The 60,948-nt window shown below is 32.6% G+C and overlaps 7 protein-coding genes and 2 non-coding genes across 9 annotated transcripts; 5 read left to right on the forward strand and 4 right to left on the reverse strand.

The window, feature by feature from the left end:
- The first annotated feature begins 2,546 nt into the window (after positions 1-2,546).
- HK1 (histidine kinase 1) lies at positions 2,547-9,654 on the forward strand. The gene is made up of 13 exons (XM_085713579.1): positions 2,547-2,893; positions 3,032-3,274; positions 3,909-4,712; positions 5,165-5,412; positions 5,685-5,844; positions 5,965-6,091; positions 6,338-6,427; positions 6,587-6,781; positions 6,885-6,954; positions 7,236-7,278; positions 7,543-7,680; positions 7,815-8,825; positions 9,236-9,654. Exons 1-13 carry the CDS (start codon positions 2,636-2,638, stop codon positions 9,449-9,451), a joined length of 3,603 nt encoding a protein of 1,200 aa, XP_085569705.1. The 5' UTR covers positions 2,547-2,635; the 3' UTR covers positions 9,452-9,654.
- A 5,007-nt stretch (positions 9,655-14,661) lies between these two features.
- LOC146920155 (disease resistance protein RPV1-like) lies at positions 14,662-19,472 on the forward strand. Its single transcript, XM_085713581.1, has 5 exons — positions 14,662-15,349; positions 15,851-16,955; positions 17,304-17,579; positions 17,738-18,559; positions 18,741-19,472. Exons 1-5 carry the CDS (start codon positions 14,754-14,756, stop codon positions 19,209-19,211), a joined length of 3,270 nt encoding a protein of 1,089 aa, XP_085569707.1. The 5' UTR covers positions 14,662-14,753; the 3' UTR covers positions 19,212-19,472.
- An 841-nt stretch (positions 19,473-20,313) lies between these two features.
- TRNAI-AAU (transfer RNA isoleucine (anticodon AAU)) lies at positions 20,314-20,387 on the reverse strand. Its single transcript has one exon. It is a non-coding gene; the product is annotated as a tRNA-Ile (tRNA).
- Positions 20,388-20,690: 303 nt separating this feature from the next.
- Positions 20,691-22,889, reverse strand: LOC146920157 (L-ascorbate peroxidase 3-like). The gene is made up of 9 exons (XM_085713584.1): positions 22,730-22,889; positions 22,519-22,643; positions 22,353-22,402; positions 21,890-21,955; positions 21,708-21,756; positions 21,533-21,615; positions 21,351-21,430; positions 21,164-21,266; positions 20,691-21,033 (listed from the first exon to the last, which is right to left on the reverse strand). The coding sequence occupies exons 1-9, from the start codon at positions 22,840-22,842 to the stop codon at positions 20,857-20,859; spliced, it is 846 nt and encodes a 281-aa protein (XP_085569710.1). The 5' UTR covers positions 22,843-22,889; the 3' UTR covers positions 20,691-20,856.
- Positions 22,890-23,419: 530 nt separating this feature from the next.
- LOC146920158 (histidine kinase 1-like) lies at positions 23,420-26,422 on the forward strand. The gene is made up of 6 exons (XM_085713582.1): positions 23,420-23,528; positions 23,632-23,701; positions 23,985-24,027; positions 24,293-24,430; positions 24,565-25,575; positions 25,986-26,422. Exons 1-6 carry the CDS (start codon positions 23,477-23,479, stop codon positions 26,199-26,201), a joined length of 1,530 nt encoding a protein of 509 aa, XP_085569708.1. The 5' UTR covers positions 23,420-23,476; the 3' UTR covers positions 26,202-26,422.
- A 12,654-nt stretch (positions 26,423-39,076) lies between these two features.
- LOC146920159 (disease resistance protein RPV1-like) lies at positions 39,077-43,853 on the forward strand. The gene is made up of 4 exons (XM_085711115.1): positions 39,077-39,657; positions 40,166-40,543; positions 42,539-42,812; positions 43,026-43,853. Exons 1-4 carry the CDS (start codon positions 39,089-39,091, stop codon positions 43,851-43,853), a joined length of 2,049 nt encoding a protein of 682 aa, XP_085567241.1. The 5' UTR covers positions 39,077-39,088.
- A 1,764-nt stretch (positions 43,854-45,617) lies between these two features.
- Positions 45,618-45,691, reverse strand: TRNAI-AAU (transfer RNA isoleucine (anticodon AAU)). The gene has a single exon. It is a non-coding gene; the product is annotated as a tRNA-Ile (tRNA).
- Positions 45,692-45,994: 303 nt separating this feature from the next.
- On the reverse strand, positions 45,995-48,202 carry LOC146920161 (L-ascorbate peroxidase 3-like). Its single transcript, XM_085713585.1, has 9 exons — positions 48,037-48,202; positions 47,826-47,950; positions 47,660-47,709; positions 47,197-47,262; positions 47,014-47,062; positions 46,839-46,921; positions 46,658-46,737; positions 46,471-46,573; positions 45,995-46,337 (listed from the first exon to the last, which is right to left on the reverse strand). Exons 1-9 carry the CDS (start codon positions 48,147-48,149, stop codon positions 46,161-46,163), a joined length of 846 nt encoding a protein of 281 aa, XP_085569711.1. The 5' UTR covers positions 48,150-48,202; the 3' UTR covers positions 45,995-46,160.
- Positions 48,203-48,783: 581 nt separating this feature from the next.
- On the forward strand, positions 48,784-51,728 carry LOC146920162 (histidine kinase 1-like). The gene is made up of 6 exons (XM_085711117.1): positions 48,784-48,835; positions 48,939-49,008; positions 49,291-49,333; positions 49,599-49,736; positions 49,871-50,881; positions 51,292-51,728. The coding sequence occupies exons 1-6, from the start codon at positions 48,784-48,786 to the stop codon at positions 51,505-51,507; spliced, it is 1,530 nt and encodes a 509-aa protein (XP_085567243.1). The 3' UTR covers positions 51,508-51,728.
- The last annotated feature ends 9,220 nt before the right edge of the window (positions 51,729-60,948 follow it).

The following is a 60,948-nucleotide window of genomic DNA, read 5'->3' on the forward strand; positions in this document are numbered from 1 at the left end:
CTCTTCAAAAAAATAAATAAATATTTTTATAATAGCAATTAACTGTAAGTTATCATTTTAGAAAGAAAAAAAACTACTTATAAATTTCAATACCAATGATAATTAACGATGAACATTTTATTATTCATTCTATGATTTTAGAACAAACACTTCAGTTTTAAATAATTTATTCTTTTATATGCTTTAGTAATTTGTCCAATAATTTTTTTTATTGCTTCATAATTTATAATAAAATAATGAAGCAATGATAAATTATAACACTAGGTGCTCGTGAGTTTAGCTCAGTTGATAGAGACAATGCATAAAATATGCAAGGTCCGGATTCAAATCCCGGCCACCACAAAAATTAAAATAATTAATAACACTAGATTATAACATAAGTTAATGATATTTTTGTCAAAAACACGTTAATGATATTGTAGATAAAAAATAGAGAAAAAATCTGCACTAGGAGTTTATTATATTAAATTGAAGTGAAAATCTTTTTTCTTTTTTTTGAAGAAGATTGAAGTGAAAATCTTACATGATCACAATTATTTTGACACATCATTTGGACGACATACACAAAACTACCCATATATATATATATATATATATATATATATATATATATATATATATATATATATATATATATATATATATATATATCAATTAATTATTTTTAAAATACACATTACTACTTTTAAAAATATTAACAAAAGAAACTTATAAAAAGAAAACTAAATATGTTAAATTTATTTCTACATAAAAAAATATGTCAAATTTATTTATACTTTTGCTTATTTCCACAAAAACACTTTCCTGCAAAAGATTTCCGGTTCCGATGACGTGCCGCCGAAGGCTCACCTTGTCTCATATCCTACCAACTCCAATGGAAGGAACAATCATTGCTTCTTTGAATATACTCGTTCTTCTCCTTCTCCAAGAGTACACTATTATGAAGCAAATTCAAAGACTGGTGAAAGTCTTTCTTTCTTTTTCTTTAACCAACTTTCTTGATGACTACATGCATGCTTTCAATCTAATTATAAGATTTGGTGTTTCACAAAGTTTTCAACAAAGGAATAACTATCTATTATATATCATGGTGCTTGAGTATTGCCGCCGGCCAATTTTTTTGTTGACATTGCTGGAAATTGAATTTAGAAGCACACTCCCTTAGTATTATAGAATTGTCCTTACTAGCACTCAATCACGAGGTTTGATTTTTCGATGGTTGAACTATTTCGTGTTTCCCCATGATCATTATTACCCTGAGATAGGTGGAGCTCACTGAGATCCCAATCCCTTTTTATTTTATTTCAGATACACATGTGACTCGTGACAAGGGTAAGGAGAAAGCGGCTGAATGATTATGCTAATGTGTTTCATTTATTAGTTTATGTATTAGTTGTCATGGTGTTGTTGTACACCGACTATGTTCTTGTATATGATGTACTCATTAGTTTTTTTTTTTGACAAAAATGTACTCATTAGTTAGTACATGTATTTTTAGACAGATCATGTATTATTTATGCATCAGTTTGTACTTATTGTGAAGGTTATAGATGAATTAAAGGTTAAATAGTTTAAGATTCACTTGAAACATGCGACATGAAGTAAAAAAGTAGGGATTAAAATTGGTAACCGAAAATTTAGAGGGACCAAAGTTTGAAGAATTTTTTTAGAAAAACTAAAAATGAAAGTTGATACATATTTAAAGGGATCAAATCAATATTTAACCCTATAAAATAATATTTTAAATTAATATTGAAATTTGTTCAATAAGACAATGACGTTTTTTTAAGGAAAAATAACGAGGTTAAAAGTGAAAGAAAAAATGATATGATAACATTACTGTAAGTAGCATCTAAAAAAAATCTAATGAAAAAAATGCTTTAGCTTATAAAATAAATTTATTATCAAACCACTCTAATTTGATCGTACGAACTTTATACGACTTAGTCTCACCAAACAGATTTGTAAAATAAATTTATTAACAAACAAAGAATTATCTCGTTTGGGTGAGGAATAAATCACCCCACTTAATAAAACCAAACCTCTTGCTACTTTGCATTTGCACAAACAAGTGGACAAGGACAAAGCAGTAGCACTCAAGAAATAGAATATATATTGCTCATCATTAATTTATTTGTTAAAATTAAGATATCAAATAATATGTATTTGAAGAACATCAAATAATATTAATCAGGATATTCAAAGTTTCAACTCTCAAAACTAACTTGCCTATAAAAAGATTAATATATAGCTCAAATTGAACGAGGTCTTTTTTTTTTTTTTTTGAGAGAACGAGGTCTATTTAAATGGTTAACATCTCTCAACATATATTCTTATCTTTACGCATCGACCAAATCAACTCTCGACCAAATGGTTAATGATCTGGATATCAATCACTTGTGTCACACCATGTTGGTTGTTTTTCACATTGCCACCAATACTATTCATGCTTAAGCATCATTTAAATAACTTATCCTTTTAAAACTTTATTGCATAAGCACACACTATATATATATAGAATACTGAAAACATAGTGGTTTCTCTCTGTCTGACACGAGGCATAAACAAAAATAAATTGGAACCTCTCTGATATGAGTTCACTTACTTTATAAGCTCATAGATATAGCAATGAGTTATGGCAAAAAACATAGACAAAGCAAGTTCTGATTCTGAAAATTCTTTATGTTCATCAAGTTCAAGGTCTCCAATGGGCAATAAATATAGATACATGTTTAATAGACTATTCAGGTTTACCAATTCATGGAAGAAAAGTAACTCACCAAGAGGTAGAAGAATTTTCCACAGAGATGTTGAAAAAGAAGAATTCCAATATGCTAGTAGTCACTGTCTTTCATCCTACTACAGTGTTTTTGTGGTTAGATTAGCAATCATGGTTAGTGAAACTTTATATATATTTATGTTACAGCCTCTAAAATTTTATTAAATTCAGTTACTATATAGTTTATCTATCTTAATAAAAGATAAATATGGATTTGGTGATATGATCAAAATAATATTTTGTTTTATGCAGGTAATGTTAGCCATCTTGATAGGGCTATTGACCATATTAACATGGCATTTCACAAAGATTTATACGAAAAAATCATTGAGTAGTTTGGCGTATGGTCTGCGTTATGAACTTCTGCAACGTCCGATTTTGAGGATGTGGAATATTTTGAATTCTACTTCTGAAATTACAACAGCTCAGGTCAAGTTGTCTCAATATGTGATCAGACGTTATAGCAATCCTGCATCTCAAGCTGAGCAAGTTGAGGTTGACTCTTAATTTATTACTCATTCTACTGTTCTTATTGTTTTATCATTAAGTATGTGAAGTTGAGTGAATGATAATTAAGTCAGTTATGGCTAAATTGGTCTGTTTTTAAATTTTAAATATCTATGATATTGGAAATCCTTAATTACATTAGTCCTTTTGATTTGGTCAATTTAGTTATTATTTTATTTTTTTGATAAGATTGGTAGATTTAGTTATTTAAATTGTCTCAGAACGACTACTACGATCGAAATTTTCTATTTCAGAAATTATTTTAAAATTTCATTAATTTTAGTGTTGAAATTGTCTGACCTCTACTATTTCAGAGACAAATTTAACTGTTGAATAATATAGCACTATCTTAGTGGTCAAGTCATGTATTTAAATTTCATATTTATAATAATGATATAACTTTAGATTCAGTATTTTATTATTTAATATATTATATATTAGATAAAATTATGTATGAAGTGTGTGAACTTTTTCAGTATGAAATTTTTCAATCATGCTAGGTTGAATTGATGAAATTCAGGGAGTAAAGTATAACAAAACTTACTCTTATATTTGAGATCATATTAGTACTTATCATCCTAACCAATTTTTGTTATGTATGTCCTGCTTTTATTTGTAGCAGCTATATGAAGCAATGAGGGCAGTAACATGGTCACTATTTGCTAGTAGAAAAGCACTAAACTCAATAACAATCAATTACAAGAATGGATTTGTTCAAGCATTCCATAGAGATCTAAAAGATAACAACACATTTTACATCTACTCAGATCTTTCAAATTACTCCATGGTTGCATCAACCTCAAACATGGTCAAGTCCCTTTCAACTCATCAAGCTTGGGATGACAAAACAATTCATGGTAACTTTTCAGCAATTTGGTATAGAGAACCACTTGATCCTGTCACAGGCGAAAAAATCGGAAAAGCAATGAAAATTGCACCAGAAGATTTGATCAACATAGCAGGACTTTCACAAGTTCCGGATGGTGTAGCTACATGGCATGTAGCAGTTAGTAAATTTACAGATTCGCCTTTGCTTTCGGCAGCTTTACCTGTTTGGGATTCTTCTAATAAAAGTATTATGGCTGTTGTTGGTGTTACAACTGCATTTTATAGTGTTGGACAGTTAATGAGAGAGTTAGTTGAGATGCATAGTGGTCACATGTATTTGACTTCTCAACAAGGCTATTTACTTGCAACTTCTACTAGTGCACCGTTACTTACAAATTCGACTAAGCCACCACCAAAGCTTAAGATGGCTGTGGATTGTGAAGATGATATAATAAGACTTGGAGCTGAGTGGTTGCAGAGAACTTATGGGAATCATTTTCCTAATTCAACTCATGAGGTTCATGTTGAGAATGCTAAGCTAGGGAATCAGCAATATTATATTGACTCGTTCTACCTAAACTTGAAGAGACTTCCTTTGGTAATAATTATTAATAGACTCGTGCTTTTAAAATATTTTTAGGTGATCACCAAGGTTTTATATAAGATCCTCAACTTTGATTATGGTTGCAATGATTAAGGTTCTTTATGTCTCCATGGCCTTGTCGAGACATCAGTCATATTTGACCACAATTTTTTTACAATATTAAAGATTGTGCTTTAAAATTGAGAAAAGGTGATATGTACTGTTAGTGTAAACTAGTTTCGCACTGACATCTAATGAATGTCTAACATTTTGTTAGTGTAAACTAGTTTTACAAAACTAATTTACACCGACAATGCACCTTCATTGAACTCTTTAAACTCTGGTGGTCACTCTTTTTTATTCAAATAATTTTATTATGCATAAAGTTGCAGGAAAAAAAATTCTGCCTCTATTTAATTTTTGTTTTAAGTAACCAATCATTTTGTTATGATGTAAACTTTGTGCAGGTAGGCGTAATCATCATACCAAGAAAGTATATTATGGGACAGGTGGATGAAAGATCTTTCAAAACTTTGGTTATTCTGATATCTGCATCTTTATGCATTTTTGTCATTGGATGTGTTTGCATTTTGATATTGACAAATGGAGTGTCAAAGGAAATGAATCTGAGAGCAGAACTGATAAGTCAACTTGAAGCAAGAAGGAAGGCAGAGGCATCAAGCAATTATAAAAGTCAATTCCTCGCAAACATGAGGTTTGTTTTTTAAGTTCACTTTAAAAAAAAAAAAAATTAGTACAATTCATGATATAATAAGGCCACTGACACATTTGTTTACATTCAATTACTTCTATTTTTAAAAACTGTTACCGGTTTCTACGTGTCATTTTCATGTCTGTGTTTCTTGAGCATGTTAACTGTGTGTGTTATATTATAGCCGTGTCATGTCCTATAATGTTCAAATTCTGTTACATATTTTGTTCATAAATTAGCTTCATGGTTTGTTTTTTCTTGGTTTTGTATGACAGTCATGAACTAAGGACACCTATGGCAGCAGTAATTGGATTGCTTGATATTCTTATATCTGATGATTGTCTCACAAATGAACAATATTCAACAGTTACTCAAATAAGAAAATGTTCAACAGCTCTACTCCGTCTTCTTAACAACATATTGGATCTAAGCAAGGTATGGCATATTACATTAATAAGCTAAGCTTTTTATACAAATATAATTGAAAACCAATTGCACATATAATAAAAAACTTTCTTTCTAACAAAAAGCTTCCTAATGTTTTACACTATATAGGTGGAGTCTGGAAAACTTGTACTAGAAGATGCAGAATTCGACTTGGGACGCGAACTTGAAGGGCTTGTAGATATGTTTTCTGTTCAGTGCATTAATCACAATGTAGAGACTGTTTTAGACCTTTCTGGTATGATTCTCAATTTGGTTGCAACCTATGAAGTACTGACACTGAGACGGACACTTGACACAACACTGAAATGTTCATACCGGTTATAATTTGAACAAATGAATTAATTAAATGTAATCATATGTGTTGGTGTTGTCTGGACTACATAGGTTGCATCGTAGACTTTAATTTCAATGAAAGGTATTAGATATTTTTTTAGCAAGTTTCTGATGCATTTAATTTAACCAATAACTATTTTTCATGCAGATGATATGCCAAAATTAGTTAGAGGTGACTCTGGCAGGGTGGTTCAAGTATTTGCAAATTTGATCAACAATTCAATTAAGTTTACTACATGTAAGTTAAAATGTGTATGTTCTAGTATAGTTACTTGGTAGTTACAATAGTGGTAGTAAAAAAATTATGAATAAGTTTATAATCTCGAAATATGAAAAATATCACAATGAGTGTTATAAGAGACTAATCTAATTCTGAACTATTGTAAATGCATGACAGCTGGTCATGTTATTCTACGAGGATGGTGTGAATATCCAAACTCTTGCAACGATAGTCCGAATTTTTATCTTGATCAGAAGAAATCAAGAAATTTACATAAGAGCAAAGAGAAGCCAAATGCAAGTCATGCAAAGAGAATATCTATGAGAGATAACAAAGTGATACTTTGGTTTGAAGTTGAGGACACAGGCTGTGGTATGCACCTTAAAATTTACATTTCATGAACTGTCTCTTTTTGTCAAAATAAAATAAGTCCACGAATAAATCACATTTGTTTATTTCCTATGTTGTGGTATAGGTATCGATCCAAGCAAATGGGATTCTGTGTTTGAAAGCTTTGAGCAAGCTGATCCATCAACTACTAGACTGTAAGCAATTTAATTTTTTTAACATAGACTACATAAGAAATGAATTTGATGCAGTTATTTGTCAATGTATATAGTCAATGATCTCGGTAGTATGTGAAGATCATACAATTGAAATTTTGGAGTTTATGAGTTGTTGAATTCATGATGTGAGTCATCTGATCTTTATCCAACGATTTAGATCAGCCGACTGCAATGACTGTAGAAATTAAGCATCCTCAATGTTTGTTTTTTCTTACAAATGATGTGAATTTACTGATTTCTGAATCCTTTACTTATTTCAGGCATGGAGGGACTGGTCTAGGTCTTTGCATCGTTAGGAACTTGGTGAGTAAGATCTCAATGTCTAAAGTTTCAAAATAAGTAAACTATAATATCATTCTTTATTAGTGTGTTTTCTGAAGAAGAAAAAAAGGCGAACAAGATCAAGATAAAAAAATTCACATTTCCTTTGGTAAACTAGGTCTAAAAGTCAAACATGAGCCGCCCAATGTTGATCCTACAGTCCAAATCGGGGAATGTGTGATTGTGTGATTGTTTTTGAGGTTGCTTATTTAAATATAAGTTCCTTTTATTTTTGTTGGATGGCAGGTTAATAAGATGGGTGGAGAAATCAAGGTTACCAAAAAGGAGGGTCAGGGAACATTGATGAGATTATGTTTGCTTCTTAGTGCACCAATGGATGTCACAGAGCAACATGCTTTAAATTTGACAGACAATGGCTTAGTGGTGAGTATATTATTCTTATTTGCAAATAATACTTTAAAATAAATATAATTCATCTTAAAAAATGTACATTTCACTAAAAGCAAGAGAAATTTAAGGATAACAAATAGGTTATTAAATACCAAGTGTGAATGCAGGTATTGCTTGCACTACAAGGCAATATGGGTAGAATAATAACATCGAAGTGGTTAACCAAAAAAGGGGTGTGCACAATGGAAGCATCTGAATGGAATGGACTAACACAAATTTTGAGGGAACTCTTTCATGCAAGAAGTTCAATCCATAACAATAACAACTTTGATGCACATTATCCAATAAATCTTGAAGGATTTAAGTCTAAACTATTAAGCATCAAAGATATGAGGAATCCAATTTTTGTCATTGTTGTTGACATTGGTTTGCTTGACTTAAGCACAGATATATGGAAAAAACAACTTAACTTCCTTCACAAGTATTTCGGAAGAGCAAAATTTGTGTGGATTCTGAATCATGACACATCAAATACCATAAAGACGGAGCTTCGTCGGAAAGGACACTTACTAATGGTTAACAAACCTCTATACAAAGCAAAAATGATTCATATTTTGGAAGCTGTTATAAAAGAGAGAAATCTTGAGTTACAAAAGAAAAACATGAAAGAGGGTGATTTGCATGAGTTTCTTGAGATTGATTCTACTCATTTTGAAGCTGCTACCAGCTCTGATGATTCTGATATATCTGAAATTAGTGAAAAACCAATTTTAAAGTTAACCGATGAAAATGAACATTTGGAAGAAAATAATCCAAGGGAAGAAGAATCTTGTACCTCTGAAGACAACAAAGCTAAAGAAACAAACTTTGCAACACAAGCTTATGATAGGGTGACAAGGTCAAGAAAAGAAGTGAATGATAAGAAATCACTTGAGGGGTTAAGGATTTTGCTTGCAGAAGATACACCAGTAATTCAAAGGGTTGCAACAATAATGCTTGAAAAAATGGGAGCTGTTGTTGTTGCTGTAGGTGATGGACAACAAGCAGTGGATGCTCTTAATTATATGGTAAGTGCTGAAGATTGTAGAAGAGAGTCTCTCCAGAAGGATAGAAATACAAGATCACAGACAGAGATTTTAACTTGCCATCAATATGATTTGATCCTAATGGATTGTCAGGTATGAACCAGAATAACAGTATTAGGACTTGTTTGAATTGACGCATTTGAGCTTATTTACAGGCATAAGCACTTGTGAAATTGTTTGACATAGGTCATGTTTGGATAAATAGTTTAATCAGGCACTTATATATAAATTATTTCTATAACATAAAATAACACTTGTGTTGGCCGGTGGTGTTGGCTTGAGAGACCTTGAAGTGTGCTTCTCTAAAGGTCTCAGGCTCAATTCTCCCCGGTGCCAATTTCAGTGGGCTAGTTTAGCTTCTTAAAAAAAAAAAAAGTCAAATTATTTTCATACAGGCTATAAAATGTTATCAAGTATTGCTCCAATAGGTAACTTTTTTATATCTAATAAGTGAATATCAGGTTAAATATACTAATGCTTTATCTGTGTTTGTGGAAAATTAGATGCCAAAGATGGATGGATATGAGGCAACAAAAGCAATAAGGAAATCAGAGGAAGGAACAGGCAAACACATACCAATTGTTGCTCTAACAGCCCATGCAATGTCTTGTGATGAAGCCAAATGCCTTAAGGTTGGCATGGATGCTTACTTAACAAAGCCAATTGACTTCAAGCTTATGGTCTCAACCATTCTCTCACTCACTAAACCAACAACCTAGAAATGTACATAGTTGTAATCTGAAATATAGTTCAATTTTCCTTACTGAGTTCACTAGTATCAGTAAACGGCTGTAGTGTTATTTATGTGTGCATATGATATGATTGCACTTTGTTGAAGGAATAACTCTTTGTATATTCATAACTATAAACCTAATAGAAATAAATGTATATAGAAAGGTATAATGATCCATTTTGCAATAAATTTTTGTCATATAATCATCTAAGTTGAATTTTGATTATGAAAAAGTGTTTGTTATTCATAAATTGTACTTTACAAGTTACAACTATTAGTCAATGATAGTACTTGGTAGTCACATGCCTCCTCACATCACATAGTCTAAGACCAACTGCTCTTTTGTCACAAAATACAAAATAAAACCAACAGCTCAAGATTAACACGTAAGATAGATCCAATGGTTCAGATTAATCCCTAACAACTCCCTCTTCTTCTCACCTCTGCACCCATGTCCTCTTATTTTTGTCGAAACTCTCTTTATTCTTGTATATATGGCAATGGCAAGGGTATGCAATTTACATGTAAAAAGGCTTTCAACTTGATCCACCCTTCCCTTTTTTTTTTTTTTTCTTTCTTTCTTTCTAGTTCTTATCTTCAGCTTCTCATTCCATCAAACTTGATCCCTTCATTTTTATTGTTATTTTTTTTTCTTTTTGAACATCATGTTTTTTCATTTTAATTGTTAATGTTAACACTATTTTATGTTTTGGAAAGGGTGGCCTAATTTATCTTTTCTTGCTTCTAGTCTGAGACAAATGGTTACAGCATTATTTACTATGATATATATTTCCAATGATTCTTGTCTAATATAGTGGTATAATTTTTATTTTATTTTTTATATTCAGAACTTTTATTTATAAAGAGAAAACTAAGCACAAAATATGTAAAGGCCCTTCAAATCCAACAATTACTTATAAGAGTACACATTGCCTCATGAGAAGATAATTCTTGGGCAATAATCTTTTTTTTCTTTTTCTTTTCCTTTTCCTTTTTTATCTTCAAATTTTCAAACTCCTTATAAATTATTATGTCTCTTCAAATTATAAAGTTAGACCTTTACTACTATATCTTCATGCCAAACTATTGAATTCAGTTTTGAAGAAATTGGTTACAAACTATTTGAAGCCATACGTTAAAAGTAATAGCATTTCTTCCTTTATTAAAACATTGTTTCATCTTTGCATTACAATTTATTCCATTGAACATGTTATTTTATGATTATTTATTTTGTTTTATATATTTGCTTATTTTTTTAATGCCAAAAGGAATATATATAAATTAAATAACATAGAGTCAAGAGTACAAGGTTCAAGAGTATCAAAAGTACCCCAAAAACAAACAAAAGAAAACAAAATATCCAACAAACTCCCAAGAGAAAAGAAAACCAACAAGATATCAGATATTATGTGGTTAGTTCAATGCACACTTACTATTTTTAAAATGAGATTTTAATCTGTATAAGTTTTAGGTCACTGTATTTATAGGATTTCAGTTGTTATAAGATATCGTAATTTGTGTAATTGAGTAGAATGTAGTGTTAGACCTTAAAGATTTTACATAAATTGAACATGTAGTTGGGTTGAACTTTAATTTTTTTTAAATACGATTCAATATTGGATGAGATGGTTGTTGTAAGCATACATTTGACATCACATTTATTTATGTTTAATTTATTAACATACGTATTATTTCAACACAGGATAGAGGTGAAGAATTTAAATTGAAAGTTATTGAAATTTCAATAGAAATTCTAAATACTCACTCCAGGTTCTAACGAATTGCTTAGTGAAAGATGAGTACGATAAATGCAATGTCTTGTGATGAAGCCAAATGCCTTAAGGTTGGCATGTATGCTTATTTAACAAAATCAATTGACTTCAAGCTTATGGTCTCAACTCTCAACATTCTCTCACTCACTAAACCAATATCTTGACTTCTTCTCACTTTAAGTCCAAGCAAATAGAGGATTGGATTAAACAGCCAAAAAAATGTAGAGTTTTACCCACATATAGGTGTAATCTGAAATGCAGTTCAATTTTTCATTCTGAGCTCTTATCGTAAACGGTTGTAGTGTTATTTATGCGTGCATAAGTGAGTATGCTAAGTAAACTATTAAATTGGTCTATGTCTTTTGTAAGTCAATTTTAAATTAGTCTTCAACTCTATTAATATTTCAAACTAATTCTGTATTTGTTACAAGTTTCTCAATTAGGTCCCTCGTCGTGTGACAAAAACATAAAGGTCGACGGAACTTAATCGAAAAACTTGACAAAAACAGACACTAGTTTGAAATATTAATAAAGTCAGAGACTAATTTAATAATAATTTACAAAAACAAGAGCTAATTTAGTGGTTTACTCTGTCATTTCATTTGCTGAAGAAATAACTCTGTGTGTATTCCTAATAGCAATAAATGTATATATAAAAAGGTATAATGGCCTTTTACAATAAATCTGTCATATAATCATGTAAGTTGATTTTGATTATGAAAGTGTGTTTGTATATATTGAGAAGTTTTAATTTCTTCTTATTATAGGTATGTTTATCCCCTTTATCCCTTTTTTTTTTAATACTATGTCCATTCCTAATTAGAATTTTTTTTATAAAGATATTTGACGTTTTCAACTATATTAATTATTTCTTTAGCAACATACCCGATCGTACCTGATCAGAAGGTGACTTCCGGTGCTAATTATTTCAAACTAATTTTTTATCCCCTTAATTATTTCAAACTAATTATTTATATAGAGGTAGGTGTTTGCATAGCCGTTGCAAGGCACACGTGTACCCGGCGGTTAGGAAATCGTGGGAAGTGTAACCGATGGGGAGAGATTCGCGGGAACGTGGGAAAGAGACGTTACAGTTCGTTTGAACTGGTCTATGTGGCTCCGAGTACCCCCCGCGGGGAAGGGGTGTGTTACGAGTAAAATGTCAAACACAGTATTTGGGTTGGATTTGTTATTGGGCCTAAACAATTGGGCCCTAGGTCTTTGATCGGTCCAGAACAATACCCTAATTTATTTTTCACTATTTTTCTTCAAACAACAATAAATACTATATAATATTGAACCCCTAAAAAAATATTATATGTTGAAAACATAAACTAATTCTCTTAAAAGATAAAGTTGTAAAATCAATAATAATTACAAACAAATTTAATATTACTACCATCGTGATTTGACAAAAAAGGTCATATATTCAAGGACAAAGGTGATAATTTTTCCCCTTTTATCTCATTAGATGCAAGATAATTAAATAAATAGAATATAAAATTGATATATTATCATACACTATTATACAACGGATGGAATAGGATAAATTGTTGGCTAAAATGCATTTTTCACCCCTAAGTTTCAAAATGATGTGATTTTGGTCCCTTATTAAAAAAATGAAAATTTTGTCCTCTATGTTTAAGTAAATATGCTCTTTTGACCCTCTAACTTTATGGAAATATTAACCCTCTATCTTTAGGAAAATAAGCTCTTTTGACCCTTTATTTTTACAAAAAGTTGCAAGTTTGGCCCCCTGTTTTAGGACACGTGGTGTCTTCTCAGCTATTTTGCAATTCTAGTCATTTCTTGTACTAGTATGATACAGTGGCGTTGCCAGGAACCTGAAGCAGGGGGTTCAAACTTTTAAATTTTAATTAATAATTATAATATTATATAATAATATATATTAATATAAATCATAAGACAATTATTGGTTTAACAATCACTATGATAATAGAATTGTTTACATGAAATTAAAGATGAGACAGTTGATTTTAATGTTACTCGTCATGTTAGGTGATTTTTTTTTTTTGACCGGAATATTGCCATCATTTTGCATCAACTAAGATATACTTCATCCGGTTACATTTATAAACAATTATTGTTTTTTCAGATTCATTAAATACGTGATGTTTCTATACAATATGGAGTATATTCGAAATAATCACAAGTCTTTTGTTTATTTCACACGTATTAAGAAAGAGTGTACTAGTGAAAGAGAGGAAAATTGTTTTGAGTGTCTTATCAAGTTTTGATGCATTCCTCATTATCATAAATGCAAAGTAGAATATATTGAATTGAGAGTGATGAAAGTAATATTAATATACTATAAACCATTATTTACAGTTGAATAGAAGGTAAACGGGCAACAAGTTGCGCCGCTAGGCCTTTTTAGATGGCAAAACCATTCCTCATAAACACAACATTCATAGACCTAAGAGACATGACATTACTATGCATGACCTTTTTAACTCTATGTAGAAGGTCAATTGAAAAAAGTAATTAAAATTGTATTGAAAAGTGAAATAAGTCAATTTTTTTTGAGACAATTTTTTTTGCAAATGACTCACTTGTTAGAAGACGGAATGAGTAATTTATAAACTATTTTTTAGACAATATATTTTCTAAGTCAAAATATTAGTAATTCCACTTCCAATTACTAAATAAAGTAGTGTGTTTTGACTTTGTAGCCTGCATAACTAGTTGATTTTGACTATAAAATGGAGTGTGTGCAGCTTTAATTATCCAAAAATCCAATATAGAGGTGCAACGCATAGCTTCCTTTGCACATAGGTGAGATATTGGGTTCAAGCTAAAAATTTGAGGGGGTTCAAGCATTACAATAACATAAAAAATAGGTGTAATTGTAAAAAGTGAGAGGGTTCATATGAACCCCCTGAAGTGCACGTAGCTCCGCCTATGGACTATGATATGTATGAGAAACTCTTGTGTGAACCAGGACCAAGAAATTTGGTTTGGTCACACATAGAGTTTTTTTCTTCTCTCTCTCTTCACAAATAAACAAATACTTTCCATTTTCTCTCTCTTCTCTCTCTTCTTTCTTTGGTTGTGACCAAAGAAAATTTCTTGGTCCTAGACCACCTAAGAATTTCTCTGATATGTATAGCTTAAACCATAAGGTATATATGGAAAATGTGTGTATGCCTGGATTCAACATGCATACGGAAGTTAGGAAAGTGTAATTGGGTTTTGTATCATTTTATTTTTGCCTCAAAACCGATTCAAATCTAAATTACACAGTGTCGGAGTTTGTTTAACTTGTGTAACAGGTCATAATATTTTGCTCAGAAAAATGGTCCCCTGTTTTCATTTTTATGTAGCTACCACTGTCTCCATGCATATGTGAGACCCACAGTTATCATTTTTCCTCTTATCCAACAACCAAAACCCACTGAGCACCACAAACAAACTGAGTTCCGTTTCTTTCTTTCTTCTGCACACCTTCACACTTCATTTCAACTGTCTTGCAATTTTCTTATTCATCTTATTCTTATGCCATTAATGATCATGTCTTCTTTCGGTAAATTCCCTCAATCTTCACAATCATTTTTTAACAATGCAACATCAACAAAAAATCCGTCGAAAGCATTAAGGATACTTGACGTGTTCTTAAGTTTTAGAGGCGAAGATACTCGCGCTTCCTTCACTTCACATCTCCATGCTTCTCTTCAAAACACCGGAATTAATGTTTTCATCGATAATTCTCTTCAAAGAGGAGATCACATCTCAAAAGTATTACTACGAGCTATCGAAGATTCTCGAATTTCTGTTATTGTTTTTTCAAAAAACTACGCGGAATCTCAGTGGTGTTTGAAAGAAGTGGAGAAAATTATGGAGTGTCATAGAACCATAGGACAAGTTGTTTTGCCAGTATTCTACGGTGTAGATCCATCGGAAGTGCGTCATCAAACAGGTCAATTTGGTTGTGCATTTCAAAATCTTTTGAAAAGAATTGCCAAGATGGAACACAAGTGGCTTTTAGAAGAGAAGAAAGACGAATCGCCACTTAGTCAACATTTGGAAATAAGGTGGAGAGCAGCGCTTCGCGAGGCTGCTGGCCTTGCAGGATTTGTAGTCCTTAACTCCAAGTAACTTCATTCAACAGTTTCTACTTTCAAATTATTTAGTTTTCATTGCAGTTTATTATGTGCTTGGATCATTAATTAGGACATGTTTAAATTTGTGATAAAAACTTGTGAGACTGTTTGAAAGAGCTTATGAAATCAGTTTATGACAAGTCTTTAAGCTGTTTTGAGCATATTCATAGCTTATAAAAATAGCTTATAGTTTAAATGAACACGGTTTTACTTTATTTTATCTTTTGTTATAGAAATAGTTTATACATAAGTACTTATATGATAAACACTTATAGTTATACTACAAGCACCTGATTATGTTAAATAGTAACAAGCTAGATATTTGCACACACAGTTTCATCCAACTTACTGGACAAGACTTTGAGCCTTATTAACATCCAAATTTTCTTGTAAATTCACTTGTTGTTTCTTTGGCATAATTTTCTTTACTCAAATTTTCTTTTCTTTTGACTTATACATATTTGCACCTTTTGTTTGATTCATTTTTTGTAGAAATGAAAGTGAGGCTATCAAAGATATTGTTGAAAATATTACACGATTGCTTGACAAGACAGACTTGTTTATTGCTAATAATCCAGTAGGGGTTGAATCTCGAGTGCAAAATATGATTCAATTGTTAGACATCCAACAGTCAAATGATGTTCTCCTAGTAGGGATGTGGGGTATGGGAGGTATTGGTAAAACTACCATTGCCAAAGCGATTTACAATAAAATTGGTTGCAGTTTTGAAGGTAGAAGCTTCCTTGCAAATATTAGGGAAGTTTGGGAGCAAAATGCTGGACAAGTGAATTTACAAGAACAACTTCTCTTTGATATCTGCAAAGAAACAACAACCAAGATACAAAACATTGAGTCGGGAAATATTATATTAAGGGATAGACTCTGCCATAAAAGAGTACTTCTCGTACTTGATGATGTGAATACCCTGGATCAACTGAATGCTTTCTGTGGAAGTCGTACATGGTTTGGTTCAGGGAGCAGAATAATCATCACAACCCGAGATTTGCATATACTTAGAGGGAATAGGGTTGATCAAGTATACAAAATGAATGAAATGGATCAAAGTGAATCACTAGAGCTTTTTAGTTGGCATGCGTTCAAGCAACCGAGTCCTGGAGAAGATTTTGTAGGAATGTCCAAAAATGTAGTTGAGTATTCTGGGGGATTGCCGCTAGCTCTAGAAGTTCTTGGATCATATTTGTTTGAAAGGGGGGTAGCCGAGTGGAAATGTGTATTGGAAAAACTCAAAAAAATCCCCAATGATCAAGTACATAAGAAGTTAAAAATAAGCTATGATGGTCTAAATGATGATATTGAGAAAGAAATATTCCTTGACATAGCTTGTTTTTTTATTGGGATGGACCGAAATGATGTTATACATATATTAAATGGGTGTGAACTTTATCCTGAAATTGGAATAAGTGTTCTTGTTGAGCGAAGCCTTGTAACCGTGGATGAAAGGAATATGCTTGGAATGCATGATTTATTGAGAGATATGGGAAGAGAAATCATTCGTGAGAAATCACCAAAGGATCCTGAGGAGCGTAGCTGGTTGTGGTATAACAAGGATGTGCTTGATGTATTATCAGAACAAACGGTAAGGACTTTATTTACATTTTACTTATAATATCTAAAGCTTAATGAAGTAAAACAAACATTCACAACTCATTTGTATAAATTCATTTGAGTATATCAGTTTTTTAGTCTATAAAATTATTAAGGTCGGATAATTCAGTGCTTCAAATCCATGAAAAGACAATTTCATGTACCATAAAATTGATTTACTCAAAATTCTTTGTTTTGTTTATTATCATTTATCACAATAACTTTGATAATTAGTTTGGTTGTGAATCATTGTGTGCTTCTAGTAACAAATGATTGGTTTCATCACAAGCTTTTTTTTACCTGTTGTGCATCTTTAAGGTTTGCATATTATATTTTACAGGGAACAAAAGTTGTTGAGGGTCTTGCTCTGAAGTTGCCAAGAGATAATGCAAAACGCTTCAGTACTAAAGCATTTAAGAAGATGAAGAGACTCAGATTGCTTCAACTTGCTGGTGTACAGCTTGATGGAAACTTTGAATATCTTTCCAAAAATCTGAAATGGTTATCTTGGAATGAATTTCCTTTAACGTGCATACCGACCGACTTTTATCAAGAAAATTTGGTTTCCATCGAGTTAGAAAATAGCAATGTCAAAGTTGTGTGGAAAGAAACTCAGGTATTAATTTTTATTTTAGTTTTTTGCTCTTCATGAGTTGTTTTCACTTTTCAAATTCATAGATGAAATTTAAATTAAGCTCCTCAAATTGAATTACTATTTTATTATTTGGTACTTTTCTCCCCTAAGCTTTCTCTATAAAATTTATGTTCTTGCAGAGGATGGAGAAGCTAAAAATTCTCAATCTTAGCCACTCTCATCATCTGACACAAACTCCAGACTTTTCAAACTTGCCTAATCTTGAAAAGCTAGTACTCAAAGATTGTCCGAGGTTGTTAGAGATTTCGCATACTATAGGACTTATGAATAAAGTTCTTTTGATAAATTTGGAAGATTGTATTAGCCTTCGGAGCCTTCCAAGAAGTATATACAAGTTGAAATCTCTAAAATCTCTCATTCTTTCCGGGTGTTTAATGATTGACAAGTTGGAGGAGGACTTAGAACAGATGAAATCTTTAACCACTCTGCTTGCAAATAACACTGCAATAAAAAGAGTACCATTTTCATTAGTAAGGTCAAAAAGCATTGGATATATTTCTTTGTGCGGCTATGAAGGATTTTCGCGTGATGTGTTTCCATCTATCATTCAGTCTTGGATGTCACCAACAAATAATTTTCAGTCCCCATTTCAAACATCTACCACTATGTCATCTCTAGTTTCTTTAGATGTACCATATAGTAGTTCCCACAAACTAGCATCAATATCCAAGAACCTTCCAGGTCTTCGAAGTCTTTGTGTGGAGTGCGGATCCAAACTTAGATTTTCTCAAGATGTGACAACCATTTTGGATGCCTTGTATGCCAAGGAATTGGAATCAGCTGCAACTACATCACAAGTATCAAATATAAACAATTCTGCATTAATTCAATTCTGCAGTCAAGTGCATGTTTCAGGTTCAAAAAATTCCATGAAGTCTCTATTAATTCAAATGGGAATGAATTGCCAATTAACTAATACTCTGAAAGAGAAAATTTTACAGGTTTGACACACTGCCTCTCTCACTTGCATGCATACAATTAAATTTTTTACATACATACATTTAACTTATAATATGTATACTTCATTTTATTGAAAAAATGTTACGAACTTTTCTAAAATTTATGTTCATTTTAAATTGCTAGCAATGAGATGAAAGACTGATGCAGTTTTCAATTTTACAGAATCTAGATATCAACGGCGCTGGTGGTTGTTCGCTCCCTGGTGGTAGTTATCCAAATTGGTTAACTTTCAGTTGCGAAGGTCCTTCCGTAACTTTTAAAGTTCCTCAAGTGGAAGGGCGAAACTTGAAGTCGATGATGTGCATTGTCTATACTTCAAGCCCAGATAACACAACATCAGATGGGCTAAAAAATATGTTGGTGATAAATCACACAAAGACCACCATTCATCTCTACAAGAAAGAAGCAATAACCTCTTTTGAAAATGAGGAGTGGCAGAATGTTGTATCAAATATAGCACCTGGTAACAAAGTGGAGGTGGTGGTTGTTTTTGGGAGCTATTTCATTGTCAAGAAAACCATAGTTTATCTCATATATGATGAAAATGAACCTGTTGTCAGGAGGACCTCTCCTCAAGTGGAGCCCACATATGACTTGGAAGAAAATAGAAAGAAGAAAATTCGTGTGGAATGAAATATGGTTAAATATTGATTTCTTCTCAATTTAATCCTAAGCAAACAAAGGGTTTGATTAAACAGCCTAGAAATGTTTCTACCAAAACAAAACAAAAAACAGCCTAGAAATGTAGAGTTTTTTTTACCATATATTAGCTCAATACTTGCAGCTTGACATGTGCAATCTTAAATATAGTTCAGTTTTGTTGACTGAACAAACTTGTACCAGTAAACAACTGCAGTGTTCTTTGTCTGTGCATATATATGACTTTTGCTAAAAGAAGATCTTTCTATGTATTCATAATTACAAATTTTTATTACATATTCCCTAATAAGTGTATATATAAAGGTAGAGTGATCTATTTTACAATAAATCTTTGCCAATTTTTGAAAAGCTTATTTGTCCTATAAATAAGTGTACAAGTGTATATAGGTAGGATATCAAATTGATGAAATAGAATAAACTGTTTCACTGCATTAAACAGTAATTTATCAGTCACCTCTTGCGATAGTTACTAGGATGATCAATTGATCTTATACAATGCCAATATTATCCAAAACATTTAGAATCCCTATTTTATTTTTTTCCAACTTGCTAGCTCATTTCTTTATGAATTAAGATATTGACCATGATCCATTTTTGTATTAACCAAAGGTATATGTGAAAAATTAAAAAGACTTTGTAATATATCCATGAGGGGTTCGTGATTTACTTGATTGATAATGTCTCCGTTTTAGATTTTGTTTAATTGTTTTATATTATTTTGAGTAAACTGGATTCAACAATTGAACTAACTTCCCCTCAAAAACAATTGTAATTTGTACTTATGTTGAAATTTTCTGAGAAATGAAATATAATACAGACATATTGCCAACGAAATTTGAGATTTTACGTACTAATATCAAATAATTATTCACCTCATTTCATACAATTAAGCTTCTACAAAAAGAATAAATAACAACTCTAATAGCTTACAATCACCAAACAGTCGTTGTAGTAAGTATTCCCGCCTGTCACGCGGGTGACCCGGGTTCGATCCCCGGCAACGGCGTTTTATAAACCTTTTTTTCTATTTTATTTTTCAAATTAATATTAAAATAATGAAAAAGAAAGGAAAAAATGGCCCATGCAGGTTTCGAACCTGCGACCTTCGCGTTATTAGCACGACGCTCTAACCAACTGAGCTAATGGGCCACTTGAATACAATGTGAAGTAAGTATTATTTAACCACTAAAGAATATACATCCACTAATTAATTTTCAATGCTTTATCCTTCTTTTTTATCATCAATCAACCCTGTTTATTTCAGGGGATTGTCGCCTTATACTTATATACACTGTGAAATATGTGATTTGTTTCAATTTTTAAATTAAATTTGGGACAAGTAGAATTGGTTTGGTTTATCATTCAACATCACTTATGGGTATTTTATTTAACATTTCTCAATTCCAAACGTTCATGATAATTTTCAAAAGATAAATGTATCAAATGAGAGCATACAATAAAAAGTAAATTATATTTAAGCAGTATATGTATGAATGCTTCTGCACTTCACAACTTATTTGTACATGATGATATGTTTTTTATGAGGAACGAATAAAGTACAGTACAATTTAATGTAGTATATTTCAAACAAAAAAAATAATAATGTAGTAATAATGTTTCAATTGATTTTTTTGTTGAGCTCAAGTAAGTAACCCAGGATCACAACAGTTGAGGCAATAACCATTCCTAACGCTGCCTTAGCCAATTGAGAACGATAACTGCCACCGGGATTGAAGCCTAATTCAGAGAGTTTCTTGTGTGATGTTGCATAATCTCTGAAAAATGCATTCTCATCCTTGTAAAATTCAAAATCATTATTAGCCACAAAAAATACATAATACTATAGTATAAAATAAAATAGAGAACAAAAGATTGTACCAAAAAAAAAAATAGAGAACAAAAGAAAACATAGTAAAGACAATAACCTTAGCATAGAGTTCAACATATTTGCGGAATGCAGGATCATCAACTAGAGCCTTGTCTGTAGGAAGCTTCAATAAATCTTTTGATTCCAATTTCATTAGTTCCCTGTTTATGTTAATCTTGTATTAAATATCAAACTTTCATACATTATTTTAAATAAAGAAATTAACATGAAACAAATCATCTTACACAAAATAAGAGTTATCAAACTTGAGAGGGTCTCTAGTCCATTGACCTTCAAAGTTAGAGCGATCTTTATGTGCCTTACCCTTATCAATTGAAATGAATGAGATTAAATTAAATTTATATATTCTTCAAGAAATATAATAAAGGAAGTGTTTGAATTATTATGGTTGGTAATTAATTTGTACCAAAGTGTGGCCTCCGGAGAGAGCTACAATGTCTTTATCAGTGAGACCCATGCGATAAAAGATCTCTCTTAAATGTGATGCACCTGAAATATAGTTTTTTATACAATAATAAATGAAATACTATTTTGCGTAATTTTGAGTTAAGTTTCAAGATTGAACAACATGATTTAATTACCTTGTTTGGCATCTGGAAGGCGACCTTCTTGTGGAGATTCCAATGAATCCTAATTCAAAATAAACACCTCATAATACTACTATAATAATATAATAAAGCTAGATTGTTACTAAATCATGAGGCTAATTAAACAAAGCATGATTTGTATTGCATTGAATGATGAATGATGAATGTACTAGTACCTTTCTTCCGGGAACAAAGTGAATAGTTGGACCACCAGTGACCTCTACAGCCACAACCCCAGCTAGCTGAAATACATATAAATATTTTTTCTTACATAATACATACGTGAACACCCTTTTTAGCACACGTGCGAGGACCGATTAATCATGTGTAAAAATATGGTTGATACTGTTGAATAAATTATTAATTTTAATTCATATTCAATTTTGTGGTTAATTCAACTACATGACTAACCTTTGACAAAAACAAACTACATGACTAACCATAATCTTTAACTTAATCTAGATTAACCAATCATTTATTCAAGTGAATTAACCATATTTTTGCAGTTGATTATGTAGACGTTCAAGTGTATGAAAAACTCGATGTCCACGAAACATTTTTGTACATAATATGACTCCATGACTCCACACGTTAATATCTTGATTATAAATTATTACAAAAAAAAAATTATAAAATAACCTGGTAAAGGTCCGCATATGAAACTTTGGGGTGTTTAACCTTCACTTCCTCTGTTTCTCAAAACAAAAAATATTAATAACAATAAGATTAATAAGCAAAAAATTGGAGATTATTAATTTAAGTCAAAATTAATTAAACAAATTAAGGTCACCACCGTCTCACTGACCACATAATTCAACAGCTGTTTTCAAGCCCTTGTTAGCAGCATGGTTCAGCTCTTGTTGATTCCTTATAGAACCATTTGGACCCCCTGTTCTTGTTTTTGCGTCGTATGTACCAGCATCATGCCACCTATAAATCAATACTATATATTATACAATTTATGTATATGTTATAGTAAAAGGTTTGTGAAGTTGAAATTAATGTAACAAACGTACGCTAATCGTAGCATGAGAGGAGCACATTTTTTATTGTTGATAAGAGAACGAAGATCACGACGAGCCTCCTCGATTTCTTTAACATACTCTGCATCAACTGCATATTTAGCCATACTTGCAAGGCTTTGGATAATTTCTGAGAGAGGGTTTTGCTTGTTATGATTATGAAAGGGTTGGTTAATCTTGATTTATTTATAAGAAGAGAATGAAGAAGATGCTGATTATGCTGACATGCAAGTAAAGGATAGATTTCATTCTTTTTATTGCTTTGCTTTGCTGCAACAAGACGAAAAGTAAGTTGTTTTTTTTATCTTGCCTTCACAAGGGAGAAGATTCGATAAACATCTATCATATTTCGCTGATGGTCATTCAAAATTCTAGAAAATTAAGTTGCAATCATAGAATATATCATGTTAAAATCAACACTACAAAGCTTTCTTTATAATACAAATTCATTCATCTAGGAGAACTCAAAAATTATATTGGATGAGGATTTTAGGGCGTTTACATAAATTCTTTAAATTTAATTTATTTATTTTTTATGTTTAATTTATGTTGTTATAATATTCTTAAAATTAAAAATATATATTAATCATAAACATTAATTTATCATTCTCTTTCAAAAAAATACTCTTTCAAAAGAACTCAAAGTTTTTTCCATTTTCTCCTATATTTTCAACCTTTAAATCAAGAAATTTACATAAGAGTAAAGAGAAGCCAAATGCAAGTCATGCAAAGAGAATATCTATGAGAGATAACAAAGTGATACTTTGGTTTGAAGTTGAGGACACAGGCTGTGGTATGCACCTTAAAATTTACATTTCATGAACTGTCTCCTTTTGTCAAAATAAAATAAGTCCACGAATAAATCACATTTGTTTATTTCCTATGTTGTGGTATAGGTATCGATCCAAGCAAATGGGATTCTGTGTTTGAAAGCTTTGAGCAAGCTGATCCATCAACTACTAGACTGTAAGCAATTTAATTTTTTTTTAACATAGACTACATAAGAAATGAATTTGATGCAGTTATTTGTCAATGTATATAGTCAATGATCTCGGTAGTTTGTGAAGATCATACAATTGAAATTTTGGAGTTTATGAGTTGTTGAATTCATGATGTGAGTCATCTGATCTTTATCCAACGATTTAGATCAGCCGACTGCAATGACTGTAGAAATTAAGCGTCCTCAATGTTTGTTTTTTCTTACAAATGATGTGAATTTACTGATTTCTGAATCCTTTACTTATTTCAGGCATGGAGGTACTGGTCTAGGTCTTTGCATCGTTAGGAACTTGGTGAGTAAGATCTCAATGTCTAAAGTTTCAAAATAAGTAAACTATAATATCATTCTTTATTAGTGTATTTTCTGAAGAAGAAAAAAAGGCGAACAAAATCAAGATAAAAAAAATTCACATTTCCTTTGGTAAACTAGGTCTAAAAGTCAAACATGAGCCGCCCGATGTTGATCCTACAGTCCAAATCGGGGAATGTGTGATTGTGTGATTGTTTTTGAGGTTGCTTATTTAAATATAAGTTCCTTTTATTTTTGTTGGATGGCAGGTTAATAAGATGGGTGGAGAAATCAAGGTTACCAAAAAGGAGGGTCAGGGAACATTGATGAGATTATGTTTGCTTCTTAGTGCACCAATGGATGTCACAGAGCAACATGCTTTAAATTTGACAGACAATGGCTTAGTGGTGAGTATATTATTCTTATTTGCAAATAATACTTTAAAATAAATATAATTCATCTTAAAAAATGTACATTTCACTAAAAGCAAGAGAAATTTAAGGATAACAAATAGGTTATTAAATACTAAGTGTGAATGCAGGTATTGCTTGCACTACAAGGCAATATGGGTAGAATAATAACATCGAAGTGGTTAACCAAAAAAGGGGTGTGCACAATGGAAGCATCTGAATGGAATGGACTAACACAAATTTTGAGGGAACTCTTTCATGCAAGAAGTTCAATGCATAACAATAACAACTTTGATGCACACTATCCAATAAATCTTGAAGGATTTAAGTCTAAACTACTAAGCATCAAAGATATGAGGAATCCAATTTTTGTCATCGTTGTTGACATTGGTTTGCTTGACTTAAGCACAGATATATGGAAAGAACAACTTAACTTCCTTCACAAGTATTTTGGAAGAGCGAAATTTGTGTGGATGCTGAATCATGACACATCAAATACCATAAAGACGGAGCTTCGTCGGAAAGGACACTTACTAATGGTTAACAAACCTCTATACAAAGCAAAAATGATTCATATTTTGGAAGCTGTTATAAAAGAGAGAAATCTTGAGTTGCAAAAGAAAAACATGAAAGAGGGTGATTTGCATGAGTTTCTTGAGATTGATTCTACTCAATTTGAAGCTGCTACTAGCTCTGATGATTCTGATATATCTGAAATTAGTCAAAAACCAATTTTAAAGTTAACCGATGAAAATGAACATTTGGAAGAAAATAATCCAAGGGAAGAAGAATCTTGTACCTCTGAAGACAACAAAGCTAAAGAAACAAACTTTGCAACACAAGCTTATGATAGGGTGACAAGGTCAAGAAAGGAAGTGAATGATAAGAAATCACTTGAGGGGTTAAGGATTTTGCTTGCAGAAGATACACCAGTAATTCAAAGGGTTGCAACAATAATGCTTGAAAAAATGGGAGCTGTTGTTGTTGCTGTAGGTGATGGACAACAAGCAGTGGATGCTCTTAATTATATGGTAAGTGCTGAAGATTGTAGAAGAGAGTCTCTCCAGAAGGACAAAAATACAAGATCACAAACAGAAATTTTGACTTGCCATCAATATGATTTGATCCTAATGGATTGTCAGGTATGAACCAGAATAACAGTATTAGGACTTGTTTGAATTGACGCATTTGAGCTTATTTACTGGCATAAGCACTTGTGAAATTGTTTGACATAGGTCATGTTTGGATAAATAGTTTAATCAGGCACTTATATATAAATTATTTCTATAATATAAAATTACACTTGTGTTGGCCGGTGGTGTTGGCTTGAGAGACCTTGAAGTGTGCTTCTCTAAAGGTCTCAGGCTCAATTCTCCCCGGTGCCTATTTCAGTGGGCTAGTTTAGCTTCTTAAAAAAAAAATCAGTCAAATTATTTTCATACAGGCTATAAAATGTTATCAAGTATTGCTCCAATAGGTAGCTTTTTTATATCTAATAAGTGAATATCAGGTTAAATATACTAATGCTTTATCTGTGTTTGTGGAAAATTAGATGCCAAAGATGGATGGATATGAGGCAACAAAAGCAATAAGGAAATCAGAGGAAGGAACAGGCAAACACATTCCAATTGTTGCTCTAACAGCACATGCAATGTCTTGTGATGAAGCCAAATGCCTTAAGGTTGGCATGGATGCTTACTTAACAAAGCCAATTGACTTCAAGCTTATGGTCTCAACCATTCTCTCACTCACTAAACCAACAACCTAGAAATGTACATAGTTGTAATCTGAAATATAGTTCAATTTTCCTTACTGAGTTCACTAGTATCAGTAAACGGCTGTAGTGTTATTTATGTGTGCATATGATATGATTGCACTTTGTTGAAGGAATAACTCTTTGTATATCCATAACTATAAACCTAATAGAAATAAATGTATATAGAAAGGTATATATAATGATCCATTTTGCAATAAATTTTTGTCATATAATCATCTGAGTTGAATTTTGATTATGAAAGTGTGTTTGTTATTCATAAATTGTACTTTACAAGTTACAACTACTAGTCAATGATAGTACTTGGTAGTCACATGCCTCCTCACATAACATAGCCTAAGACCAACTGCTCATTTGTCACAAAATACAAAATAAAACCAACAGCTCAAGATTAACACGTAAGATAGATCCAATGGTTCAGATTAATCCCTAACAACTCCCTCTTCTTCTCACCTCTGCACCCATGTCCTCTTATTTTTGTCGAAACTCTCTTTATTCTTGTATATATGGCAATGGCAAGGGTATGCAATTTACATGTAATAAGGCTTTCAACTTGATCCACCCTTCCTTTTTTTCTTTCTTTCTTTGTAGTTCTTATCTTCAGCTTCTCATTCCATCAAACATGATCCCTTCATTTTTATTGTTAATTTTTTTCTTTTTGAACATCATGTTTTTTCATTTTAATTGTTAATGTTAACACTATTTTATGTTTTCGAAAGGGTGGCCTAATTTATCTTTTCTTGCTTCTAGTCTTTGAGACTTACAGCATTATTTACTATGATATATATTTCCAATGATTCTTGTCTAATATAGTGGTATAATTTTTATTTTATTTTTTATATTCAGAACTTTTATTTATAAAGAGAAAACTAAGCACAAAATATGTAAAGGCCCTTCAAATCCAACAATTACTTATAAGAGTACACATTGCCTATCACACAACAAAAGCATGAGAAGATAATTCTTGGGCAATAATCTTTTTTTTCTTTTTCTTTTCCTTTTCCTTTTTTATCTTCAAATTTTCAAACTCCTTATAAATTATGTCTCTTCAAATTATAAAGTTAGACTTTTACTACTATATGTATTCTTCATGCCAAACTATTGAATTCAGTTTTGGAGAAATTGGTTACAAACTATTTGAAGCCAAACGTTAAAAGTAATAGCATTCTTCCTTTATTAAAACATTGTTTCATCTTTGCATTATTATTTATTCCATTGAACATGTTATTTTATGATTATTTATTTTGTTTTATATATTTGCTTATTTTTTTAATGCCAAAAAGAATATATATAAATTAAATAACATAGAATCAAGAGTACAAGGTTCAAGAGTATTAAAAGTACCCCAAAAACAAACAAAAGAAAACAAAATATCCAACAAACTCCCAAGAGAAAAGAAAACCAACAAGATATCAGATATTATGTGGTTAGTTCAATGCACACTTACTATTTTTAAAATGAGATTTTAATCTGTATAGGTTTTCGGTCACTGTATTTATAGGATTTCAGTTGTTATAAGATGGTGGCATTTAGGGTGGGTGAGGGAAAGAATTCCCCATCATGGGAAAGTGGTTTTTAACCATTGGATCAAATAGAAACACTGATCTTATTATAGTCTCCCCATATTAGATTTTTTCCCACTTTATCTTCAACCTCTCAACCATGAAACAACCCAGAAAAAATTTGCTTTTTAAGTAAAAATCTCAGGGAGGAATAGCTCATCAACGAAAATCATCAAATATGACATTTAATGCCCATTAATAGATTAATTCCCATCACCTTCTCCACCCTTTTTTTCTTTCCTTTTTACCAGATCTAAATCCTTTTCTTCTCCACCATAAATCCATTTCCTCATCTTCTTCTCTTTACAACTAACACTACCACTCAACTGAACATTCAAACGTGAGACTTCCAACTGCTGCTATATGCATGTTTGACTTCACCTTCGTGAAACATAAAGTTGATTTTGGAAGCATAAAATTGTTGTTCATAATTATTTGACATGTTTAAATGTTGATGATTCAAATTGATTTTACCTCTAATTATCTAAAGAGCAAGAACAAATGCACACTACTTAAGCGATTTGGATTCCACTCTGTAATTAATCTGGACAACACAAACTGCGATGTGAAACTAACCAAACCCGTACTATGAGATTAACAGCAACTATGAGATTTTATTTTAAGGTGAGTTTGTTGCTGATGGAGTGATGGTGGTGGCACCGAGTTGGGATGGAGGAGAGAAGGGTGTGGGAGATAGTGTGAAAAAAATCTAGTGGTGAAAGTCTATAATAAAAGTATGCTCTTCATTTGATCTAAGGGTTATAAATCAACTTTCCCATGGTGGGGAATTCTTTCTCTCACCCATCCCAAATGCCACCTTATAAGATATCATAATTTGTGTAATTGAGCAGAATGTAGTGTTAGACCTTAAAGATTTTACATAAATTGAACATGTAGTTTGGTTGAACTTTAATTTTTTTAAATACGATTCAATATTGGATGAGATGGTTGTTGTAAGCATACATTTGACATCACATTTATATATGTTTAATTTATTAACATACGTATTATTTCAACACAGGATAGAGGTGAAGAATTTCAATTGAAAGATATTGAAATTTCAATAGAAATTCTAAGTACTCACTCCAGGTTCTAACGAATTGCTTAGTAAAAGATGGGTACGATATATTTTTATCTTCTAGGTCATACACATCCTTCGCCGAACACTTCATTGTTATCTCCTTTGAGTACTTCAACATTTGAATTTCTATTGAAATTTCAATATATTTCAAGTGAGATTCAACGCCCATAAATTGTATTTAAATGAAATGTTAATAAATAAACATATCTAAATGTGATGCCAAATGTACCGGCGTTGAATCACATTTAAATATGTTTATTTATTAACATTTCATTTAAACCGTAAGAAACATGATTCAACGCCGATAAATTGTATAATCATGTTTCTTACTGCCAACCACCACATACAAGATCAGATTGCATTTTGGAGAGCTTAAAGTTCGAACTAGCTATGTGTTCAATCTATTCTTTTTCTAAATATGAAAGTAATGATCAACAAAAAACACAATTTTGCCTCATCTTAATATTTTGACACATCAACATATATTTACCTTTTTGTGTCTTTTGTAAGAGAAAATCCTATTTAGATGAGAGAGAAACTAACTTTCAAAAGATTGATACTTTTATATTGTTGTATGTAAACAAACTAAATTATTTTTAATAAAATAATTTTATTACGATAAACAAACACAAAATAGATTTCCATTTTTTATCAAATCTCTAAAAAGAATCTCTTAATTATTGAATGTCAAAATTTATTTTATTTCAATCTGTAACAAACAAGGCCTATGAGGTTTGTTATAATTTAAAAAAAAAAATCATTTTAAAGAGCATTGAATATGTTATTTGTAGTTTTTTTAAAAAAAAAAGATCAACAAAAAATCTAAAAACAACTTCAAATGAAAAGAGATTAGAATAACTTTTCAAAAAAATATATATTTTTAGAGGGGGAGAAAAGAAGTATCAAAAGATAAAGATAATTTTACGGGAAAAAATCGATTTTATATTGTTCTATGTAAACAATTATTTTTTAAATAAGTGATTGATATTACAATGAATACTGAATACTGATTCTTTATTGCCTTTGTGGAAAATAAGATAAGATGTCAAAGATGAATGGATATAAGGCACCAAAAGCAATAAGGAAATCGGAGAAAGGAACAGGCAGACACATTCCAATTGTTGCTCTAACAGCCCATATGCAATGTCTTGTGATGAAGCCAAATGCCTTAAGGTTGGCATGTATGCTTATTTAACAAAATCAATTCAGGGCCGTTCCTAGAGTTTTACGGGCCTTAGGCATAATACGAGAAAAGGGCCCCTTATATAATACGTCAAAAAAAAAATTAGCTCATTGTAGTGATTTTTTTATCTCTTCATTTTATTTTATTTTCCCGCTTTTCACTACCAAATAATTTTTTTTAGGCAACATATGAAAATTAATCAAATAGTTTATAGACACCAAAACAAAATAAAGTACCGTAGAAATGAACAATAGCACCTGCAAAATAATCAAGAATGTGTCTCACGTCGGTTTCATGATCATGCAATATCATATTCAATTTTGCTATCCTTTCAATCAATTCAAGAAAGTTGACATTACAATATGTTGCGGATTCGATGAGAAACTCACACCAATAACAACTTGATGTGTGGAGCAAGGGATAATTAAGCAACCAAAATCAAAGTGTATGGAACAGTTATAATCACAAGCCAAAAGTAGAAAACAACAGCGAGAGAAAAGGAAAGAGAGAACACAAAAGAATTTGTTGACCCAGTTCGGTCCAAATTGACCTAGTCTGGGGGAGAGAGCAGCCCTCCGATTCACTATATGATGAGTAACGTTACAAAAGAGATGGATTACAAGAATAAGTCTCCCGCCTAATTCTACCCAAATCCCAGCCTCTTCCCGTAACCAAGAGACTCAATCCTAATAGTGTTTCCCAAGGTGAATCAACCCACAAACCCTAGTTTTGTTCCAAAGAGACAAACTCTAAACAAACCCTAGTTTTGTTGTTGCCTTTCTAAACCCTTGTTTCAGCCCCCTCTATCTCTCAAGGTTTACACTGATACAATGTCTATATTTATAGTAAAAGTAACTCCCATAAAATTGTACCAAATCTGGCCCAAAAAATACGTTTCTGAAAAATAACAGCACGCAAAATCGGCCCCGATTTTCACCCCTAAGTTTCAAAATGATGTGATTTTGGTCCCTTATTAAAAAAATGAAAATTTTGTTCTCTATGTTTAAGGAAATATGCTCTTTTGACCCTCTAACTTTATGGAAATATGTTTTTAACCCTCTATCTTTACGGAAATAAGCTTTTTTGACCCTTTATTTTTACAAAAAGTTGCAAGTTTGACCTCCTGTTTTAGGACACGTGGTGTCTTCTCAGCTACTTTGCAATTCTGGTCATTTCTTGTATAGCTTAAACGAGAAGGTATTATATGGAAAATGTGTGTACGCCTGGATTCAACATGCATACTTAAGTTAGGAAAGTGTAATTGGGTTTTGTATCATTTTATTTTTGCCTCAAAACCGATTCAAATCTAAATTACACGGTGTCGAATAAGATTCCCTAAAAAAAAAAAATCTAAATTACACACTGTCGGAGTTTGTTTAACTTGTGTAACAGGTCATAATATTTTGCTCAGAAAAATGGTCCACTAGTTCATTATTGTCGGAGTTTCATTTACCACTGTCCCCATGCATGAGACCCAGTTCTCATTTTTCCTCTTATCCAACAACCAAACCCACTGAGCACCACAAACAAACTGAGTTCCGTTTCATTCTTTCTTCTGCACACCTTCACACTTCATTTCAACTGTCTTACAATTTTCTTATTCATCTTATATATGCCATTGATAAGTGTTTAAAAGTGATATATTTCATATAGGAGTTTAGGCATTTTAGTGACTTGTTTTGCAAGATTCTCTATGGAAAACTCCAATTATTGTGCAAATATGTCATTTATGCTTTTGAGCCTTATTCTACCCTTTTTGTGCAGGAAAATACAAGCAAGGAGCAAGAAACGTCAAAGTTCAAAGTCATACGCTATTAGCGTGTTCTACGCTATTAGCGTGATGAAGAAATACCCAAGTCCAGAAGGATACGCTAATAGCGTACCTGGAGCGAAGCAAAAGAGAAAGTTGTCAAGAACCACGCTATTAGCGTGAGATACGCTATTAGCGTAAAGACTCCAGAGAGCCACGCCAATAGCGTGGTTTGGGCGAAGCAGGGCAGAACGGGCAACGTGGCAAGCTTCCATTGGCCATTAAATAGGCCGACCTACTACGCTATTAGCGTATCTGGAGCTATTAGCGTAGGTGTAATAACTCAGCCCCTTTAAATAGCATTTTTTCCTCTCTTTTAGAGGTACTATTCCATTGTTATTTTTCATACATTCTAGAGAGAGGTTAGAGCTATTTCAAAGAGAGAAACACAAAGCAATTGGTTTAGGAGTAGATTTAATTCAAGATCGCTTTGGACACGAAGGATCTTGACATGGAATCTTCATCTTTCTTCATCTCTTGCATAGTTTACATGTCTATGTGTAGCTATCATCTACTTGTAGTATTGAGGTAATCAAACAAGCTATTATGTAATCTTTTGATCTTTTAATGTATAAGGTTCTAGCTTAATGATTCAATATTGTTGTTATTCTTGCTTTTAATGCTTTCAAAGAGATTCAAGATGATTTGGACACGAACTCTTGAATCTAGAACTAGAATAACAAACTATCTTAAGTTATATCACTCTTGACAAGTTTGTAAACCTTCGATAATTGCTTTTAATCAAGAATTTAATGCTTTCGGATACTTAATCAGGCTGGACACGGTCGATTAAGTTATCCGATCGACTTTGTTATCGTTTAAGGGATTTGGACACGAATGTTTAAACGATAACTTAGAAATAACGATGTCGCTTTGGACACGAAGGATGTTGTAGAAATGATTGTGATAATATTGGTTATAAAGCTAGAGTCTGTTAATCGATCGAGAGATTGCTGCTGTTATGCTTGCTCGTTATCTTATACCGCAAGCGAAATAGTTCGATCTCATCTCGTTTTTACTTTTATGTCGTTTAGGAACATAGTTTTACAAACAAACAACTTATACTCGATACCTTAATATGAACTATTGTGAAGACGCTTATGATATACGCAACTCCCTGTGGAGACGATATTAAAATACTTACTTTGTTTGATGCAAAATTACTACATCAAAATGGCGCCGTTGCCGGGGAGTAGCGGATAATTTCATAAGTATCGAAACAATTTTGTCATGTTAAGCAATTTTGCACAAAAACTGATTCTTGTAAATTTGTTGTACATATATACACATATACTTTCTTTTATGTTACTAATCACTTGGTCAAGTCGATGTGTCCAATCGAGAATTCAAAGGAATCTTAGAAAAGAAGGTCGTGTTAGCATCACGAATAGATTGGTCATTAAAGCTTGATGAGGCATGTGAAAGTCGTGTCACTTGCCGGTTGAACTAGAGCACAAAGCGTTTTGTGCGCACAAAGCGTTTTGATTTCTTAATTTTGACCAAGAGTAAGTGGGCGAATAGAGGAAGGTTCAAATACAAGAATGCGGAGAAATGCGCGACAAGCGTTGAATCCTCTAAAGTGTACAAGGAGAAGGTGAGCGCTATCATGGCAAGAGGATTGTGAAACAAAACTTTGAGCCCGGACAAATGGTGTTACTGTGTAATTCATGATCTCGGTTAATCCTGGGAAAGTTCAAGTCTAGGTGGTCTAATCTGTTTACAATCAAAGAAAAAAAGCCTTATGGAACGGTAGTGTAGAAGTTCCAATGACAAAGTCCGACTGGACGGGGAATGGGTAAAGATTGAAGCCCCACTTTGGTGGTGAAGTTGTTCGACAAACGTCGACAATTTCACTAATCGAGCCATGAATTCTTCATCGATAAAGGCGTCGAGTTAATGACGTAAAACAAACGCTTGCTGGGAGGCACCCAGTTTTGTAAGTATTTTTTTTTTTATGTTTATTGCATATAGTAGTAGTACTTAAGCATTGAAAGCTGAATTGAAACAACAAAGAAAAAAACTGATCCTGAAGCATCACGCTAATAGCGTACATTTCGCTATTAGCGTGGGAGCTACAGAGAGCTACGCTAATAGCGTGAGTTTGGCGTGGGAGAAAATTTTTTGGTGGGCCCAGGGGATTAACTCCCCTTAACTTCCCACAACTCCTCATTTTTCCCTTTTTACGGTTTCATTCTCTTTTCATTCACTCTCACACACAAAAACTTCTCTCACTCACACACTAACCCTAAAAATCAAAACCCTTTTCTTGTGGTTCAATTGGTTCCAAGCATTCATCCTTGCATCATTCATTCTTGCTTGCATCCAATCACTACACTAACAGGTTTGATTCTTCTTCCTTTCCTTGTTTTTGAATTGAGAAATACATGGTATGACATGATTAACAATGGTTAGGGTTAGGGTTAGAATTTTGCTTTGTGATTAGAGATTGTTATTCATTAATTATAGTTTGAAAAGGAACAAGAATCATAACCCACATGCAACAAACATTCATCTTTTGATTTTGACCCATTTTGAAAAAAATTGAAAAATAAGGGTTTTGAATGATTTGTGTGCCAATGTTATGATTCTGATTCCTTTTCAAGATTATATTGTGTTTTAGAGACATAGGATGAACCCTAGGGCTGAAAATTGCTGGTTTGTGCTGAGAAATTGCAGGAACAAGAATTTTGAAAATTTGAAAATTGCAGGTACGAAGAAATACGCTAATAGAGAAATCTACGCTAATAGCGAAATTTTTCCAGAAAATTTCGCTATTAGCGTGGCTGGCGCTAATAGCGTAGTTCTTCATACTTGCCCAGATTTTCAAAATTTTTGATGTTTTTAAATGACCAATTCTAGTTTGTGCTAATATTTTCTATGCAATATGTTGGTTTTTCCTGGTTTTGTTGCAGATGGCACATAAAAATGTTGAGAAAACTACCGGGACCAAACGTCCAAGAGGCAAAGCTGCCTCGACCTCAGCCACACCTGTAGCCCCAAACCGTTTCCCCACCCCTGTCCACTCTGCCAGGTTTAAGAAGATGGTTCAATACAAAACCTGGCACGAGAAAACTTTTGACATTCACCCCGATGGTGAACATTGTGACCTCCTTTACATTTTCACTGATCGTAAGTGGCATAAACTCCTTTTTCCTACAACTGAGATTAACACTGATTTAGTAAAGGAGTTCTATTGCAATGCTACACCTGATGCCTCACCCACTACCCTTGCTGATGCCTTTTCTTGGACTTCATATGTGAGAGGGAAGCAAATCCCTTTTGATAGGGATTCAATCAATGAATTCTTAGGCAATCCCTTAGTCCTTCCACCTTCAGAAGATCCAACTGTCCATCCTTTGTGTACTTATGCTAAGAGAAATGCTCAAGGAAACTGGTCCTATGAGCAAATTGAGCGGGACATTATGAACAAGGGTAGGTTCTTTGTGAAGAATGATAAGGGAGAGATCAGGCATGCTCTCACAAAAGAGATGAATGCTAAGGCCTGCTTAGTGTTCCAATTTCTTGTCCACAATGCTTTACCCCGAGCCCATACATCCGATGCCCCAAAAGCTGTCCTACCACTCATCTGGTGTATTATGAACAAAGTCAAGGTGGATATTGCTCGCATAATAGCCAATGAGCTGAAGGCTGTGGCGTTAAAGGTTGCCACCGGTGCTAAGAAGGTTGCACTTTTCTATCCTGGACTTATCATGGCCTTGCTTAAGGCCCATGGAGTACCCATTACTGGACCCTTTGATGAAGACATTGAGGGGACCATTACTGATACTTCTATCCGCACCTGGGAGAAGAGAGAGCAGCGATGTGCCCAAAGCCACTTTGATGATGATGAGGGTGGCCCATCTGAGGGCCCTGGTTCCTTTGATTTTTCAGGTTTGCAGACTTTCATGCTGGAGCAGCAGATGCATAACCAGTACGTGAGGGACCAGAATAGCTTCTTAATGGATCAGAATGAGGCAATTTGGAGGAGCAACATGGGCATACACCAGGACCTCTACAATGCTCACATGTATCCGGGGAATGCTGATTACCCGGTTATGACACCTGACCAGTACCAGAGCTATGTTCATTGGCCTGAGGGCAGGCCAAGTCCTTATGTGGGGGTGGCAGATGCTGTTGATGATGAGGCTACACCTGAGCCTGAAAATGCTGGAGGTGAAGATGATGATGTGGAGGAGGATCTAGAGATGGATGATGTTGATGCTGATGATGATCAGTGATGTGATCATGGTCTTTTTAGTGATGTTTTTTCTTTTCGCTTTCGAACTTTTGCTTTCCTTATTTCATGTTGGAACTTATTTAATTTGGTTGTATTTTGCACTTTGGTTATATTTTGTACTCTTCGAGCACTGTGGTTTTTAGTGCTCGACTTGATACTTTAGTACTTTATATTGTTGTGGTTTAATAATTTAGCTTTGTGGATTTTAACTTATGCTTTGGATGAAATTTTTGTTGTACATCTTGCTTGTGTCTCTCAAAAGAAAATTGCTCATGAACAAGAAATCTTAAAGTGCTCCATTGAGCCAAGGTTTGAGCAAAAGCAGGTGAGTGATAGTGATATTACTTGTGAGAAAGCGTAAGGCCAAGGTATTGGTTTCCTGTTATTCTAGGTTTTTAATAAGAATTTGAAACTTGTACTTTGCACAAAACATATATCATTTAATTCTTTTCATAAACATAAATATTTTTGAACCACTTAGTACTTAACATAAATGTGAGGTAGCTTCAATCTGTTGTATATATGCTGGAGACCGATAATCACCGTCTAACTTGTTTTAGTTATGTTAAATCTGATAATTATTTTGAACTGTTTGAAAGCATGGAAAGGATCAAGGCACTTTTTGAATTGAGAGTAACCTACTTGACCACATTAAGCCTACCTGTGAGAAGAGCGAGTATTTGATACCCCAATCTGAGCCTAATGAATCAAGTCCTCAAACGTGAACTGTCAATATTCATAAGCACAATGCTTAGTGAATTTGTCTGAAATTTTTCATAAATCCAGTTCATGCTTGTCTTTGAAAGGACTTTGATAATTTTTTAATTTGTTGAACCCTTAACCTCTTTGTACTTTGTCCCTTGCCTTAGGATAGGGGAACATTCAATTAGAGTTTTGTTGTATTCAAGTTGGGGAGAAAAGGAGGCATTATATGTCAAGTTCTGGTGAAGTTGTAAAATAACCTGACAACATTGAATCAAAGAAAAGTTGTACATTTGAAAAAGAAAAGAAAAAGAAGAAAAAGAAAGAAAAAGCAAAAATAGAATAAGTTGTCAAGGTTATTGTTTTGATTGTTAATCATCAAAGGTTGTAATTATTGGTAGGGAAGATATTGAATTTTAAGTTGTATTACAAAGAATGTTCCTCTTTGATAGGCTTTCTGATCAATTGCCCCACATATGACATTTCTTTTGTAGCTCGGCCAAGTTATAACCCTTGCAAGACCTTTTGATCCATGCTTTTATGCTTTTTGAGACGATATTTGGATGGACACCTAACTTAAATAGGATGTTAGCATGATTGTTGGATGTGTGTTCATTACCTCACTTATTGTTATCATAGTATTGCATTTACTTTTAAAGAAGTGTGTTAGGTGTGGTTCATAGATAGTTATGTTTATGTTTTGAAGTTTATGATGTATAGTTTGTGCTTAGGACATTTTTTCGCATTCTTAGTTTGCATCTAGAGTAGCGGAGGACTTCATGCTTGCCCGCGCAATCATATTTGAATCACCATTTGTTTATTTTTTGTTTTGAATTGTTTGACACCGTGTTGAAAACCTTGTCCAAAGCCTTGTTAGTTTCCTTTTCAATTGATTTGTTTGAGGACAAACAAAAAGCCAAGTTGGGGAGAGTTTGATAAGTGTTTAAAAGTGATATATTTCATATAGGAGTTTAGGCATTTTAGTGACTTGTTTTGCAAGATTCTCTATGGAAAACTCCAATTATTGTGCAAATATGTCATTTATGCTTTTGAGCCTTATTCTACCCTTTTTGTGCAGGAAAATACAAGCAAGGAGCAAGAAACGTCAAAGTTCAAAGTCATACGCTATTAGCGTGTTCTACGCTATTAGCGTGATGAAGAAATACCCAAGTCCAGAAGGATACGCTAATAGCGTGCCTGGAGCGAAGCAAAAGAGAAAGTTGTCAAGAACCACGCTATTAGCGTGAGATACGCTATTAGCGTAAAGACTCCAGAGAGCCACGCCAATAGCGTGGTTTGGGCGAAGCAGGGCAGAACGGGCAACGTGGCAAGCTTCCATTGGCCATTAAATAGGCCGACCTACTACGCTATTAGCGTATCTGGAGCTATTAGCGTAGGTGTAATAACTCAGCCCCTTTAAATAGCATTTTTTCCTCTCTTTTAGAGGTACTATTCCATTGTTATTTTTCATACATTCTAGAGAGAGGTTAGAGCTATTTCAAAGAGAGAAACACAAAGCAATTGGTTTAGGAGTAGATTTAATTCAAGATCGCTTTGGACACGAAGGATCTTGACATGGAATCTTCATCTTTCTTCATCTCTTGCATAGTTTACATGTCTATGTGTAGCTATCATCTACTTGTAGTATTGAGGTAATCAAACAAGCTATTATGTAATCTTTTGATCTTTTAATGTATAAGGTTCTAGCTTAATGATTCAATATTGTTGTTATTCTTGCTTTTAATGCTTTCAAAGAGATTCAAGATGATTTGGACACGAACTCTTGAATCTAGAACTAGAATAACAAACTATCTTAAGTTATATCACTCTTGACAAGTTTGTAAACCTTCGATAATTGCTTTTAATCAAGAATTTAATGCTTTCGGATACTTAATCAGGCTGGACACGGTCGATTAAGTTATCCGATCGACTTTGTTATCGTTTAAGGGATTTGGACACGAATGTTTAAACGATAACTTAGAAATAACGATGTCGCTTTGGACACGAAGGATGTTGTAGAAATGATTGTGATAATATTGGTTATAAAGCTAGAGTCTGTTAATCGATCGAGAGATTGCTGCTGTTATGCTTGCTCGTTATCTTATACCGCAAGCGAAATAGTTCGATCTCATCTCGTTTTTACTTTTATGTCGTTTAGGAACATAGTTTTACAAACAAACAACTTATACTCGATACCTTAATATGAACTATTGTGAAGACGCTTATGATATACGCAACTCCCTGTGGAGACGATATTAAAATACTTACTTTGTTTGATGCAAAATTACTACATCAGCCATCCATTCATGTCTTTCTTCAGTAAATTCCCTCAAACTTCACAATCATTTTTGAACAATGCAACATCAACAAAAAAACCGTCGAAAGCATTAAGGATACTTGACGTGTTCTTAAGTTTTAGAGGCGAAGATACTCGTGCTTCCTTCACTTCACATCTCCATGCTTCTCTTCAAAACTCTGGAGTTATCGTTTTCAAGGATGATCACTCGCTTCCAAGAGGAAATCGCGTCTCAAAATCACTACTGCAAGCAATAGAAGATTCTCGGGTTTCTGTTGTTATTTTTTCAAAAAATTACGCGGAATCACAGTGGTGTTTGAAAGAAGTGGAGAAAATTATGGAGTGTCATAGAACCATAGGACAAGTTGTTTTGCCAGTATTCTACGGTGTAGATCCATCAGAAGTGCGTCATCAAACTGGTCAATTTGGTACTGCATTTCAAAATCTTTTGAAAAGCATTGCCAAGATGGAACACAAGTGGCATTTAGATGACGCACTTAGTCAACATTTGGAAACACGGTGGAGAACGGCGCTTCGCGAGGCAGCTGGCCTTGCAGGATTTGTAGTCCTAAACTCCAAGTAACTTCATACAATAGTTTCTACTTTCAAATTATTTAGTTTTCATTGCAGTTTATTATGTGCTTGGATCATTAATTAGGACATGTTTAAATTTGTGATAAAAACTTGTGAGACTGTTTGAAAGAGCTTATGAAATCAGTTTATGACAAGTCTTTAAGCTGTTTTGAGCATATTCATAGCTTATAAAAATAGCTTATAGTTTAAATGAACACGGTTTTACTTTATTTTATCTTTTGTTATAGAAATAGTTTATACATAAGTACTTATATGATAAACACTTATAGTTATACTACAAGCACCTGATTATGCTAAATAGTAACAAGCTAGATATATGCACACACAGTTTCATCCAACTTACTGGACAAGACTTTGAGCCTTATTGCAACTTTTTTTTAGACAGTCTAACTCGCACATAGAGCCTATGGCAAGACATAATTTTCTTTACTCGAATTTTCTTTACTTTTGACTTATACATATTTGCACCTTTTGTTTGATTCATTTTTTGTAGAAATGAAAGTGAGGCTATCAAAGATATTGTTGAAAATATTACACGATTGCTTGACAAGACAGACTTGTTTATTGCTAATAATCCAGTAGGGGTTGAATCTCGAGTGCAAAATATGATTCAATTGCTAGACATCCAACAGTCAAATGATGTTCTCCTAATAGGGATGTGGGGTATGGGAGGTATTGGTAAAACTACCATTGCCAAAGCGATTTACAATAAAATTGGTTGCAGTTTTGAAGGTAGAAGCTTCCTTGCAAATATTAGGGAAGTTTGGGAGCAAAATGCTGGACAAGTGAATTTACAAGAACAACTTCTCTTTGATATCTGCAAAGAAACAACAACCAAGATACAAAACATTGAGTCGGGAAATATTATAGGGTTAATACGTTTTTACCCCCTGTAATATAGGCGAGTTTCGGTTTTCCCCCCTGTAAAAAAGATTCTTTCGATTCCAACCTTGTAATATAAAGATTCCGTCGAAAACCCCCCTGGTCGAATATTGGACCCCCCAGCTGATGACGTGGCGTGACGTGGCGCGCTGAGTCACCCTCTTCTGCTGACGTGGCGTGCTGACTGTATAATTAATTTTATTTTTTATTTTTTTTATAGGGTACACGTGGCATTTGTCATTTGTTTATGTCTTTACCCCCTGTAATTTAGGCGAGTTCCAGTTTTCCTCCCTGTAAAAATTTTAAAAATAAAAAATAAAATCTGGAAAATTTTAAAAAATAATTATTTTTTAAAAAAAAATGCTGGAAAATTAATAAAAATTGAAAATAATGAAAAAAATACTGAAAAATTTTAAAAAATTAAAAATCTAGAAAAAAAAATTTCGCATGACATGTGTGTATATACATACCACATCATTAAATCATTTTAATAATAAAAATTAAAAATTGAAAATCTTTTAAAAATAACAAAAAATCAGATTATTTTTTTAAAAAAATAAAAGATTGGTTTTTTTTTTAAATTTTAAAAATAACAAAAAATCAGATTATTTTTTTCGAAAAATAAAATAAAAAAGCGAAAAGACATTTAGATTTTTTTTTGAAATTTAAAAAATTGGAAAAAAGTTCGGATTTTTTTTTAAATTTAGAAGATATTTAAAAATACTGGAATTTAATTTTCAAAATAAAAAAAAGTTTAGATTTTTTTGCGAAATAAAAAAACTGGAAAATATTTAAAATTTTAAAAATCTGGATCAATAACTGGAATCTATTTGATAAAACATAAACCGTTGGATTTTAGACGTCTATTGTAAATAATAGTGCACTATAACTACCCGATATTTTTTTCCTTTCTTCATCGTATTCTCTTATCACCTTCATCATCTTCATCAATATTAATAAAAAAATCATAACCCTGAAAAATTTCGTCAATATTCAGGATGTATGTTAATGGGGGGTTGCCTTAGGAAAACATGTTTTTTTACAATAATAAATAAATTACTGAAGAATAAAATTGGTTTTGAAATATGATTAGAGAAATGATTAGGTCTTTCGTATCATCTATTCATCACTTATTAGTAATCTGCACCTAAATCATATGATTGTTAATCGGTTTACGACAATTAAAAAAACAGCTCAGATCAATCCCTTAACTCAAAGCCCTTTTCTCTAATTATAATTCCCTAAAATCAATTATATTGGGTATTATAATTCCCTAAAATCAATTATATTGGGTAAGAATCATAAAAGCATTACGTACAATTTATACTGAATAAACTATAATAACTTTCATGGTCATGAGCTAGAACAAAATCATTCATTTATGACCCAATCATAAAGGAATTAGTTAGACATCATCAAAGGAATAAACAACATAAAAGAGAAAATAAACCGGAAGACTGAACAATTTTTTTTATTTTTTTTATTTTCAATTTTTATTAATTTTCCAGAATTTTTTTTAAAAAAATAATTATTTTTTAAAATTTTCCAGATTTTATTTTTTATTTTTAAAATTTTTACAGGGGGGAAAACTGGAACTCGCCTAAATTACAGGGGGGTAAAGACATAAAAAAATGACAAATGCCACGTGTACCCTATAAAAAAATAAAAAAATAAAAATAATTATACAGTCAGCACGCCACGTCAGCAGAAAAGAATGACTCAGCGCGCCACGTCACGCCACGTCATCAGCTGGGGGGTCCAATATTCGACCAGGGGGGTTTTCGACGGAATCTTTATATTACAAGGTTGGAATCGAAAGAATCTTTTTTACAGGGGGGAAAACCGGAACTCGCCTATATTACAGGGGGGTAAAAACGTATTAACCCAATATTATATTAAGGGATAGACTCTGCCGTAAAATAGTACTTCTCGTACTTGATGATGTGAATACCCTGGATCAACTGAATGCTTTGTGTGGAAGTAGTACATGGTTTGGTTCAGGGAGCAGAATAATCATCACAACCCGAGATTTGCATATACTTAGAGGGAATAGGGTTGATCAAGTATACAAAATGAATGAAATGGATCAAAGTGAATCACTAGAGCTTTTTAGTTGGCATGCGTTCAAGCAACCGAGTCCTGGAGAAGATTTTGTGGGAATGTCCAAAAATGTAGTTGAGTATTCTGGGGGATTGCCGCTAGCTCTAGAAGTTCTTGGATCATATTTGTTTGAAAGGGGGGTAGCCGAGTGGAAATGTGTATTGGAAAAACTCAAAAAAATCCCCACTCAAAGTTGTGTGGAAAGAAACTCAGGTATTTATTTTGATTTTAGTTTTTTGCTCTTCATGAGTTGTTTTCACTTTTCAAATTCATAGATGAAATTTAAATTAAGCTCCTCAAATTGAATTACTATTTTATTATTTGGTACTTTTCTCCCCTAAGCTTTCTCTATAAAATTTATGTTCTTGCAGAAGATGGAGAAGCTAAAAATTCTCAATCTTAGCCACTCTCATCATCTGACACAAACTCCAGACTTTTCAAACTTGCCTAATCTTGAAAAGCTAGTACTCAAAGATTGTCCGAGGTTGTTAGAGATTTCGCATACTATAGGACTTATGAATAAAGTTCTTTTGATAAATTTGGAAGATTGTATTAGCCTTCGGAGCCTTCCAAGAAGTATATACAAGTTGAAATCTCTAAAATCTCTCATTCTTTCCGGGTGTTTAATGATTGACAAGTTGGAGGAGGACTTAGAACAGATGAAATCTTTAACCACTCTGCTTGCAAATAACACTGCAATAAAAAGAGTACCATTTTCATTAGTAAGGTCAAAAAGCATTGGATATATTTCTTTGTGCAGCTATGAAGGATTTTCGCGTGATGTGTTTCCATCTATCATTCAGTCTTGGATGTCACCAACAAATAATTTTCAGTCCCCATTTCAAACATCTACCACTATGTCATCTCTAGTTTCTTTAGATGTACCATATAGTAGTTCCCACAAACTAGCATCAATATCCAAGAACCTTCCAGGTCTTCGAAGTCTTTGTGTGGAGTACGGATCCAAACTTAGATTTTCTCAAGATGTGACAACCATTTTGGATGCCTTGTATGCCAAGGAATTGGAATCAGCTGCAACTACATCACAAGTATCAAATATAAACAATTCTGCATTAATTCAATTCTGCAGTCAAGTGCATGTTTCAGGTTCAAAAAATTCCATGAAGTCTCTATTAATTCAAATGGGAATGAATTGCCAATTAACTAATACTCTGAAAGAGAAAATTTTACAGGTTTGACACACTGCCTCTCTCACTTGCATGCATACAATTAAATTTTTTACATACATACATTTAACTTATAATATGCATACTTCATTTTATTGAAAAAATGTTACGAACTTTCTAAAATTTATGTTCATTTTAAATTGCTAACAATGAGATGAAAGACTGATGCAGTTTTCAATTTTACAGAATCTAGATATCAACGGCGCTGGTGGTTGTTTGCTCCTTGGTGGTAGTTATCCAAATTGGTTAACTTTCAGTTGCGAAGGTCCTTCCGTAACTTTTAAAGTTCCTCAAGTGGAAGGGCGAAACTTGAAGTCGATGATGTGCATTGTCTATACTTCAACCCCAGATAACACAACATCAGATGGACTAAAAAATCTGTTGGTGATAAATCACACAAAGACTACCATTCATCTCTACAAGAAGAAGCATTAACCTCTTTTGAAAATGAGGAGTGGCAGAATATTGTATCAAATATAGCACCTGGTAACAAAGTGGAGGTGGTGGTTGTTTTTGGGAGCTATTTCATTGTCAAGAAAACCATAGTTTATCTCATATATGATGAAAATGAACCTGTTGTTAGGAGGACCTCTCCTCAAGTGGAGCCCACATATGACTTGGAAGAAAATAAAAAGAAGAAAATTCGTGTGGAATAAGCAAACAAAGGGTTGGATTAAACAGCCTAGAAATGTAGAGTTTTTTTTTTACCTTATACTAACATCAATACTTGCAGCTTGACATGTGCAATCTTAAATATAGCTCAGTTTTGTTGGCTGAACAAACTTGTACCAGTAAACAACTGCAGTGTTCTTCGTCTGTGCATATATATGACTTTTGCTAAAAGAAGATCTTTCTATGTATTCATAATTACAAATTTTTATTACATATTTGCCTAATAAGTGTACATATAATATAAAGGTAGAGTGATCTATTTTACAATAAATCTTTGCCCTTTTTTGAAAAGCTTATTTGTCCTATAAGCATCTAAGTTGAATTTTGATTATAAAAGCATTGTGATGTCTTAATTTCCTCTCCTTAGTATATAGGTAGGATATCAAATTGATGAATTAGAATAAACTGTTTCACTTTCACTACATTCAACAGTAATTTATCGGCCACCTCTTGCGATAGTTACTTACTAGGATGATCAATTGATCTTATACAATGCCAATATTATCCAACTCCATATATATTGTACTCAATGTTATCCAAAACATTTAGAATCCCTATTTTATTTTTTTCCAACTTACTAGCTCATTTCTTTATGACTTAAGATATTGACCATGATCCATTTTTGTATTAACCAAAGGTATATGTGAAAAATTAAAAAGACTTTGTAATATATCCATGAGGGGTTTGTGATTTACTTGATTGATAATGTCTCCGTTTTAGATTTTGTTTAATTCTTTTATATTGTTTTGAGTAAATTGGATTCAACAATTGAACTAACTTCGCCTCAAAAACAATTGTAATTTGTACTTATGTTGGAATTTTTTGAGAAATGAAATATAATAGACATATTGCCAACGAAATTTGAGATTTTACGTACTAATATCAAATAATTATTATTCACCTCATTTCATACAATTAAGCTTCTACAAAAAGAATAAATAACAACTCTAATAGCTTACAATCACCAAACAGTCGTTGTAGTAAGTATTCCCGCCTGTCACGCGGGTGACCCGGGTTCGATCCCCGGCAACGGCGTTTTATAAACCTTTTTTTCTATTTTATTTTTCAAATTAATATTAAAATAATGAAAAAGAAAGGAAAAAATGGCCCATGCAGGTTTCGAACCTGCGACCTTCGCGTTATTAGCACGACGCTCTAACCAACTGAGCTAATGGGCCACTTGAATACAATGTGAAGTAAGTATTATTTAACCACTAAAGAATATACATCCACTAATTAATTTTCAATGCTTTATCCTTCTTTTTTATCATCAATCAACCCTGTTTATTTCAGGGGATTGTCGCCTTATACTTATATACACTGTGAAATATGTGATTTGTTTCAATTTTTAAATTAAATTTGGGACAAGTAGAATTGGTTTGGTTTATCATTCAACATCACTTATGGGTATTTTATTTAACATTTCTCAATTCCAAACGTTCATGATAATTTTCAAAAGATAAATGTATCAAATGAGAGCATACAATAAAAAGTAAATTATATTTAAGCAGTATATGTATGAATGCTTCTGCACTTCACAACTTATTTGTACATGATGATATGTTTTTTATGAGGAACGAATAAAGTACAGTACAATTTAATGTAGTATATTTCAAACAAAAAAAATAATAATGTAGTAATAATGTTTCAATTGATTTTTTTGTTGAGCTCAAGTAAGTAACCCAGGATCACAACAGTTGAGGCAATAACCATTCCTAACGCTGCCTTAGCCAATTGAGAACGATAACTGCCACCGGGATTGAAGCCTAATTCAGAGAGTTTCTTGTGTGATGTTGCATAATCTCTAAAAAATGCATTCTCATCCTAGTAAAATTCAAAATCATTATTAGCCACAAAAAATACATAATACTATAGTATAAAATAAAATAGAGAACAAAAGATTGTACCAAAAAAAAAAAAAATAGAGAACAAAAGAAAACATAGTAAAGACAATAACCTTAGCATAGAGTTCAACATATTTGCGGAATGCAGGATCATCAACTAGAGCCTTGTCTGTAGGAAGCTTCAATAAATCTTTTGATTCCAATTTCATTAGTTCCCTGTTTATGTTAATCTTGTATTAAATATCAAACTTTCATACATTATTTTAAATAAAGAAATTAACATGAAACAAATCATCTTACACAAAATAAGAGTTATCAAACTTGAGAGGGTCTCTAGTCCATTGACCTTCAAAGTTAGAGCGATCTTTATGTGCCTTACCCTTATCAATTGAAATGAATGAGATTAAATTAAATTATATATTCTTCAAGAAATATAATAAAGGAAGTGTTTGAATTATTATGGTTGGTAATTAATTTGTACCAAAGTGTGGCCTCCGGAGAGAGCTACAATGTCTTTATCAGTGAGACCCATGCGATAAAAGATCTCTCTTAAATGTGATGCACCTGAAATATAGTTTTTTATACAATAATAAATGAAATACTATTTTGCGTAATTTTGAGTTAAGTTTCAAGATTGAACAACATGATTTAATTACCTTGTTTGGCATCTGGAAGGCGACCTTCTTGTGGAGATTCCAATGAATCCTAATTCAAAATAAAACACCTCATAATACTACTATAATAATATAATAAAGCTAGATTGTTACTAAATCATGAGGCTAATTAAACAAAGCATGATTTGTATTGCATTGAATGATGAATGATGAATGTACTAGTACCTTTCTTCCGGGAACAAAGTGAATAGTTGGACCACCAGTGACCTCTACAGCCACAACCCCAGCTAGCTGAAATACATATAAATATTTTTTCTTACATAATACATACGTGAACACCCTTTTTAGCACACATGCGAGGACCGATTAATCATGTGTAAAAATATGGTTGATACTGTTGAATAAATTATTAATTTTAATTCATATTCAATTTTGTGGTTAATTCAACTACATGACTAACCTTTGACAAAAACAAACTACATGACTAACCATAATCTTTAACTTAATCTAGATTAACCAATCATTTATTCAAGTGAATTAACCATATTTTTGCAGTTGATTATGTAGACGTTCAAGTGTATGAAAAACTCGATGTCCACGAAACATTTTTGTACATAATATGACTCCATGACTCCACACATTAATATCTTGATTATAAATTATTACAAAAAAAAAATTATAAAATAACCTGGTAAAGGTCCGCATATGAAACTTTGGGGTGTTTAACCTTCACTTCCTCTGTTTCTCAAAACAAAAAATATTAATAACAATAAGATTAATAAGCAAAAAATTGGAGATTATTAATTTAAGTCAAAATTAATTAAACAAATTAAGGTCACCACCGTCTCACTGACCACATAATTCAACAGCTGTTTTCAAGCCCTTGTTAGCAGCATGGTTCAGCTCTTGTTGATTCCTTATAGAACCATTTGGACCCCCTGTTCTTGTTTTTGCGTCGTATGTACCAGCATCATGCCACCTATAAATCAATACTATATATTATACAATTTATGTATATGTTATAGTAAAAGGTTTGTGAAGTTGAAATTAATGTAACAAACGTACGCTAATCGTAGCATGAGAGGAGCACATTTTTTATTGTTGATAAGAGAACGAAGATCACGACGAGCCTCCTCGATTTCTTTAACATACTCTGCATCAACTGCATATTTAGCCATACTTGCAAGGCTTTGGTTAATTTCTGAGAGAGGGTTTTGCTTGTTATGATTATGAAAGGGTTGGTTAATCTTGATTTATTTATAAGAAGAGAATGAAGAAGATGCTGATTATGCTGACATGCAAGTAAAGGATAGATTTCATTCTTTTTATTGCTTTGCTTTGCTGCAACAAGACGAAAAGTAAGTTGTTTTTTTTATCTTGCCTTCACAAGGGAGAAGATTCGATAAACATCTATCATATTTCGCTGATGGTCATTCAAAATTCTAGAAAATTAAGTTGCAATCATAGAATAAATCATGTTAAAATCAACACTACAAAGCTTTCTTTATAATACAAATTCATTCATCTAGGAGAACTCAAAAATTATATTGGATGAGGATTTTAGGGCGTTTACATAAATTCTTTAAATTTAATTTATTTATTTTTTATGTTTAATTTATGTTGTTATAATATTCTTAAAATTAAAAATATATATTAATCATAAACATTAATTTATCATTCTCTTTCAAAAAAATACTCTTTCAAAAGAACTCAAAGTTTTTTCCATTTTCTCCTATATTTTCAACCTTTAAATCAAGAAATTTACATAAGAGTAAAGAGAAGCCAAATGCAAGTCATGCAAAGAGAATATCTATGAGAGATAACAAAGTGATACTTTGGTTTGAAGTTGAGGACACAGGCTGTGGTATGCACCTTAAAATTTACATTTCATGAACTGTCTCCTTTTGTCAAAATAAAATAAGTCCACGAATAAATCACATTTGTTTATTTCCTATGTTGTGGTATAGGTATGGATCCAAGCAAATGGGATTCTGTGTTTGAAAGCTTTGAGCAAGCTGATCCATCAACTACTAGACTGTAAGCAATTTAATTTTTTTTAACATAGACTACATAAGAAATGAATTTGATGCAGTTATTTGTCAATGTATATAGTCAATGATCTCGGTAGTTTGTGAAGATCATACAATTGAAATTTTGGAGTTTATGAGTTGTTGAATTCATGATGTGAGTCATCTGATCTTTATCCAACGATTTAGATCAGCCGACTGCAATGACTGTAGAAATTAAGCGTCCTCAATGTTTGTTTTTTCTTACAAATGATGTGAATTTACTGATTTCTGAATCCTTTACTTATTTCAGGCATGGAGGTACTGGTCTAGGTCTTTGCATCGTTAGGAACTTGGTGAGTAAGATCTCAATGTCTAAAGTTTCAAAATAAGTAAACTATAATATCATTCTTTATTAGTGTATTTTCTGAAGAAGAAAAAAAGGCGAACAAAATCAAGATAAAAAAAATTCACATTTCCTTTGGTAAACTAGGTCTAAAAGTCAAACATGAGCCGCCCGATGTTGATCCTACAGTCCAAATCGGGGAATGTGTGATTGTGTGATTGTTTTTGAGGTTGCTTATTTAAATATAAGTTCCTTTTATTTTTGTTGGATGGCAGGTTAATAAGATGGGTGGAGAAATCAAGGTTACCAAAAAGGAGGGTCAGGGAACATTGATGAGATTATGTTTGCTTCTTAGTGCACCAATGGATGTCACAGAGCAACATGCTTTAAATTTGACAGACAATGGCTTAGTGGTGAGTATATTATTCTTATTTGCAAATAATACTTTAAAATAAATATAATTCATCTTAAAAAATGTACATTTCACTAAAAGCAAGAGAAATTTAAGGATAACAAATAGGTTATTAAATACTAAGTGTGAATGCAGGTATTGCTTGCACTACAAGGCAATATGGGTAGAATAATAACATCGAAGTGGTTAACCAAAAAAGGGGTGTGCACAATGGAAGCATCTGAATGGAATGGACTAACACAAATTTTGAGGGAACTCTTTCATGCAAGAAGTTCAATGCATAACAATAACAACTTTGATGCACACTATCCAATAAATCTTGAAGGATTTAAGTCTAAACTACTAAGCATCAAAGATATGAGGAATCCAATTTTTGTCATCGTTGTTGACATTGGTTTGCTTGACTTAAGCACAGATATATGGAAAGAACAACTTAACTTCCTTCACAAGTATTTTGGAAGAGCGAAATTTGTGTGGATGCTGAATCATGACACATCAAATACCATAAAGACGGAGCTTCGTCGGAAAGGACACTTACTAATGGTTAACAAACCTCTATACAAAGCAAAAATGATTCATATTTTGGAAGCTGTTATAAAAGAGAGAAATCTTGAGTTGCAAAAGAAAAACATGAAAGAGGGTGATTTGCATGAGTTTCTTGAGATTGATTCTACTCAATTTGAAGCTGCTACTAGCTCTGATGATTCTGATATATCTGAAATTAGTCAAAAACCAATTTTAAAGTTAACCGATGAAAATGAACATTTGGAAGAAAATAATCCAAGGGAAGAAGAATCTTGTACCTCTGAAGACAACAAAGCTAAAGAAACAAACTTTGCAACACAAGCTTATGATAGGGTGACAAGGTCAAGAAAGGAAGTGAATGATAAGAAATCACTTGAGGGGTTAAGGATTTTGCTTGCAGAAGATACACCAGTAATTCAAAGGGTTGCAACAATAATGCTTGAAAAAATGGGAGCTGTTGTTGTTGCTGTAGGTGATGGACAACAAGCAGTGGATGCTCTTAATTATATGGTAAGTGCTGAAGATTGTAGAAGAGAGTCTCTCCAGAAGGACAAAAATACAAGATCACAAACAGAAATTTTGACTTGCCATCAATATGATTTGATCCTAATGGATTGTCAGGTATGAACCAGAATAACAGTATTAGGACTTGTTTGAATTGACGCATTTGAGCTTATTTACTGGCATAAGCACTTGTGAAATTGTTTGACATAGGTCATGTTTGGATAAATAGTTTAATCAGGCACTTATATATAAATTATTTCTATAATATAAAATTACACTTGTGTTGGCCGGTGGTGTTGGCTTGAGAGACCTTGAAGTGTGCTTCTCTAAAGGTCTCAGGCTCAATTCTCCCCGGTGCCTATTTCAGTGGGCTAGTTTAGCTTCTTAAAAAAAAAATCAGTCAAATTATTTTCATACAGGCTATAAAATGTTATCAAGTATTGCTCCAATAGGTAGCTTTTTTATATCTAATAAGTGAATATCAGGTTAAATATACTAATGCTTTATCTGTGTTTGTGGAAAATTAGATGCCAAAGATGGATGGATATGAGGCAACAAAAGCAATAAGGAAATCAGAGGAAGGAACAGGCAAACACATTCCAATTGTTGCTCTAACAGCACATGCAATGTCTTGTGATGAAGCCAAATGCCTTAAGGTTGGCATGGATGCTTACTTAACAAAGCCAATTGACTTCAAGCTTATGGTCTCAACCATTCTCTCACTCACTAAACCAACAACCTAGAAATGTACATAGTTGTAATCTGAAATATAGTTCAATTTTCCTTACTGAGTTCACTAGTATCAGTAAACGGCTGTAGTGTTATTTATGTGTGCATATGATATGATTGCACTTTGTTGAAGGAATAACTCTTTGTATATCCATAACTATAAACCTAATAGAAATAAATGTATATAGAAAGGTATATATAATGATCCATTTTGCAATAAATTTTTGTCATATAATCATCTGAGTTGAATTTTGATTATGAAAGTGTGTTTGTTATTCATAAATTGTACTTTACAAGTTACAACTACTAGTCAATGATAGTACTTGGTAGTCACATGCCTCCTCACATAACATAGCCTAAGACCAACTGCTCATTTGTCACAAAATACAAAATAAAACCAACAGCTCAAGATTAACACGTAAGATAGATCCAATGGTTCAGATTAATCCCTAACAACTCCCTCTTCTTCTCACCTCTGCACCCATGTCCTCTTATTTTTGTCGAAACTCTCTTTATTCTTGTATATATGGCAATGGCAAGGGTATGCAATTTACATGTAATAAGGCTTTCAACTTGATCCACCCTTCCTTTTTTTCTTTCTTTCTTTGTAGTTCTTATCTTCAGCTTCTCATTCCATCAAACATGATCCCTTCATTTTTATTGTTAATTTTTTTCTTTTTGAACATCATGTTTTTTCATTTTAATTGTTAATGTTAACACTATTTTATGTTTTCGAAAGGGTGGCCTAATTTATCTTTTCTTGCTTCTAGTCTTTGAGACTTACAGCATTATTTACTATGATATATATTTCCAATGATTCTTGTCTAATATAGTGGTATAATTTTTATTTTATTTTTTATATTCAGAACTTTTATTTATAAAGAGAAAACTAAGCACAAAATATGTAAAGGCCCTTCAAATCCAACAATTACTTATAAGAGTACACATTGCCTATCACACAACAAAAGCATGAGAAGATAATTCTTGGGCAATAATCTTTTTTTTCTTTTTCTTTTCCTTTTCCTTTTTTATCTTCAAATTTTCAAACTCCTTATAAATTATGTCTCTTCAAATTATAAAGTTAGACTTTTACTACTATATGTATTCTTCATGCCAAACTATTGAATTCAGTTTTGGAGAAATTGGTTACAAACTATTTGAAGCCAAACGTTAAAAGTAATAGCATTCTTCCTTTATTAAAACATTGTTTCATCTTTGCATTATTATTTATTCCATTGAACATGTTATTTTATGATTATTTATTTTGTTTTATATATTTGCTTATTTTTTTAATGCCAAAAAGAATATATATAAATTAAATAACATAGAATCAAGAGTACAAGGTTCAAGAGTATTAAAAGTACCCCAAAAACAAACAAAAGAAAACAAAATATCCAACAAACTCCCAAGAGAAAAGAAAACCAACAAGATATCAGATATTATGTGGTTAGTTCAATGCACACTTACTATTTTTAAAATGAGATTTTAATCTGTATAGGTTTTCGGTCACTGTATTTATAGGATTTCAGTTGTTATAAGATGGTGGCATTTAGGGTGGGTGAGGGAAAGAATTCCCCATCATGGGAAAGTGGTTTTTAACCATTGGATCAAATAGAAACACTGATCTTATTATAGTCTCCCCATATTAGATTTTTTCCCACTTTATCTTCAACCTCTCAACCATGAAACAACCCAGAAAAAATTTGCTTTTTAAGTAAAAATCTCAGGGAGGAATAGCTCATCAACGAAAATCATCAAATATGACATTTAATGCCCATTAATAGATTAATTCCCATCACCTTCTCCACCCTTTTTTTCTTTCCTTTTTACCAGATCTAAATCCTTTTCTTCTCCACCATAAATCCATTTCCTCATCTTCTTCTCTTTACAACTAACACTACCACTCAACTGAACATTCAAACGTGAGACTTCCAACTGCTGCTATATGCATGTTTGACTTCACCTTCGTGAAACATAAAGTTGATTTTGGAAGCATAAAATTGTTGTTCATAATTATTTGACATGTTTAAATGTTGATGATTCAAATTGATTTTACCTCTAATTATCTAAAGAGCAAGAACAAATGCACACTACTTAAGCGATTTGGATTCCACTCTGTAATTAATCTGGACAACACAAACTGCGATGTGAAACTAACCAAACCCGTACTATGAGATTAACAGCAACTATGAGATTTTATTTTAAGGTGAGTTTGTTGCTGATGGAGTGATGGTGGTGGCACCGAGTTGGGATGGAGGAGAGAAGGGTGTGGGAGATAGTGTGAAAAAAATCTAGTGGTGAAAGTCTATAATAAAAGTATGCTCTTCATTTGATCTAAGGGTTATAAATCAACTTTCCCATGGTGGGGAATTCTTTCTCTCACCCATCCTAAATGCCACCTTATAAGATATCATAATTTGTGTAATTGAGCAGAATGTAGTGTTAGACCTTAAAGATTTTACATAAATTGAACATGTAGTTTGGTTGAACTTTAATTTTTTTAAATACGATTCAATATTGGATGAGATGGTTGTTGTAAGCATACATTTGACATCACATTTATATATGTTTAATTTATTAACATACGTATTATTTCAACACAGGATAGAGGTGAAGAATTTCAATTGAAAGATATTGAAATTTCAATAGAAATTCTAAGTACTCACTCCAGGTTCTAACGAATTGCTTAGTAAAAGATGGGTACGATATATTTTTATCTTCTAGGTCATACACATCCTTCGCCGAACACTTCATTGTTATCTCCTGTGAGTACTTCAACATTTGAATTTCTATTGAAATTTCAATATATTTCAAGTGAGATTCAACGCCCATAAATTGTATTTAAATGAAATGTTAATAAATAAACATATCTAAATGTGATGCCAAATGTACCGGCGTTGAATCACATTTAAATATGTTTATTTATTAACATTTCATTTAAACCGTAAGAAACATGATTCAACGCCGATAAATTGTATAATCATGTTTCTTACTGCCAACCACCACATACAAGATCAGATTGCATTTTGGAGAGCTTAAAGTTCGAACTAGTTATGTGTTCAATCTATTCTTTTTCTAAATATGAAAGTAATGATCAACAAAAAACACAATTTTGCCTCATCTTAATATTTTGACACATCAACATATATTTACCTTTTTGTGTCTTTTGTAAGAGAAAATCCTATTTAGATGAGAGAGAAACTAACTTTCAAAAGATTGATACTTTTATATTGTTGTATGTAAACAAACTAAATTATTTTTAATAAAATAATTTTATTACGATAAACAAACACAAAATAGATTTCCATTTTTTATCAAATCTCTAAAAAGAATCTCTTAATTATTGAATGTCAAAATTTATTTTATTTCAATCTGTAACAAACAAGGCCTATGAGGTTTGTTATAATTTAAAAAAAAAAAATCATTTTAAAGAGCATTGAATATGTTATTTGTAGTTTTTTAAAAAAAAAAAGATCAACAAAAAATCTAAAAACAACTTCAAATGAAAAGAGATTAGAATAACTTTTCAAAAAAATATATATTTTTAGAGGGGGAGAAAAGAAGTATCAAAAGATAAAGATAATTTTACGGGAAAAAATCGATTTTATATTGTTCTATGTAAACAATTATTTTTTAAATAAGTGATTGATATTACAATGAATACTGAATACTGATTCTTTATTGCCTTTGTGGAAAATAAGATAAGATGTCAAAGATGAATGGATATAAGGCACCAAAAGCAATAAGGAAATCGGAGAAAGGAACAGGCAGACACATTCCAATTGTTGCTCTAACAGCCCATATGCAATGTCTTGTGATGAAGCCAAATGCCTTAAGGTTGGCATGTATGCTTATTTAACAAAATCAATTCAGGGCCGTTCCTAGAGTTTTACGGGCCTTAGGCATAATACGAGAAAAGGGCACCTTATATAATACGTCAAAAAAAAAAATTAGCTCATTGTTGTGATTTTTTTATCTCTTCATTTTATTTTATTTTCCCGCTTTTCACTACCAAATAATTTTTTTTAGGCAACATATGAAAATTAATCAAATAGTTTATAGACACCAAAACAAAATAAAGTACCGTAGAAATGAACAATAGCACCTGCAAAATAATCAAGAATGTGTCTCACGTCGGTTTCATGATCATGCAATATCATATTCAATTTTGCTATCCTTTCAATCAATTCAAGAAAGTTGACATTACAATATGTTGCGGATTCGATGAGAAACTCACACCAATAACAACTTGATGTGTGGAGCAAGGGATAATTAAGCAACCAAAATCAAAGTGTATGGAACAGTTATAATCACAAGCCAAAAGTAGTAAACAACAGCGAGAGAAAAGGAAAGAGAGAACACAAAAGAATTTGTTGACCCAGTTCGGTCCAAATTGACCTAGTCTGGGGGAGAGAGCAGCCCTCCGATTCACTATATGATGAGTAACGTTACAAAAGAGATGGATTACAAGAATAAGTCTCCCGCCTAATTCTACCCAAATCCCAGCCTCTTCCCGTAACCAAGAGACTCAATCCTAATAGTGTTTCCCAAGGTGAATCAACCCACAAACCCTAGTTTTGTTCCAAAGAGACAAACTCTAAACAAACCCTAGTTTTGTTGTTGCCTTTCTAAGCCCTTGTTTCAGCCCCCTCTATCTCTCAAGGTTTACACTGATACAATGTCTATATTTATAGTAAAAGTAACTCCCATAAAATTGTACCAAATCTGGCCCAAAAAATACGTTTCTGAAAAATAACAGCACGCAAAATCGGGCCCCGATTTTTACCATTCGGCCGCCGATTTTTCCAGTACCAAACTGATCCCAAAGACAGCCAAAATCGGCCCCCGATTTTTGCCATTCGGGCCCCGATTTGTACTTTCAGCAAACATCAATTTTTGGCCTCCAAACTCCAATTTTGAGTCACTTTCACAACACAATATGATATAATATTTTTTTTTGGGACTTTAGAAAGACAAGATTAAGATTAATTTTTTGTCAAAAAAAAGATTAAGATTAATTTCGTAGGCTCATTTTCAACTAAAATATAATTTGTTTTGTTATGAAAATTATCCCAATTTGTTGGATAATAAACATCACCGATATTTTTAATATTAGTGAGACACATTATTAGGAACAAAGGGCCCAAAAAAATATCACCAATTTCTCCCATAATAATTTTTTTGACATATTATTAGGAAAAACCAAATTTTTTATGGAGAGGGTGTATATAGAAATCTTTGTGTTATAGGAGAGTATATATAGCAAATCTCTCCAAAAGGGCCTAAAACATTAACATACTTGAGCCCAGTCATCCATCTTGTAAATATTTCGGGCCTTTCATTGCAGTTTGCTATATAAATCCCCAACAAACCAAACATTTCTATATACACCCCTCTGCATAATTTTTTTTTAGGGCCCCCTAACGGCATGGGCCCTAGGCCGTCGCACTCCCGGCCTATGCCTAGGGCCGGCCCTGAATCAATTGACTTCAAGCTTATGGTCTCAACATTCTCTCACTCACTAAACCAATATCTTGACTTCTTCTCACGTTAAGTCCAAACAAATAGAGGATTGGATTAAACAGCCAAAAAAATGTAGAGTTTTACCCACATAGGTGTAATCTGAAATGTAGTTCAATTTTTCATTCTGAGCTCACATCGTAGAGCATGCTGAGTAAACTATTAAATTGGTTCATGTCTTTGTAAGTCAATTTTAAATTAGTCTTCAACTCTATTAATATTTCAAACTAATTATGTATTTGTTAAAAGTTTCTCAATTAGGTCCCTCGTCGTATGACAAAAACATAAAGAAGGTCGACGGAACTTAATCGAAAAACTTGACAAAGACAGAGACTAGTTTGAAATATTAATAAAGTCAGAGACTAATTTAATAATAATTTACAAAAACAAGAACTGGTTTACTGTGTCATTTGCTGAAGAAATAACTTTGTGTATTCCTAATAACAATAAATGTATATATAAAAAGGTATAATGGCCTTTTACAATAAATCTGTCATATAATCATGTAAATTGATTTTGATTACGAAAGTGTGTTTGTATATATTGAGAAGTTTTAATTTCTTCTTCTTATTATAGGTATGTTTTTCCCCTTTATCCTTTTTTTTTAATACTATGTCCATTCCTAATTAGAATTTTTTTATAAAGATATTTGATGTTTTCAACTATATTAATTATTTCTTTAGCAACATACCCGATCGTACCTGATCAGAAGGTGACTGTCGGTGCTATTTAATGTGGTGGTGGAAATGTGTCAGTTTATGCATTGGAACGGCGGGGGGTGTGTACATGTAGACACTCTGACGCTCAAGTCAGTAAAGATCAGAAATGAGGTTAAGAGATGAGAGAGATTCTACCTTGGGGACTGCGAGGAGTCCCCTTTATATAGAGGTAGGTGTTTGCATAGCCGTTGCAAGGCACATGTGTACCCGGCGGTTACGAAATCGTGGGAAGTGTAACCGCTGGGGAGAGATCCGCGGGAACGTGGGAAAGAGACGTTACAGTTTATTTGAACTGGTCTATGTTGCTTCGAGTACCCCCCCCCCCCCCCGGGGAAGGGGTGTGTTACGAGTAAAATGTGAAACGCAGCATTTGGGCTGGATTTGTTATTGGGCCTAAGCAATTGGGCCCTAGGTCTTTGATTGATCCTGAAAAATACCCTAATTTATTTTTCACTATTTTTCTTCAAACAACAATAAATACTATATAATATTGAACCCCTAAAAAAATATTATATGTTGAAAACATAAACTAATTCTCTTAAAAGATAATGTTGTAAAATCAATAATAATTACAAACAAATTTAATATTACTACAAACTTTCTTAATTATCGTGATTTGACAAAAAAGGTCATATATTCAAGGACAAAGGTGATAATGTTTCCCCTTTTATCTCATTAGATGCAAGATAATTAAATAAATAGAATATAAAATTGATATATTATCATACACTATTATACAACGGATGGAATAGGATAAATTGTTGGCTAAAGTGCATTTTTCACCCCTAAGTTTCAAAATGATGTGATTTTGGTCCCTTATTAAAAAAATGAAAATTTTGTTCTCTATGTTTAAGGAAATATGCTCTTTTGACCCTCTAACTTTATGGAAATATGTTTTTAACCCTCTATCTTTACGGAAATAAGCTTTTTTGACCCTTTATTTTTACAAAAAGTTGCAAGTTTGACCTCCTGTTTTAGGACACGTGGTGTCTTCTCAGCTACTTTGCAATTCTGGTCATTTCTTGTATAGCTTAAACGAGAAGGTATTATATGGAAAATGTGTGTACGCCTGGATTCAACATGCATACTTAAGTTAGGAAAGTGTAATTGGGTTTTGTATCATTTTATTTTTGCCTCAAAACCGATTCAAATCTAAATTACACGGTGTCGAATAAGATTCCCTAAAAAAAAAAATCTAAATTACACACTGTCGGAGTTTGTTTAACTTGTGTAACAGGTCATAATATTTTGCTCAGAAAAATGGTCCACTAGTTCATTATTGTCGGAGTTTCATTTACCACTGTCCCCATGCATGAGACCCAGTTCTCATTTTTCCTCTTATCCAACAACCAAACCCACTGAGCACCACAAACAAACTGAGTTCCGTTTCATTCTTTCTTCTGCACACCTTCACACTTCATTTCAACTGTCTTACAATTTTCTTATTCATCTTATATATGCCATTGATAAGTGTTTAAAAGTGATATATTTCATATAGGAGTTTAGGCATTTTAGTGACTTGTTTTGCAAGATTCTCTATGGAAAACTCCAATTATTGTGCAAATATGTCATTTATGCTTTTGAGCCTTATTCTACCCTTTTTGTGCAGGAAAATACAAGCAAGGAGCAAGAAACGTCAAAGTTCAAAGTCATACGCTATTAGCGTGTTCTACGCTATTAGCGTGATGAAGAAATACCCAAGTCCAGAAGGATACGCTAATAGCGTACCTGGAGCGAAGCAAAAGAGAAAGTTGTCAAGAACCACGCTATTAGCGTGAGATACGCTATTAGCGTAAAGACTCCAGAGAGCCACGCCAATAGCGTGGTTTGGGCGAAGCAGGGCAGAACGGGCAACGTGGCAAGCTTCCATTGGCCATTAAATAGGCCGACCTACTACGCTATTAGCGTATCTGGAGCTATTAGCGTAGGTGTAATAACTCAGCCCTTTTAAATAGCATTTTTTCCTCTCTTTTAGAGGTACTATTCCATTGTTATTTTTCATACATTCTAGAGAGAGGTTAGAGCTATTTCAAAGAGAGAAACACAAAGCAATTGGTTTAGGAGTAGATTTAATTCAAGATCGCTTTGGACACGAAGGATCTTGACATGGAATCTTCATCTTTCTTCATCTCTTGCATAGTTTACATGTCTATGTGTAGCTATCATCTACTTGTAGTATTGAGGTAATCAAACAAGCTATTATGTAATCTTTTGATCTTTTAATGTATAAGGTTCTAGCTTAATGATTCAATATTGTTGTTATTCTTGCTTTTAATGCTTTCAAAGAGATTCAAGATGATTTGGACACGAACTCTTGAATCTAGAACTAGAATAACAAACTATCTTAAGTTATATCACTCTTGACAAGTTTGTAAACCTTCGATAATTGCTTTTAATCAAGAATTTAATGCTTTCGGATACTTAATCAGGCTGGACACGGTCGATTAAGTTATCCGATCGACTTTGTTATCGTTTAAGGGATTTGGACACGAATGTTTAAACGATAACTTAGAAATAACGATGTCGCTTTGGACACGAAGGATGTTGTAGAAATGATTGTGATAATATTGGTTATAAAGCTAGAGTCTGTTAATCGATCGAGAGATTGCTGCTGTTATGCTTGCTCGTTATCTTATACCGCAAGCGAAATAGTTCGATCTCATCTCGTTTTTACTTTTATGTCGTTTAGGAACATAGTTTTACAAACAAACAACTTATACTCGATACCTTAATATGAACTATTGTGAAGACGCTTATGATATACGCAACTCCCTGTGGAGACGATATTAAAATACTTACTTTGTTTGATGCAAAATTACTACATCAAAATGGCGCCGTTGCCGGGGAGTAGCGGATAATTTCATAAGTATCGAAACAATTTTGTCATGTTAAGCAATTTTGCACAAAAACTGATTCTTGTAAATTTGTTGTACATATATACACATATACTTTCTTTTATGTTACTAATCACTTGGTCAAGTCGATGTGTCCAATCGAGAATTCAAAGGAATCTTAGAAAAGAAGGTCGTGTTAGCATCACGAATAGATTGGTCATTAAAGCTTGATGAGGCATGTGAAAGTCGTGTCACTTGTCGGTTGAACTAGAGCACAAAGCGTTTTGTGCGCACAAAGCGTTTTGATTTCTTAATTTTGACCAAGAGTAAGTGGGCGAATAGAGGAAGGTTCAAATACAAGAATGCGGAGAAATGCGCGACA

This window comes from Medicago sativa, chromosome 5, assembly GCF_051527215.1.
Source record: "Medicago sativa cultivar Bolivia chromosome 5, Bolivia_mono, whole genome shotgun sequence".
NCBI classification, from domain to species: Eukaryota; Viridiplantae; Streptophyta; class Magnoliopsida; order Fabales; family Fabaceae; genus Medicago; species Medicago sativa.

Coding starts and splice junctions, on each gene's coding strand:
- HK1 (XM_085713579.1), top strand. CDS start 2,636: ATGGCAAAAAACATAGACAAAGCAAGTTCTGATTCTGAAAATTCTTTA. Junction 6,092..6,337: donor GACTGTTTTAGACCTTTCTG/GTATGATTCTCA, acceptor TTTTTCATGCAG/ATGATATGCCAAAATTAGTT. Junction 6,955..7,235: donor GATCCATCAACTACTAGACT/GTAAGCAATTTA, acceptor TACTTATTTCAG/GCATGGAGGGACTGGTCTAG.
- LOC146920155 (XM_085713581.1), top strand. CDS start 14,754: ATGCCATTAATGATCATGTCTTCTTTCGGTAAATTCCCTCAATCTTCA. Junction 16,956..17,303: donor ATGTATTATCAGAACAAACG/GTAAGGACTTTA, acceptor TATATTTTACAG/GGAACAAAAGTTGTTGAGGG. Junction 17,580..17,737: donor TTGTGTGGAAAGAAACTCAG/GTATTAATTTTT, acceptor ATGTTCTTGCAG/AGGATGGAGAAGCTAAAAAT.
- LOC146920157 (XM_085713584.1), bottom strand. CDS start 22,842: ATGGCTAAATATGCAGTTGATGCAGAGTATGTTAAAGAAATCGAGGAG. Junction 22,403..22,518: donor AACAGCTGTTGAATTATGTG/GTCAGTGAGACG, acceptor TTTGAGAAACAG/AGGAAGTGAAGGTTAAACAC. Junction 21,616..21,707: donor CCTTCCAGATGCCAAACAAG/GTAATTAAATCA, acceptor ACTATATTTCAG/GTGCATCACATTTAAGAGAG.
- LOC146920158 (XM_085713582.1), top strand. CDS start 23,477: ATGAGAGATAACAAAGTGATACTTTGGTTTGAAGTTGAGGACACAGGC. Junction 23,702..23,984: donor GATCCATCAACTACTAGACT/GTAAGCAATTTA, acceptor TACTTATTTCAG/GCATGGAGGTACTGGTCTAG. Junction 25,576..25,985: donor TGATCCTAATGGATTGTCAG/GTATGAACCAGA, acceptor GTGGAAAATTAG/ATGCCAAAGATGGATGGATA.
- LOC146920159 (XM_085711115.1), top strand. CDS start 39,089: ATGTCTTTCTTCAGTAAATTCCCTCAAACTTCACAATCATTTTTGAAC. Junction 39,658..40,165: donor TTTGTAGTCCTAAACTCCAA/GTAACTTCATAC, acceptor CATTTTTTGTAG/AAATGAAAGTGAGGCTATCA. Junction 40,544..42,538: donor GAGTCGGGAAATATTATAGG/GTTAATACGTTT, acceptor GTGTGGAAGTAG/TACATGGTTTGGTTCAGGGA.
- LOC146920161 (XM_085713585.1), bottom strand. CDS start 48,149: ATGGCTAAATATGCAGTTGATGCAGAGTATGTTAAAGAAATCGAGGAG. Junction 46,738..46,838: donor TCTCCGGAGGCCACACTTTG/GTACAAATTAAT, acceptor TCAATTGATAAG/GGTAAGGCACATAAAGATCG. Junction 46,574..46,657: donor TTTGATAACTCTTATTTTGT/GTAAGATGATTT, acceptor TAACATAAACAG/GGAACTAATGAAATTGGAAT.
- LOC146920162 (XM_085711117.1), top strand. CDS start 48,784: ATGAGAGATAACAAAGTGATACTTTGGTTTGAAGTTGAGGACACAGGC. Junction 49,009..49,290: donor GATCCATCAACTACTAGACT/GTAAGCAATTTA, acceptor TACTTATTTCAG/GCATGGAGGTACTGGTCTAG. Junction 49,334..49,598: donor TTTGCATCGTTAGGAACTTG/GTGAGTAAGATC, acceptor GTTGGATGGCAG/GTTAATAAGATGGGTGGAGA.